We start from the raw sequence: 72,089 nt of genomic DNA, 5'->3' as shown, positions 1-72,089 counted from the left end.
TACCAATTCAAAGAGTTCAAATAATTTGTTAATCTAGCCTACCAATCTCAAAGTTATCCTGCTTCCAAATTTCATACTTAGGTGAATACAAAGAAAATAAGAACATATCATTTAACTAAAAATGTCAGAAAATATTTTCTTTAACCAATGTGAGCTATCTGCTTTATGAAAGGAAATATATCATAAAACTATATTATGTGTTATGGCAACATATCCACTTGCCCTAGACAGAGGCACCTTCTCACCCTGAACCATAATGTTAAGGTGAGATTTAAGAATATTCACTCCCATTCAGCCTATTTTCCTATCTCAAAGGCAAAAGTCCTCTCGATTGACTTGCCACTGCTGGGATGAAAGAGAAAAGGGCTTGGCACATTGGCTCCAGCATCAAACCGATATTACATTCATCCATGTTCCTCCACCTCTTGGCTGTATGATCATGTACAGATTGATCTGTCTCTCTGGGTGCATTTTCTTCAATAAAATGGGGTTGATATCACCTATTTCTGAAAGTGGCTAATGAGAGTGAAATGAGATAATGTCGGGGATATAGTGAGTGCTCAGGAAATGGGAGTTATTGATTGAGTGAGGAGCATTGTACATATTCCTACAGGATAATACCAGGGGTTCCATTTGGAAAAACAGACTGAGAGTTTCATATGCAGTGTGGCAATGATGCCAGGCATCCTCCACTGTACCGTCCGCATTGTATGGCTCCTCTTTTCTTCTTTCCCTTTGTCCCTTTTCTCTCCTTCATTCTGTCCTTGCCTCTATGCTCTCACACTTTTGAGTTATTTATAAATGAATCTTCCCACCCACTCACACCTCTTGCCCATTAGGACAAGGAAAAATGCCATATGCAACTTTATATCCCCTAACATTAATGGAGCACTTTATCAGCAGTAAGAATTAAACAACTACCTGATAAATAAATAAAATTACGATGCTCCTTTAAACAATAACAATAACAAAACACCCGCAATTTTAGAAAAGGAAAATTAACAAATACAAGGGACAAATTTTATTTATTTGTTTCATATTTATGTTTTAGGTTTAAGAATCAAGGCAGTAATTGATATATCAAATACTCTGATAACTTTTAATCCACAATGAACTCTTCAATAATTTAATAAAAATTACATACAAGGCAGAAAATAAAGTTTAATAGCTATTGAATTTTATTAGGACTTCGGCAAGAATCACATTCAGATCAAAGGAGTTTTCTGTGAAGGAAGTAAAAGGTAAAAAGAAATATCTTTGAGAATCACTGGTAAAGTCAGAAGCTATCCAAAATGGTCTACTTTCTTTTAGGACATTATCAAAATTTGGTTATTTTTTATTTTTAGAAAAATATCAATTTTTTGAGATAATTCGCATACTCTACAATTCATCCTTTTAAAGTATACAATTTTTTTAGTGGTTTTGGGTATATTCAGAGAGCTGTATAGACATTATCAAAATTTGTAACATAGCATCATGAAATCAACACATAACTAAACTGGAACACACTTAGATTCTTCATTTGTTTCCTAAATGTTTTTTTGTTGCACTTCTCGTTTGATGATCTTTGAAATACAATGAGTGAAATGTCTTCATGGTAAGACATAAGGTGAATGTACAGGCGTGTGAGCATGGACATAGGTAATTACCACCCCCCTCCCACACTCACAGGTCTAAGCACTTACTTTAGGTCAAATTGTTCGTTCTCTATTTTGATAAGGTTGATTGAACTGTTCTTTCCATTTTGACAATGAAAGCCACTGCATGACATACTAATACTCCAAGGTAAAAAATATATATATTAGTCACGATATGTGAATATGGTAATCATCAAAATGTTCTTTGCAAAGATCAGAAAGTGAGATGGTTCCAAGCACCAGTCACTAACATTAGTATATGCTGATGAACGTAGATGGTGAGGAATTTGGAGGATTTGGGATCAAGAACTTGTGATGAAAATGTGTTAAATACATGCACATAAGATAAGAAAACTGTAATATATTTGAGACTGGCTTTATCGTTTTTTACTTTTTCATAGTTCTTTCTTTGAATTGCTTGGGTTTGTCCTACAAGTCAAGACAGTGCAATAACATTTAGAAAGCATTTAAGAAATCTGTAAAAGGAGAGACCGTCCATCTAGAACTAGTAATAAAGCTGGTGAATAAAGAGGTTTTTTTTAAAAATTTGGACGGATTGCAAAGTTAATTTTTAATTTAGGCTATTATTAATATTATATCAATTTAGTTTAAAATAAGAAAAAGAGAGAAGGAGAGAGGAAGAAGGAAGAGGAGGAGGAGGGAAAAGAGATACTAAACCAAATTCTCACCTCAATTCTTCTTATAAGACTGTCCTTAATCTACATTATTTTTTAATTTTTTTATTTTTAATTATTGTGGGTACATAATAGTTGTATATCTTTATAGGGTACATGTGATGTTTGGATGCAGGCATACAACTGAATTAATCAAATCAGTGTAATTGGGCATTTATCATTCCTTTGTGTTAGGATTTTTAACAATCCTACTCTCAGTACATTCGAGGAACTAACTTGAAGCCTTCCTACTTTAATTTTGCTAGACTTAGAATGATTGATAACTAAGTTGTAAAGGGTAAGACACACAGATTCTCTGAAAAAGAAGACATTTGGAACAATAGAGGTACTGTTTATTAATACCATAAAGATAGTTTGGTAAAATATGAACAAAGAAGCCCTATTATGATGAGATATACAAAGATGGAGTAATTTATTTCTAAAATCAATTTTCAATACTTAAAATGGAGTAAAAATTGTAAGGCATAAAATGGAGTATGGCAATGTTAGTAGCCCTACTACCATTGTATAAATGTAATATATCTAGCAGTTCTATATTCATTTTCGCTTATTGATGTGTAGCAAATTTGTTGCTGATTCTCAAATTTCCAACTTGATTAAGTATTAATTATAGTTAGCTCTCTGTAAAAGAGAGAATATAGCTTCTTTTCACACATACATTCATTTGTGCATTCATCGATGCATTCCTATATTTATGCATTCACAACAGACATTTTTGGCTGTCTCTTATTTGCATGGCACTCCTCAAAGACGGGGAGATTTTAAAATAATTAATTAAGTCAAAGTTTGCAAGAGCTCATCTCTCTTATAAACTCCTGACAGGAAGACATGCACAGGCAGGTTGTGAGGTGGTCTAAGACTCAAGACTCAATGAGTTTCTTAGATATGCAACAGGAGATATTATAACATGGAACATGCTTTTGGGAGTGATGGTGTTCCTTCTCTTTAGGCTATATAAGCACCTGCTTCAAGGCCACAAACCAAAGTCACATTGAAGTTGGCTGATATGGTTCTCTGAACTTCTTGCCCCAACCCATCAAGAACTCCGCATCACCATGGATTCCCTTCCCTCTCAGCCTTGTGGCTCAACTTCCCTTTGTCCACTCTTTTGAAGCTAACACTTGGCACCGTCTCCTGAACCATTATTATTGCTTCTTTCCTTGACTTCAGCTCAAATTTCACTCTGGCTACTCTCTTCTTCCTTACCTGATCCCTGGAATCCCCAATCTCATCACATCTCTAGTGAACAGTGCCTCAACTAATTGCATGCATCTAGAAGATAGACTCAATCAATCATGATCCTAGTGAAAATATAAAGAAAAAAGAGACTGGATCCTAAACAATATATAACACTTATTATATCTTTGTTTTCTATACATTGTCTATCACAATGCCTTGGATATAGAAAGTTCACACTGAAGTTTGAATGCAAGGACCATAGTATTATAATAAACTGTCAGATTGGAGTTGGAAAACCAAATTTATTCCATTATTCCAGAAACATCACTAAACCTGCTGAGCTGTCCATTTTGGAATTATTCCGACTTAGTAAACCAGTTTAGTATAACTAGAATGGCATCCTAGTGCCAGAACTTCAGTTCTTGCTTTCTTGCCTTGCTCCTGACATACTGCTCATTATATAAGTTAACTACTAAAAATTTATGTCAACCTTTCAGAATGTGGATTCATTGTCTCAAAATTTGTGGCTGGGAAGAAGCAGAGGTAGTTAAATATCTTACTCAGATTTGGAACCAATGTCATTAAATAAAGAAGAAAACATACTGAAAAGAAAGGAGTCTTCAGACCATACAGGCAAATGAAAAGAATTGAAGAAAGTGCTTTGTAGGCTTCAGGGAAGTAGGAGAAAATTCTAGTGGTTCTGTTCTTGATGCACTGCACCTATAGGTCCCTGAATGGCCTCTGATCACTATCCAGATTGAAGCTTTCAGATCTGTAGGCTGGATACAGAAAAGGAGGTGCTTCTCTGTAATACTAATACATCGTTAGGTGCTGGACACAGTAAGTTCACAATGGTTTCTGAATGCAAGGGCCGTGGTGACCAGACCCTTGAGGAGCTAAGATTTGTAGCATGCTTTATTGATGTTCTTGAATTGTTTCTTCTTATCCTCTTAGTAACTGCTGGAGCAAAATAGGGAGGGGATTATATGGTCAATTTCTGTTACGTGGCTTGCCCAGTATCAGATCCAAAAGTTTCCTTTGTTTCTTGCCTCCTGGTTGAGTCATTCTTCTGCTATCTTTCAGAGTCTGTCTTAGACTAGAACTCACTTCCCCACTGGTGCTAGTGCTGTTCCTGAAAAATAGCTACCTTTCTGGATTCTGCCTACTTAGAGTCCAGCACATAGCTGCTTGGTTTTGGGCTAAAGTCTTGGAATCTACCTGGGCCTACTTAGTTTTAGAATGTCTTTTAGCCTTCCACTTATCTAGTGTGAGTATCTTCAGGCTCCTCCCTGGGTCCTGGCCCTGATAATCTTGAACCTTGAGGCTAATTCATCAGAGAGCCTTTAAAATGATATGCTTTTTTGCAGGCTAAACTGTGCATCCTGCCACCTTGCCATAGAAACCAACTGGGCATTGGCTAAGTGGTGTGTTAGGAACTTAGTGAATATCATCCTACTCTTGAGACTTTAGGAATTTGGCAAAACACAAGGCTCAGGGCACTAAATCCCCCATGAGGATCCACGTGATAACACTTACACAGACGTCCTAGGGGACTCACTTTCCTAAATAAAAAATTTACATTCTCCCTTTTCTTTCAGTAGCCCCTTTCAAAACACTGACTAAGCATCATTTTTTAAAACATCAAAGAATATATAGGGAGCATTATTTCCCCAGAAGAATTGAAAATTGTCCAGAGCCAGAGAAGAAATGAAAACACAAAGAGAATAAGTTAGTTAGCTCTAATAGCCCCAGTGAGTGAGCTTACAAACTTTGACATCAGGGTGTAGAGAATTTGGGCTATGTTCTCTTTTGCGGCTGAGATGTTCCGGTTGGGACCCAGGCCCTGAACACAAACATATAGAAGCCAAGCGCCCCATGGAAATACCTCCTTGTATTCACTCCGAGAATGTAAACTCACCACTGTTCCTCCCTTGCCATGGTATATTCTAACTCTCTTTAGGTACCAGCTTATAAAGAATATGATTAATAGGAACACTCTACATTCTCAAACAGCCAAGAACTTGCCAGCCTAGATACCACACATCATCAGAATGACAGCAAGATAGTAAAATTAGAATATTTAGTGAAGACTTGTAAAAAATTTCCTACAGCAGTAGAGGAAATGTAGTTGACTATCTCTGGATTACAATAAATAGCTATTGATTAAATTAATATATGTCTTTCTTCTAAGCTTAAAGCAGTGAAAAAAAAAGTCTTTGAAACTATGTTACAACCAGGGCTACCCTTTGGGGACAGAATCCCAAGAACAAGTGTCTCAAGTAGCAAAAAAGATAACAGTGTCGTGGGCTGGACTAGAAAAATGCCACCAGGAAGATAATCCTAGAAACAGTATGGAAACAAACAAAAGGAAATTAGATTGACATAGAACTAAGGAGATGGGAGACTTGTGTATGCTCTGAAGATAATTCCAGGACCTTGTATTCTGGACCTTGAAGTGTGGCTGTAGCATCAGGTTCTTGGGATTTTTCTAAATCAGAAATGGAATTGTAAACATATTTAGTTCCCACTGAAAATTTTACTTTGACTAATCAGATCATAGGAAGCTCTGCGGATCTCCATGCTCCTCCAGCCAGAGGACCATTAGCAACCCACTGATCGATCCAAATGATCCAATATTCTCACTGTGAGTCAGTGATGTCCTTTCTGTTTCTGATCCATCCACAGGGATGAATAGAGCCACCCAGAAATTTTCAAAATAGATCAGGGCAAGTATACGCTTTATAAAATCAGAGATATTCTAGAATGTCTCTCATTGGCTTACTTGATTCTTATCTTTGTTTATTTCACATAAACCCCACTTATTTAAATGATAACTAAAGGTGTAAAATGTTGCTTCAATTTTTATTTCTTAATCAAATAAATGCTAAAAGATTCTACACTTAATTATTGAAAACAACTTGCTATGGTTGTTACAGTTTCAATGTGAAAAAAGGAAAATCATGAATATAAAGATTTTAGGTTTTTTTACATATTACATCTGTGTTCATTTTGTAAAACTATCAATTTATGCATGGATGGAAAGAAGAATGGATGGATGAATGGATGGTTGGATGGACTGATGGATAGAAGGTGTATGGATTTGTTTGTAAAGTATTACTATAAATATCAACTGTCATTAAAGCATCCATTTTTGTTGTAAAAGGTCACACGTAAAAAGTATACCAGTAGGCCTAGTACACTTTTTATAGTCTACTGGTATACTTTTTATATGTGACCTTTTGCTTGGAGAAAGGAGAGAGGAAAAGAGTTATCTCTCTATTTGAAACCTAGTATATTCCATGAGTGAGGTTCTGAATAAGCCTAATTTGCAGTCCCCAACCACCAGGCTGCAGACTGGTACAAGTCCATGGCCTGTTAGGGACTGGACCGCAGAGCTCCGCCTCACTCCCCCCACCTCCACCCCCGTCCGTGTAAAAATTGTCTTCCATGAAACTTAGGAACAAGGTGGGGGGGGCGCACAGCAGGAGGTGAGCAGCTGGCAAGCTAAAAGAGGTAGCGAAGCTTCATGTGTATTTACAGCCGCTCCCCATCCTTGCAGCTCTGCCTGAGCTCTGCCTCGCCCCTCCCCCCATGGAAAAATTGTCTTTCCTGTAACCAGTCCCTGGTGCCAAAAAGGTTGGAGACCACTGAAAATGATTTGTTCCATAATAAGTGCCATAATATTTTTCTAAGAAGGCTTCTTCTTTTCAGAAATTAGAAGAAGCAAGAAAATTATAGTATCAAGTTTCCAAATTTAGGATTGTAGTATTCAAATTCATTTTCTATATTAGTCTAATTATCCAAGGTCAGAAACAAGAGTATATAATGACAGCAAAGAAAAAGAAGAAAAAGAAGGAGAAAAAGGAAGAGGAAAAGAAGACAAAACAGGGCAAAAAGAAAAAGAAGAGAAAGGAAGAGGGGAATAGAAAGAGGGAGGGAGAAAGAAAAAGAGCAAGAGGAAGAGTGAGGCATTCAAAAGTTGAATAAAAGTATTACTGAAGATAACTTTTAGTGCTATGATTCGGGTCTCTGAAAATAGCAAATATTGAAATTTTCCTTTAAAAAATGTTTAACTTTTGTCTGCTAACTTCAACTCATTTTAAAAGTATTCAAAAAATACTTTCACAAATGCAAAGGGTCGTTTCTGAAAAACAAATTGCTACACTTGTTCTTACTTCACTTTTTTCACATGCAAAACAGCAATGAATTGAATTTAGCATATTTTACAAGTGGAAATAACTTAGAATAATTTAAATTGCAGGAAAGGAGAAAAATGCATTTGAAATTAGTAATAACATACAATTTCCAGAACAATGCAATAGTTTTGTGTTACAAAGTTGATATTTCTACAATGCTGCATTTTAAGTTAAAGCCCAAAAGGACCGACTTTGTACGTGCATTCATTTCAGGATAATTTATGGTGGAATGTTGGCTCGTGTCATTTCAAGTGGTCAGTGCTAAGACTATGTGCCTTCAAGTTTGCGAAGAGCTTTATCACATCAGGGCTGAGCACCACTACAAACTCACTTAGCACAAAGTCTTAGAGACTGAAGGGACTTTAGTGCTCTTATAGCCTGGCTCCACACTCAGCATCTTTGGCAGAGGTCATCTAACATTTGCACTAACAATACCAGAAATAATGAACTCATTGGAGAACTTTCATTATTAGGAAACACTTTCATATGTTGAACTGAAATATGCCTTCCTATGTCTATAGTCCATGGGTTCTACTTGAAACCTTTGAAACAGCACAAAATAAATGTGATCCTTTTCCAAATAAATTTTCTAACTCGAGTATTTGAAACAATTATTATGCACTCATTATATCTCTTCTTCAGATTAAATATTAATGCTTCTTGACATGGTTTGGCCACACTTTCTCAGCATGCATTACAATTGTTCTACATCCCTTTGAAGGTGAAGCACAGAAAAATGGAAGTGATGGCAAAATAGTGTCCCGGACAGGTACAGGAAAAAGTCTGATTCTTCCCTTCTTCAACCTGAATATGACAATTCTATCAGCAGAGTCCATGATTGTGTTCACTTTTCAATGACTGCATCACATTGTTAGCTCATATCAAAAATTTTTCCCTTTTTCACGTAAACAAATTTACAGCAAGTCTCCCCTGACCTCTTCATGTATAATTTCTTTTTTAGACATAAATAAAGACGTTTATTCTTGCCAGATGCTATTGGTTTAGGGCCAGAGTTCAGACTTCTCAGATCTTATATGCTAGTAGCTAATTCCCTTAGATCTTTGGATTTGTCATCTGAAATTTTTATAAACATCTTTTCTATATTTTCATTCAAGTTGTTCTTATTTGATTATTTATAACTTTCCTTGTTGCAAAAAGAATTTGGGTGTGATTATCTATAATGCAAAAGGATGTTCAAAATGGAATCAGGTTGAAGATAGAATAATACAGTTAATCAAAGATAAAGTAAGGATGCAAGAATGTATAGCACAGGGTACTTCACAAAAACTAGAGTTAAGATGCAAATTTGGATCAATCTTCAACCTTGCTGCCATAGCAAGAAGTCAAAAGTAAAATACATGTCTCAGAATTCATTATCAATATTACCTTAAACTAAAACTACAACTCTGCCAGTTTCTGAGACTTGATAGTAATTTTTTCCACATAACTTCGCATATCCAAAGGCATGACATTGGCAATCTCCATTCAGTTTTACATCAATCTGTTAATCACCATAATTGGTCTGATCTTATTAATATATATCTTCCTTTAGAGAAAGAATTTTTGTGATATCATTCATTCATGCATAAGCATATATTGAGCAACTGTGTTTTTTCCCAAAACTATACCAAGTGCTAAATATGTACTTATTTTTATGCATACATGTATTTGATGTTTATTGCTGCATAATAAATTATTTCAAAATTTAGTGGCATAAAACTACAAGTGTTTATTATCTAATAGTTTCTGTGAGTGAGGAATTCAGATTTGGCTTACCTGGATGGTTCTGGCTCAGGGTTTCCTATAAGAGTACATGCAAGATATCAACTGCGACTGTGGTTATCTGAAGGCTTAGCTGGGGTTGACAGATCTGCTTCCCAGATGGCTCACTCGATGCCTGACAAGTTCATGCTGGCTTTGGACAGGAGACCTCAGTTCCTTGCCATGTAGGTGTCTCCACAGAACCAGCAGTTTTCTACCTCCCTGGCAGATGATGCAAGAGAGAAAGCCAGCAGGAAGTCCAAGTGCCTTGTATGACCCCATCTCCAACATTAAACACTCTCTCCTGCTTCTTTTTTCTATCCTGTAAGAGGAAGTCACTAAACCCAGCCCATACTCAAGGCTCTGCTTTCTGAAAGGAGTATAAGGAATTTGTAGAGGCCAGGGGCTTGTGGCTTATGCCTGTGAATCCAGGGCTCTGGGGGGCCAAATTGGGAGGATTGCTTGAGGCCAGGAGCTCAGACCAGCCTCAGCAGCATAGTGAGACCCTGTCTCTACAAAAAATAAGAAAAATTATTTGGGCATGATGGCACATACTTGTAGTCCCAGCTACTCAGGAGGCTGAGGCAGGAGGATCACCTGAGCCCAAGAGTTCAAGGCCATAGTGAGCTATCAGTTCCACCACTGTGCTCCAACCTAGGTGACAGAGCAAGACCCTGACTCAAAAAAAAAACTTTGTAGACACATTTTAAACCTCTACAGCATATTTTGGTTTTGTTTTCAAGAACATTTCAGAAATATTTTGAGTGTGCTTACTCACCTGAAAATTAATAAACAAAAAATTAATTTTATAGCTTTTTTAAAAATTCAAATTATTTGATTTCCAAACAATTACGTTAATTTAAAAAGCATCTTTTTCTAGTTTACAAACTAAAATTTACGTGTGAATAAATGTATTGAAGGCCTTAAGATTTAAAAAGAGAATTAATGCAAAACTACTTTTTAATGCAATTAGATGTATATTTTTTTAAGTTAATGCAATCATGTGTGAAGCCTTAAATGAAAGTATTTGATAAACTTCAGGAAATTGCATTCACACATTTTAATTGGATTTGTCAAAAATAAGATGAGGTAATGAGTTAGGCAGGCAGTTGCAGCAGAGTTGTTCAAAATCAGACTCAACTGGAATGAAAGTTAGCCTTGATGGTGGCGAAAGTCACTTGTAATATGGATTAGGTAGGCTGGCATTGGAGGCAATTAGAGTTAAACAGTGTATATGTAAGACAGGGGTATCTCAGGGTCAGGAAAGTCAGGAAACTCAGATTTAAAGCAAACAAAGGCAGTAGGTTAGGCACGGAGACAAGGGCTGGGGATCTTTAGGCCCATGGTGTTGGACCTGCTCTGGTCAACGCCTTATCTCATGCTCCCCATGCAGTCAAGCTCTGCCTCTTCCCTTCATCCGCTGAGTCAGAAATTTTTTATTGCGTACTTAGTCTGTACCAGGCATTGTTAGATCACGTGGATGCAACAGTATACCAAATAGACTCAGGCCCTCAAGTAGATTACAGTTTTCTAGGAGTAGAAAAAAAAAAGGTCGTGTATTTAGTGCTATGATCCCTGATCTCCCAGATCTAAATTTCAACCCAACCTTAACTGACACTTCACCATTCCTCCCTTCTCTGCTTCATTTTACCCCATAAAACTAACATAACATTTTTTTTATATATATATACACCCATACATTATATTAATATGTATACACATTATATATAAATATATATATACACATTATATAAGTATATATAGACATTATATACACACACATATAAATATATATACACATGCACGTTAAATATATACACACACACACACACATACCTTCATATTCACATCTGTATCTTCTCTCTCTTTCTTACTAGGATGTGAGTTTCACGAGAGCAGGGATGTTTGTCTTTTTGGCTATATACTGAAAGGAGAGAGCAGTGCCTGGCACATGCTGACTATACAATTAATATTTGTTGATGAGTGACCTTCTCTTCTTTCCTGGTCTTGTTCCAGACAATATCCTTCTCTCCAAGTCGAGTCCTGTGTGGCCTGACCCACTGCCTGCCAGTCTTGCTCATAACCTTGCTCTCCCAAGAAGCTCTCTTTTCATCTACATTATCTCCTGTTCAGGAATCATGTGACCCCAATTCTGCTCAAGTTTTCCTCATCCTAATATAAACAAGCAAGTAAGTAAAAATGTCTTTCTCATGGTTGACCTTTTAAGCAGCTGTTTTCTTTCCTCTCCTTTAAGTCACTGCCAAACCATCCAATGGATTTTTTTTTTAAGGAAGAAAGAAATCTATATTCCATGCCCCTACTTCCTCCTCAATTGCTATTCTGTCCTAGTCTGTCTCCTGTCATCAGCATGCGACTAAAATTACTCTCTAAGGGGCACCATGACATGCCAAATCCAATTGCCTTTTCAGAGTTCTTACTATTTCTCTCTGGAGAATTGGATGGCGCTTTCAATGATCTTGAGTGTTCTGGACATCTAACAAACAAATTTCAAAAAATAATTAATTATGATTCACTTTCATCTTGTAAACAAAAGCACATCTCAGAAATCCTTTCAGAGATCCTTTTTCCTTCTGTGAAGGATCTTTCTTTTCCTCCTGGCCCTCTGACCTTCCCTTCTTTGTATCTTCAGGATCCCTTTCTTTTCTTTGTCCTAAATGCAGATGTTGCCCAAGCAGGTGTTCTTGGCCTTGTCATTTCTTTGTATCCTCTTCCTTGATAGTGAAACACACAAGGACTCTACTTTCAGATCTGACCTCTTTCCCAAATCTCTGGCACACGTTTCTAACTGCCCCTCTATCTCTCTCTGAATATTCCACTGGCACCTCAAACATAAATGCTCTCAAAACTGAGTTCATTATCTTTCCACCAAACCTGTTCTTTGTATGTTTATTACTCATGATTAATACTACTTACGTTTTTTCCAGTCAGCTAAATCAGAAATCTCAGCATTAGTGTTGATTCTTTCCAGCTTGCTCATCTGGGGCCAACCTTGTCTATTCTACCTGAATCGTGTGGCTCACAACTGTCACCTCTTCCCCATCCACTCTGCCACCACTCTGGATCTGATCTCTAGTATGTCTCTAGCAAGACTATAAAGTCTTTCTGATCAGCCTTCTCAAGTCTCTCCTTTTCCCAAGTTGTTTTACACACGGTTATAAGATTAATATTCTTGAAACAAAACTCTAGTCATGACAATGCCTGACTTAAAACTCATTATTGACAATGCATTGCTGATAGATCAAGCCTAATTTCTGGCATTCAAGATCTTCATGATTTAGAACTAGTGTACTTATTAGGAAAGAAGTTGCTTTCTTTGTGTTTGAGAAAAGATCCAGGACTTGTATTCTGAAAAAAGCCGGCTAGTCATTGGACTTGCTCTCATCTCACTCTGTAATTCTCTGGGTGGTATAGAACCCTCATTTCTTTTAGGTTGTGTGGGGCATTATCTTTATCCTCCTTAGAACTTTCAGCTTCAGTCAGATGCCAGATTCTAGTTCTCTGGTCTGTTTCAGTACTTCATGAGCCAGCATGGGACCTGGAAAACTAGTTGGAAGATCCTCAATTTCCTTTTTAGCATATTATCCTTTTCCACTTTTATCTGGATAAGGGGCAAGGAAAGTAGTTCTGTTTCACATGTACTTTTCATCATCACCTTGTAAGTTTGGTTTGAAAGATAAGCTCTCATGGGGTCTGAAAATCAGATATAGGCAGTGATTTCTGAATCACAACATATAACAATTTACTGAGTAGGGCCTGCAATGGTCTTTAATGGTTAATATCCATAACTTTGATTCACAAGCAGTGGACCATCAGCTGGACATTTCAGCGTGGTCTCTTTAAGCTGTCAAAAACCTAAAAGCAGTAACTTAACACAAGTTTCCACTGATGTTTCTGCTATTTCAAAGTATGTGGGTTTGACCTTAAAAAAAAAAAAAAAAAAAGCAAAAGTCACTTTAGTTTCCACCAACATGTGTGCCTTTCAGAAAGAATGGAAGAGTGAAATTGGAAAATAAAGTGGGGAAAAAGAGAAGAGAATTTATTGTTTTAGGATTCCTAAAGTATAAGGGAGACTTTCTGTATCACATATTGGAACACAAGGGCCCAGACTCATAGAAACATTCATGAAAGTTTATGTTAATAGTTATCTTATTTAAAAAACAAATATAAAATACAAATAGAGATTTAAATTCCTTTATAACTTTGCCACAAGTAGAACAAACTAAAAGGCAAGCAATGGAATTAGCATGTGCTAACATTGGCAGAGGAGCTAGAGGAGGCCTTTAAAGAAAACAGAGGTGATGCCCTTTAGGATTATAAAAGTAGTTTTTCAGGCTTTGTGCACTTTTACAACCAAAATGAAAGGCTGACTTGGAGATAACTGGCAAAGCCAACAACTTTCTTGCAATAGTGTCCAATATTCTAAAACATGTTTTAAGTTATCTTACCTCTCTAAGTTTCCTGCCTGTCCAGGTGAAAATATGGCTGATATTGACAGATTTACATAGCTCCTGTCGGCAGATATCTGTGGGTTGCTCCCACTTCTTTTGTATAGCATCCCACGGTGCTTTTAATTATTTCAAGTGGTATGATGTTCCAAAAAATAAATCTCTAACTGGAATTTATTATAGTTCACTGTATTTGGGGGAAAAAAAATATACTACACAAGTTCATTAAGAGACTGTTGCTGGATTACACAAATGCTTGAAGTTTGGGGATCGGTGGTGTGTATAGTAAGAATATGAAATCTGTGCTAAGTTGAACACATTTATCAAAACTTCTGATCAGTTCAATACCCTTGGTCAATTAAAAAGAATATTTTAATATTCTGGGTGGGGTTTGCCTATTGCAGGATTTGACATCTTAGGGTGACAGAGCAAGCAAGAAAGGCTGGGAAGTGGCATCAGGACTGAATTTTATCCACAGGACTTGCGTGATGGACTTTATAGCAGGAAGAAAATGAATGGTCTCAATATAGGAGGCTCTGGAGCTTCTTTTGCTTCTGACACCAGGAAAGCTGCTGCCTCCACATTTTCCACTCTTTTTCTTCAGCATAATGTGAGGTAGAGGGTCAGGGGACACACTTGTGGCCTCTAATGGCCAGATAATGGACCACAATAAAAGTTATGTGTCCCCAGATGGAAGTGAAGGCATATAATGGTTTACAAGATCCATTATCTAAGTATTAGAACATGAGTAAAAGGAGACAATTATTAAATCAAAGAAAAAAAAAGTGCATTTTCACTTATTCAAGGAAAAAAACTTTTTGCTTATGTGCCATGCATTTTTATACAAGTACCAGATATATTTTCAAATAATGAACACCAATAATAACATCAGCCAGTGTTTATTGAGCACTTACAACATGCTAATTGCCTTCATAGAGAATATGATGTGCAGACTCCCTAGTTTCAAACCCTGGCTTCAGCACGTGGAAGAAGTCAGCCTCTCCACATCTCAGTTTTCTCATATGTAAAATGATGATTATATTAATGCATGCATCATATGATCACCAGGTGTGGGATCTATTTAGTACCCAATAAATGCTAGTTATTACTAGTGTTGTTGCTGTGATATCACCACTGTTGACATTAATATATAGTATATTATTTAGATCTTGGATTAGCCCCATTTGATAAATTAAGAAATATAGAGATGAAGTGGAGATACTTAATCTGGATATTTGTTAGTAGATTTTTAAAAGATTTATCAGCCCATTGAAAGAAACTGAAAAATATTTTGTTTTTATGGATTTTGGTGGATAAGAGTACCCAGGGTTTTTATCAGAGCTTCAAGAGAGTCCTTGACTCTCAAAATTCTAAGAAACCCTGATAAACTAAATTGTATGTATGATTTTACCTATCAAGTAATGCAGGGTGATTATTGAACAAACATGTTTAAATCATTTTTTCTCCTTTGAATTATTTTTTAAATATTACAAAAAATCAAATATTAAAAAGCAATGACAGGAACCTATTTTATATGCTGAGTGCCAAAATAGGCACAAGCATGCCACAATGCAATTGTCCATTTTTCATCCCTTCTTAAGATAAACCTCATTTCAAGACACATTTGAAAGAGATAGAACCAATTCAGTTACAAAGGTGGGAAACTATGGATTTAGTGTCTTGGTAATAGTTCCTTAGCAATCAATAGATACGTCTTTAGCCATTTCATTTAGCCTTTGGGGACCCCCAGAATTTGAGTTCAGATTCTCATGAACATAATGGTATCATGATATCAATATTGCCTTTTTTCATAATGCACTTGAGAAAGGATCTATACCAAGCTCTCTTATCCCTTTGGATATAACCTTCAGCTGTGCAGGGTCAGTCCCTGTTCACCCAACGTGGCACTGCTGGAGTTCCTGAAGCATCAAAAGTGGATTTGTGGGCCTTCGAAATTCTGAAATTGTTGTCAGTATAATCTGAAATATAAATATCACTCATTTCCGTGGAGAAGAATTATAACACAACGGTTAGGAGCACATACACTAGAGATGGACTTAAGGGTTTAAATCCCAGCTCTATCATTACTAGCCATACAACCATGGGCATGTTAATTCACCTGTTTTCTTATCTGCAAAATGAGAGTATATATGGTACTTACCTCCTAGGATTGTTGTGTGAGGACTGAGTGTATGAACATATATATAAATCACTGTACCAGTGCCTGGAGTATAAGAGGTATAAATATTAGCTATTAATATGGATCATTATGATATAATCCATTTCTTGGGTGTTAAGAAGAAAATATCTGAGTGCTAATCCTATTTTACGTATTGAATGATCTTTATTTTACATTTAGACAATTTGCTAACTCTCTGAGCTTGGTTTTCCTTACCTATATGAGAAGATAGTCTCTAAGCCCATGTTGGTGTGTGAAGTCAAGAGTGTCCCAGTGCTTTGCAAACTGCTGGCCCCTGGACCATTATGATTAAGTCTAAGTAACTACAGAAGCAAAATGCTTAATATGGAGCAAAAGGAGTTTTAAAAACCTTTTCTATGCATGTACTATATGGTATGAGTAGAAATTATGGCAAATGGATATTTCTGTGAGATTTTCTAGTTAATCCTAATTAAGACCGTGCTCAGCCTTAGGTTTTCTTAGTTTTGGGAGGGGCCAGGGGAGGTTCTGAATGAACCAGAATTCTGGTTGAAGGAAAGATCTGACCCTATTTCTGACTTCTGCACATTTGGAGAAGCTGAGTAGAGGTTATTGAATATTAATGGATTTGGGTTTCACAGCACTTTTTTTTTTTTTTTTGTGAGACAGAGTCTCACTTTGTTGCCTGGGCTAGAGTGAGTGCCGTGGCGTCAGCCTAGCTCGCAGCAACCTCAAACTCCTGGGCTCAAGCGATCCTACTGCCTCAGCCTCCCGAGTAGCTGGGATTACAGGCATGCGCCACCATGCCCAGCTAATTTTTTCTATATATATTTTTAGTTGTCCAGATAATTTCTTTCTATTTTTAGTAGAGACGGGGTCTCACTCAGACTGGTCTTGAACTCCTGACCTGGAGCGATCCACCCACCTCGGCCTCCCAGAGTGCTAGGATTATAGGAGTGTGCCACCTTGCCTGGCCCACAGCATTTCTTTTTCAAAATGCTAGGCTGTTTTTGCTAGCTTTTAAACATTTTAAATCAAATTTTCACTGTTTTGATTTTTGAAGCTTAACACTGAGATGATTCTCATGTTGGTTTGATGAGTCCTATATTTTATCTTTGTTTGCCAGGAATTGAAGATTTACAAAATCAGTGTGTGCTTGCTCAAAACCTTTCTATTTCTGTAGCTCATCATCGTGAACTGGAGATGTTTTCATAATACCACTGAATAACCTTACTGCACACAGGATTTCTGAGGCCACTACAAAGACCTTCTGGTTGTTTCTACTTCTGCTTTGTCAAGAAAAGGAACCCAGAAGCTGCCATTTGTTTTCATGCCTCTATCTGTTATCTCTCACTGCATAACAAGCCACTCTAACACTTAGTGGCTTAAAGCGCCTATGCTTTATTATTTCTCACTCTTCCATGGGTTGACTGGTTGATTCCTCTGCTGCTCTAGCCTGGGCTTACTCATGCGGTTGCCATCAGCGGATGGGTTAGCTGGGGCCTGAGCTTGGCTGGGGTTGCTGAGTGGCTGGGCCTCTCTCTCCCTTTGGCCTTTCATGCCAGGATTCTATACATGGCGGTCCTTGGGCAGCTTTCCAAGACAGTAAAAAACTGAAGCTCTGGAGGCCTTGGCTCCTGAACTCACACAATGTCATTTCTGTCTTCTTCAATCATGCATTGAGCATGTCACAAATAAGGGCAGTCCATATGTAAGCGTTGGAAAAATAGATTCTATCTTATTATGGGAGAAACTGCAAGGAATTTGTGGCCATATTTAATCTACCAAAATGTCTGAGTGTTTATTCTTTAGCCGAGGGTTTCTGTGTTAAAGAGTTGACAGAAACTGTGAACTTTCGTGAGTGGCACTGGAGAAAGCTAAAAAATTTCCAACTGAGAGACAATATCCCATTCATTTCTGTGTAGGGTAGTCCCATGTTGTTTAATCTCTCAACATATATTAATTAGACAGCTATTCTAGTATGTACTAGTACTATGCCAAGTTCTTTGTGTTGTACCAGAAACTTATAAGGTTGTTGATCCTTATCTTGAATTTAGTTGTGCCTTTAGGAAAAATGAGCATGTCACACTTTTAGGAGCTTATAGAAAAACAAAATCAGTGTCAACATCATCAGTGATAAGTAGTATTAAGCACCTACTGTGCAAAACTAATGCTGTGTCTGGGAATTTTCAAATGGTATAAGGCAGGATCTCTGCTTGCAAGCATAAATTTTAGCTTAACAAAATAGTCATAACCTACTAATAAATAATAAACTTTTATATTATTTAATACACATTTATTGGATATCTTCTATACACCTAGGTTCTATATTAGGCACTGTGAATGCAAAAATGAATCCAACTATGTCTCAGGTCACATGATTTAGTGTGTAGGAAGGGGAAGCAGAATATAAACAAGTAAAAAAATTAATATAAGCAAGTAATAATAACAAGTAATAATAACACATAATAAAAACAAGGAAAAATATTATTCTAATAGTAGTATAAATGCACTGACAGATGGTACAGGAAGTGTATGTCTTGGTGGACATTGAGAATTAGGATCTGCTTCAAAGAAGAGGTGAGACTTGAGTTAAATCTTGAAAAGTGGGGAATTGATATTCAAGCTGACCTGTGAGGGCTATGAGGTTTAGGAACATGAAGCAGCATGAACAAAGGGATGTGGAACATGGAAACTATGGGGAATGCTGGGAGCTGCAATTCATTCAGTGTGGCTGAAACCCAAGATTCTGGGTGAGATGGAGGAAGGGAACAAGGAGAAAGGAAAAAAAATGAAGAAGATATAAGCAAAGAGCAGAAATGGCCAGACACTTAAACATGGAGGACCTTAAATATTTTCCTATAAAGTTTGGATTTTCTCCTACAAATAGTGTGAATTTATGGAAAGATTTTAATTAGAGGATGACAAGATCAAATTAGCATTTTAAGATGATCAGTCTGACTTCAATACGAAAGGTGAATTGATTATGGCCAGGCTAGAGACAGAGAAAGTAGTTAGATTATTGCACGGATCTAAACAAGCTATAAGAAGGACTAAGGCAGTGACAGAAAGGACAGCAAGGAAGAGGTGATTCATACCTTCAACAGATGTGTATTGAGTGCCTACTAGCTGCCAGGTGGTATACCAAGCACTGGGAATATTGTGGCATAGAATTTAATTTGTAACTGTACAAAGGGATCACTCAGAGGCAGATGTAAAAATTTTTCTTGAACTTCATGTAAAAGAACCTGTTTTCTAATTGAATATAGGAGTGAAGGAGAGGGAGGATTCCAGTAATCCCAAGATGGCAGCACCTTGACAAAAAACTAGTGAGCAGTTTAAAGAGTAGGTACTAGCAGATCAAGAAAGAAACACATTCTTTTAGAAGTAAGCATAAAATAAAATTGAAAACATGAATATCCAAAGTAGGCCTTCGGTAGCATCAGTCTTAGTTATATTTATGTATTATTCTCAATTTTCAAAGATGAAACTATGAACAAGAATGTAGGGGTGTGTGTACATGAGTAGCATGAGGTCTTGCAGAATTATTCTACTGCTTTTCATCTTGTCTGTCTTTGACAAAGTCAGCCATATCTTCCTAAGTGGGGTTTAATTGAACTTGACCCTAAGATTTGATGATTCCAATTCTCTGTGGCTCAATAATTGGGTCTCATGTGTGGCATGGGCAGGTTGCACTGGGCATCCCACAGCTGCTGCTTATGTGGATGGATTAAATTAGAACTTCCAAGTGTACCGCCTGCTCCTGATTTGATCATGATCATAAAGATGTATTTTCAGTTAAATGTCTATATATAAAGCCAACGATAGGAAAGCAATCAATAATAGTAGCTCTCTCCCTCTCTGTTTACATGTTCATCATCAGCTCAACACTATTACACTGTGACTAGGATTCATTATTATTATATTCTGGGTATCTATTTCATCTATTTTTAGTATAAATATCAAATTCCTGGCACAATGATAAACCCATTATGTATGACTAATACTCAATATTTGACGTTAATCTTGCTTCTAGCTTTTCATTAGGTCAATCAGGAAACCTTTATAGAGTTCATATTCTGTGCTCAGCAGTATAAAACTTAAGGGAAACAGCTTTGAGGAGGATGAGGAATCATCCCTCACCATCAAAAGAAAAGATGTAGGTAAGTAAACAAATACCTGCCACATACTATTCATTCATTCATTGAGCATCTGCTCTGCTTTTGGCTACAAAAATAAGAATTGGAATACAAAAATAAGACTCTTCTCAAAATGTTTGTGGTTGGGTGGATACCTAAGTGATTATTAGTACCACATTTGGCACTTTACATAAGTTACCTTATTTCAGTCTCCTAAGAGCTCTATGGAGTAGGTGTTATTACCTCTACTATAGAGGAGGAACTAGAGGCTTAAGCAACTTGCACAAGGCCACACAGGGAGCTTGGACTGAGTTAGCATCAGTTATGTATGAGTCCTAACTCTGTGATCTTTTCTCAAAACACAAGACCTCAGCATAATGTGCTAAGCTATAATAAAAATACAGCACCAGTAATAATAATTAAAGCATGAAGGTTTTCTTTTAATGTTGCTCCTCTTTTCTCTACCACTTCCCATACATCCTTTGTAGCTAAACTCCTTGAAAATATGCTCATATTGCCAAATTTCCTCACATTTGCATTTCAACCACACTGGTGTCCAGATGTTTGAAGCCCCCAACACACAGATACATGTAAACATGCTGGCCTCCAGGGACAATTAAAAAATGATCTTTCTTACTTAAAATGATCTTTCTTACTCATAGTTGTCAGTGAAATATTACTGTTTTTAGTTCTTATTTGACTTAACAGTAAGGACGTGGTATCGCATGTTAAGAAGAGTATGTTTCAGTACTGGACTTCTATGAGTTTAAATCCCAACAGAGCAAGGATTTATAACTGTCTCTGTGACCTGTGCCAGTTACTTAGGCTCCCTAGGCTTAGTTTCTTCACATATAAAGCATGAATGATAATACCTACCATCCATGGATGTTGTAAGAATTAATAATTTGCTTTTAATATGATAGAAAAATATCTTATACTTTTAAGACATTCAATAAATATAATTATTATTATTTATCATCCTCCTCCTCCTTATCATCAAAATCTCCACTGCATTTTATAAAGTTGATAACCTCTTTTTTCTTTAAACTGTTTTCTCCCTTGGGTTTATTCAGGAGATTTCTTTCTGCACAATTTTTCCCTTTGTTGTTCCTTTTCTTTTACAGCTCATACTTTAAATCCTAAAGCCTCCCAATGTTCTGTTCTTGGCTCACTTCTTTTCTTATTCTAACTATTCATCATGGTTCATGTCCATCTTTCCTGTGATTTCTACTCCCTCTAATATATTTCTTAAAGTTATGTGTGAATCTTAGTCCTTTCTTCTTAGCCGAAGACCCATATCTTCATATATCCACTAGGCACTTCTAAGACAATGTGATATAAGCAACTCAAGCTCAGCATGGCCAAAGTTGGATTAGAAATAATTCCTCTCCTTCCTCCCAAAAGTTATGTCTCTCTTCCTGTTTTATCATCAGTAAAACAACCCATCACCCATTCAGTTACTAAGACCAGAAATGTGAGCATTGTCCTAGATTATTTATTTACCAGCTTCCAATCCAATTGATAATCAAGTACCATTGATTATACCTTCTCAACATCTCTTGTCATCTGTTCCTCTCTGTCTGTATTGGTATTGTCCTGCCATAGACCGGTAATCATCACTCCCATCCCCCAACTTTCCAACTGGTTTTCCTGCCTCCAGGGAAACAACAACTCCTACAACTCATCCTTCTCACTAATGACAGAATAACCTTTCCAAAATGCCCATGGTACACTTTTGTTTGTTTATATACGCAATATAATACTACAACAAAGTGAGGAACACATACAGGCAAAATGGGGACATAGAAAATAAGCTACATAAATTCAAACAGGACTAGGCAACATAATGCTCAGCTGTGATAGACCCAAGATTCATGGTTTCCAGTCTCCCACCCCATCCCACTGTGTTCATACCCTTCATAATCTCTGAGACTGTGAATGTGATGGTTTTTACTCCTATGATTAAGTCATGTTATATGGAGGAGTTGACTTGAAGAAAGAGATTATCCAGGTGGACCAAAACTAGGCACAGGAGGCCTTGAAAAGCAGAGAGTTTTCTCCATCTGGCTGGTTGTAGAAGAGAAAGTCAGAGATTTTAAGCACAGGCGGGATTTTATGTATCTACTGGTTTGAAGATGAAGGGGCCACATCCAGGTATAAGTGCAGTCTCTAGTGCCTAAAGATGATGGCAAACCAACAACCAGGAAAAATGCCAGGACTTCAGTCCTACAATTGCAACTAGAATGAACTTGGAAGTGGATTTTTCCCCCAGAGCTCCCAGAAAGTGATGTAATCTAGCCAACACCTTGATTTTGGTCTTGTGAGACTAACTGAAGAACCCACTTTGACCATGCCAGACTTCCAGGCTACAGAAATGTGAGCTAAACAATGGATGTTTTTAGGCTCATAAGTTTGTCATAATTTGTTATGTAGCAATACAAAACTAATATATCAACTCACAGTTGACACTAATTCATGTCATTTATTGAGTAATTGGAAGAATGGAGGGATGGATGGTGGATGGAGATGGATTGAGACGGATGCATGGGCCAGTGAGAGAATGAATGTTTTATCAGGCTTAATCCCATGTTCTGAGAACCTCATCTAGTCCCAGGCATACAGTTGGCATTTGCTAAATATTGGTTGATTTGATGGTAAAGTAAAAAAATATGGTAGGGATACAGAAGAGAACGATACTCTGTGCACTGAGTGCTAATGAGTGACCCATTCCATAAACCGAGTGGGGATGAGGGGTAGAGAATGACAGGACATAGTTAAAAAAATAGGCAGGGGCCTGAACACCAAAGGTCTTCTGATTGTAAGGCGTATTGGCCCTTTATTTATAAAAGTGCAAGAATTCTTTATCTTAATTATTTTAATAATTAATTAAAATATTTTACTCCAGGATGTTTTACTTCTTTTTTTGGTTTTGCTATTGTTAGCTTTTATTATTGTTAACTTAGTAGGTTTAAAAAATTATTATGTACAAGATTCTCTTGTTGTTTAGTTTTATAATTTAACATTTTTCTTTTCACTGCAAAGCAACAGATCTGATAATTACCTCCAGTTTTCTGTAGTCTTGGGGTGTATAGCAGTGTCTTATCTGACACAATTAAGACTAGTGGTTGGTTTATGTATTAGAAAGGTTGGTTAAAACAGGAGATCATAGGAATGATACATAAAGTATCACATGTACTTTAATTCATCCTCCTTGGGCACAGGGCCATTTCCTGTCTTTGAGAATGGAAGTGCTTCTCCAGTCTTGCCCAAAACACCCCAGTCACACACAGGTACCCAATAGGGTTCTTTAAAGTAGCTGGGGAATTCAAAGACAATCTGAGTATAGAATCTTTCTAGAGTTTTATAATGTTTTCCCAATCTTTACATTTGTCTCACATACTCCTAATTTGAATATTTGTTAACAAAGCATTCTTAGTATTCATGGAAACAATTTTCTACCTTTTCTCACATTATATTAATTTATGTAGTATTTAAGTAACAATTCATTCATGTGCTCACAGCAACAAGTACAATCACATGAACAGATGTGGGAACAAACTATCTGCCTCTCAGAAAGCTTATCCCACAACTGGTAGGTGCAGCAGGGCACAAGCAAAGGACTCGTTTGCCAGACTGAGCATTCAGCATGCTGCAGCTATCACTCGGGGCATTGTACAGACGGAATAGAGAATGTGGATTAATCCACTGAGACGGCCAAAGGAAGACCAGTATGGAGGGCTTTTACATTACTGTGACTTTGGTCAGGTAACTTAATTCTTATGTCTCAGTTTCCTAATTTGCAAAATGCAAATTGTATTAGCACCTACTGTATTTATTTATTTTTTTAGGCTAGTTAAGTGAAACAGTGAGAGTGCAGAAGGAACAAAGAAATCTGTAACTGGTTGTGATCCAGTTACCACCAATGCTCTCAGACCAGCCGGCACCTACTTTAACGGGTGCTTGTGATGGTGTAATAAACAGTACATGAGAAATGCTTAAAAATATGTATAGCACGTAATACACATCAAAAATCAACATCAAATAAAAGGAATAAAAGTGAAAATTAAATTAAATTTAAAATAAATGGTATTATCTATAAGAGTTTGGAATTACCTTATTACAATATAGAATTAATATTATTTCCACTGTTATTATTATTACATGATCATAGCTAACATTTATTGAACACTTACCATAAGCCGGGCACCATGAGAAGTACTTTATGTGCATTAAAGACCATTTTAATCCCTCAGTATCTGTGGGGGATTGGTTTCAGGACACCCCCTCTATGACAAAATTCTTACATACTTAAGTCCCACAGTCGGCCTTGCAGAATCCACGTAGCCAAAAAGTCAGTTCTCTATATCTGCACCTAAGAAATACTGTATTTTCAATCTACATTAGGTTGTAGATGTGGAACTCGCAGATGCAAAGGTATGACTGTACTTGTTGAAAAAAAATCCTCAAATAAGTGGATCTGAGCAGTTCAAATCCATGTTATTCAAGGGTCAGCTGTATTTCATTTTGTAACTTGCCCAAGGTCGCCCAGCTATTAACAGATGGAGCCAAGAGAGAAATCCAATCATGCTGATTAAAGAATTTCTGCTCTTTATTAGTTTGTTTGTGTTATTCCTTTTCCAGAAAGAATATTAAATTTGACTCATAAGAGTACATTGAATACAGTAAGGTAACATAAATTAGAAACAATCTTATGCTACCAATAAAAACTCCACTTAATACCTTTAAACATATATGTATACGAAATTTCCTGCTTAATGGAAATTCCAAAATCTAGTCACCACTAAAGTAAGTTTCTATTTTATAATAAGAAGGCATCCTATTTTGCATTACCCCAAAAATGTTCCAAATCCATAGGTGTTATATTTTTTATCAAATTCACTACTGACAATCATATACAATCAACTATAATAAAGGCAAAAGATTCCACAAATACAAGTAGGCATAAGAATTCGGTATAAACCAAAATAAAAATCTAGTTCATCAATGCATTGATTTCTCCTACCATGGAGAGTAATCAGAGGAAGTTCTTTAGTTATGACTCTTGTCTTATCCTTTATCCAGTGATGACTATGTTTTATGCCTTTTTGTAGATACTACCAGCCTGGGCACTAAATCAATATGGAAATTAAACTGGCAATCCAGAACACATTGATTTATGAGGTTGCATTTCTCCTTTACATTCCATAATATTTTTGAGCATTCATAAATTAAACATAAAATCAATTTAAATTAAAAGTTAAGGGGCAGTAGCCCCTCAGGTCGATGCTTAATGGTTTATTAGTTTTATGAAATATATAAGAAATTCCAAACTTTATACTGGTGTTATTATTATTTAATATTTTCTACACAGTAAGAAGGTACCATCAATTAATGTTTACTCAAGGCCCAATTACCCAATTTTTGAATTATGTAGCCTTCCCCAGCCCAATTCTACAATTAAACTTTTGGTCATTTATTTTATTCTAAATGTTGGCTCTTCAAGAGAAAAAAAAATGTTAGGAGAAGAAAAATCACATTGTTGTATTTTAGAAATGCTATTAAAATTTAGAAACAATCTCCTCATTGGGAAATTATTCATTTTCAATTATTCAGGCTTTAAAAGCCACACATTTGGAGAACATTGAATGATGAGGGAATGTTTACAAGACAATGTTATGAGAATAATTATGTGTAACATGTTTGTAATTATTTATTTGCATTATACTTTTATTCAACAGATATTCATTGTATTTCTAACACATGGAATGCGTTAAGAATAAAGCAGAGAAGAGAAAATTAAAAAAAAAAAAACAAAAAAAAACCCAGACATGGGAAAGCCTTCATGAAGCCTGCATTCTAGACAGAGAAAAACAGACATAAATAATGAATTATTTAACTAAAATTAAACAGGAATACTTCGTAGTGTTTATTGTGTGGTAGCCACTATTCCAAATGTTGTCTGTATTAATATACAGCTCATGTCATCCTCTTACCAACCATATAAGGGACATACAGCTATTATCTCCATTTTATGAATGTGGAAAATGAAATTCAGGGACGTTAAATCACTTGTCTTCATCGAACAGCTAGGATGTGCTGATGCTAGGACTTGGACCCAGGCAGTCTGGCACCCAGGTCTAGGTGCTGGACCCCTTAGTTATCCTGCCTCTCTAGTGGGGTGAGTTGTTTTGATGGAGATACAGTTGCTGCCTTGATAGGGCACAGATTGTATTTAGGAGATCAAGTACAACTTCTCTCTAGGAAATTACAGTTGCAATAAGATCTAAAGGCTGGGTGGGAATCAACTAGGCATTGATATGGGCAGGAGAGAGGTGCTGACATCTGGTAGAAGGACCAGAATGTGTGAAGCAGTTGAAGTGAGAAGAGTGAGGGGAGTAAGAAGAGCCAAGAGAAGTCCAGAGTGGCTGAAATGCAAGTAGTCAAGGGCAGAGGTTGGCATAGCTGGAGGAAATCCCAGGAAAATCCCTCTGGCTCTGGCTGCCTCTGATTTAATTCTCCATATATTTAGACTCTTTTTACATCAGTGGATCTCAACCTTGGCTCCAATTAGAATCACCTGGGGAGCTTTTACAAGCCCCACCCCCCTCACTCCAGAGCAATTGTATCATAATCTCTGGAGGAGGGATCCAGGCATCAGTGGCTTCTAAAGTCCCACAGGTATTTCCAGTGTGCAGCCAAGGTTGAGAACCACTGTGTTAGATGATCATCAGACTATTGCCAAAATTAGCGGGAACCTCTAGAACCAAAAAGGTGAACAATATTATCATGATGATCAAGTGCAGTTTTAAATTTTGCATGTGTTATTTAATAAGGTACAGTCAGGACCTCAGAGACCTATTGAAGATGTGAGTCTCCATCCTCAAATCTTCAAGAAGGTTTTGAGACAGTGCCAGATTAAGACATTCAATGTCTGTGAGAACTAAAAAGCCTCCTCTAAAACTAAATAAAATGTTTATTTTTCAACATAAAAAAGAGTATGCTGGAAGTATATAACTCCAAGAATCTGTGTATGTATTAAAGCTGAACTCTTTCTCCTCCTCCTGCTGTAAAATTTAATTTAAAAAAGCAAATGAATTCATATGTGATTGTCAAGATTGAAAGTTGGATTATGCGGTAGTTAGAAGTTAGACTTGTTTCTTAGAAAACCAGATGCATTAAAATGTGACTGCTTTACTTAGAATTAAGCAAGTATAGAGAAGAACTATTCTTAACCGAATATTTGAGCAGATGGATTTTTGTTTGGAAATTTAATAAATTTTTTTATTTCAAAATATTATGGGGGCACAAATGTTTTTGGTTACATGGATCACTTTTATAATTTTTGAATCAGGGCTATGAGTGTGGCCATTACACAGATGGTATTCATTGTACCTGTTAGGTGGGTTTTCACCCACCCCCTCTGCCTCTCCCCTCATTTGGTTTCCAATGAATTTTACTTCCCTCTGTGCACATGTGCGTTCATCAGTTAGTTCTAATTTAATAGTGAGTATATGTGGTGTTTCTTTTCCCCTTCTTTAGATACCTCACTTAGGATAGTGGTCTCCAGTCCCATCTAAATTGTTGTGAAAGGTATGAATCCATCCTTTTTATGGCTGAGTAGTATTCCATGGTATACATATACTACATTTTGTTAATCCACTCATGAACTGATGGGCACTTGGATTGATTCCACATCTTTGCAATTGTGAATCATGCTGCAATAAACCTTTGAGTGCAGGTTTCTTTTTGATAAAATGAATTCTTTTTCTTTTGGTAAATATCCAGTAGTAGGATTGCTGGATCAAATGGTAGGTCTACTTTCAGTTCTTTGAGGACCCTTTTTACTGTTTTCCGTAGAGGTTGTACTAATTTACAGTTCTAGCAACAGTGTATAAGCATTCCTCTCTCTCTGCATCCACACCAGCATCTGTTTTTTTTTTTTTTGAGGGGGGGGAGCTTTTTAATAAAAGCTGTTCTAACTAGAGTAAAGTGATATCTCATTGTGGTTTTAATTTGCATTTACCTGATGATTAGTGACATTGAGCATTTTTTTCATATGTTTATTGCCATTTGTCTATGTTCTTTTGAAAAGCTTCTGTTCATGTCTTTTGTCCATTTTTTATTGGGGTTGTTTGACTTCTTTTTTCTTGCTGATTTGCTTGAGCTCTTTGTCGATTCTGGTTATTAGCCCTTTATCAGATGTGTAGCTTGCAAATGTTTTCTTCTATTCCATAGGTTGTCCATTTTCTCTGTTGATTGTTTCCTTAGCTGTGCAGAAGCTTTTTAATTTAATCTTGAAACATATCAGAAGACTCTGGAAAAAGAACTTCATCAAAAATCTATGGGCTTTGTCTTGTTAGAACTTCATACTACTGATAGAACAAGGTGAAAAGTGAAATGTTCAAGCAACATTTTCTTTACCATTAGCCAATAATGAAATTTTGTCTCTGGAAATGCACATAATTCATTTCATAATTGTTCTTTGTATATAGGTTTTTGTTTGATCTCTATGGCTATTTTTGGTTTATTAAAATCAGAGACCATGTATCATTCTCTTTTTTTTTTCATTCATTCCCTTTTTATTTTTACCTAGAAAATCTAGTGTCTTAGTCCACTTGCACTGCTATAAAGAAAACACCATCAACTGGGTGGCTTATAAACAATAGAAATTTATTTCTCACAGTTTTATAGGCTGGGAAGTTCAAGATCAAGTTGCCAGTAGATTTTGTGTCTGGTAAAAGCCCTCTTTCTGGTTTATAGACAGTGCTTTCTCCCTGTGTCTTCACACAGTGGAAGGGGTGAGGGGGCCTTTTGTGGTCTTCTTTTATTAGGGCACTAATCCCATTCATGAAGCCTTTAGCCCCATAACCTAACCACTTCCCAAAGGCCTTACTTCCTAATACTATCACCTTGGAGGTGGGAATGTCAACATATGAAAGTTGGGTGGACATAAACATTCTGATCATAGCACCTAATAACAAGAGTTGTTCTGTCACCATTTGATGTACACAAAGACCAAGTGACCAACCAAATAAAACAGTCCAGTTGAGTTAGTTAACATGTGGTCTGTGTCTGTGAGTCCGGTGTTTGTAATTATTTGGCCTTGAAAATTTGGAGATATGTGAAAAGGAGCTAGAGATTATCTAGTCCAACATCCTCGGTTTTGCAAATTAGCAAAGTGAAACCAAAAGAAGCTAAGTAACTTGTTATGGTAGGCAGAATTCCAAGATTTGTTTACCTCCCAGTATAATCCCCAGGACTGTGAATATGATGGATTTTACTCTCATGATAAGGTTATGTTATAGGGCACAGTTGACCTTAAAACGGAGAGATTATTTGGTGAGTGTGATCTAATCACATAAGCTCTTTAAAAGCAGTTTTCTTGGCTGGTGGCAGAAAGAAAGTCAGAGACCTGAAGGGCTAGATGGATTCAATAAGCCATTGCTGGCTAGAAAAGGGAGGGAGCCCTGTGCCAAGGGATGTGAGATGCTCTAGGAACTGAGACGCTGTAGGTGTTGGTGATGATGGAGACAGGTGTAGCTAATGAGGAGGATGCAGATAGTTGCAGGTGCTGAGGAGGGTGGAGGCAGGTGGAGATGCTGAAGAGGGTTGAGAGAGGTGTAGATGCTGATGAGGTTGCACAACTGTAGGTTCTGAAGCTGATTGAGAAAGGTGTAGGGGATGAGGAAGGTAGAGACAGTTGTAGCTGCTGACTGTAGCCCCTGGATGACAGTGAGTAGAGAAATCAGAAACCTCAATCTTACAACTAAAAGGAAATATATTCTTCCAACAACTAGTGAGCTTGGGAGAAAGCCCTAAACCCCAGAGGTGACCTATTGCCCTGGCTAATACCTCTACTTCATCCCAGTGAGACCTTGAGCAGAGAATCCAGTTACACCATGCCCAGCCTTCTGACCTACAAAACTGTGAGCTAATAAAAGGGTAGAGTTTTAAGCCTCTGTTTATAATACTTCATTCCTCAGCAATAGAAAACTAATGCATTTGTCTAAGATCCTATTGTTAATAAGTGACAGTCCAAGGCCCCCTGAAACTCAGGACAAAGTCTTTTACCTCCTGATATAGATAATAAACAGTGATTTAAGAATGAATTTGATCAACTAGCACCAAGGTATATAATCAAGGTACAGCTGCCCATTGGGTTAGAAATAGCCAAATTACCATTTCTCAATCAATAAGAGAATGTGAAAAATGAGATTTATAATAGATCAAATGTTAATTCTGAATAAAAGAAAACTACTTCAGAGTAAATGGCATATCTCTTCCATCAAATTGGATGGCTATAAGCAAAAAAAAAAGGAAGCTATTCCAGTATTTCAGATCTTTCAGACCTAGTGGTACTAGCTAGAAACTAAGATAGGGCATTTGTAGCCAAAATATGAACTCTGAACATAATCTTGTAAGAACTCATCACACTATTAAGATTTAGGTAATATTTTTGCCATGTGCAAAATTTCTATTCCATTGTGTGAAATTCCTCTGAAGAAAAAAAGTTAACGATGTCCAAATTCAAAATAAACCCAATGTCATTAGTCATTTATCCAGTTAGAGAAGTTCTCTCACTTTCCCTTTCTTCTAAGCCCAAATTAGAAATTACTTACTCCAAGGGAAAAAGGATTCACCAAGTATTTGTATCTCTCTCAGTTATATACGTGGCCTGGAGTCGCGTATGCACAGATTTCCAGTATCAATTAGTACCAATTTCCATACATCAGACAGCGTGAAAAATCATGTAATTTCTATCACATGCACTCTAACCATTGTGAGTGAAAAATCATGTCATTTCTACCATATGCACCCAACCATTGTGACTTTGCTGATGAGGGGGAATGGTGGCTTCGTCTTTCCTGTGGCGTGCTATCTCTATTAGACTTTGTAAACTGCAGCAGTTGAAATCTTTAACCAGCCATTACTAATAAGCATATGTTAATTGTTGCAGAGATCATAAGCAGGTCAATTAGGAGGCAAAGACTGGAACTGAAGGAAACATTCAGCTAGAGGGAACATCCAGGGCAGGTGTCGGCCAGCGTGGTCTGCTCTGGCGGGAGCTCTGAGCATCTTGGGTAGAAGCTCATTTAACGTTTTGATTTGCTGAATTTGCATTTCAAATTTTCATTCCTAATAGACAATATAGTCAGTCTTTGTTAATGAGGACTCTGATTACATGTGCCATTATAATTGGGAATTAGCAGACCAGCCTTGTTTTGGAGATTAAACCCAAAGCAAATTGGATTAAATACGGTGTGACGGAAACCTCCTCTCTCCCTCTTTTTGTTTTTTTATCTTGAGTCAAAGGTGAAAAAAAAATCCATTGGTTCCAGGCATATGGCTCATAACTTTATTATCATTTTTAGAGCTTTGATTATACTTTAAAAATAGTCTTCTTTGACAGAGTGCATCTATAGTTTTAAAAACTTGTTTATTAAATTTAACTCCATAAACTGAGTAGATTTGAGAGCAGATCATTAAATACTCAGAATTAATAATAGAATACACACATATATAGTGGTAGATTTGTTATATTTTTATACAACATGTCACATCTAAAAAAGCAACAAGGAAGTAACGCTTCAAAATGAGATTTAGGTAAAATTGTACAACCTGTCTTCATAGCAGTATTATTTGAAATCATTGTGTTGTAATCTAAGAAGTCTGTGAAATTTGTTCTGTTAGATTTTTCCATATTATCTTAAATGCAAAGATGAAATAAGAAATTTTATATTAATGTTATCAATTCATGAGAACTAGTTGTATCATTTTACCATTCCAATAACAATGGGATTTTTACATTTTAGACTGTAGATATCATAACCCTTAAGTGATATATAGCTTAGGGTTATGCGGCCTTTCTTTATTCTCTTGGGTCATTTAATATTGTAATCCAGTTACACTCCAACATTTTCATTATTAAGCTTAAGTCCAATTCTTCAAAAATGACCACTAATCCCAAGTCATTGGAAAATCATGCTTATTAATTCCCATGAGATTCAGTTAGATGTTTGTTTGGCTATAGGCCACCTTAATTACACAACAAAAGATCTTCACAAGATGAAGAGAAATTCAAATATTTTCTGAGTGAATATTGGTCTTTGAAGACACACAAACAAGGCTAGACCAGGGTACTAACAATCCTGTATACATTTTTCAGCCATAAAAGGTTAATGTGCGGAGAAACAAAGAAAGGGAAAGCTTTTACACAGGAATATGTTTTTTATTCCATTGCACTGTGTTTACAGAGGAAAGTAATCTTGGTAGAAAGTAGCCATGCAAAGAAAGATTAAGGTGCCATTGGCACGTCCTTACCCACCTAGAAATCTCTTACAACGGGAGCAAGGGAAAGTGATAACGTTTTCTGGAAATGTTAATTTGATTATAGGAGGATCAGGAATCATTTCTTCAAGGAGGCTTGTTAATTCTTTAATCACTAGATTTCACAGATATCATTGAGACCAGTGTCTGATTTGATGAAATGGGGAAAGTTGAGAACTGCTGAGAAGCAGGCTTGCCTTGAGAATAGATGGGCTCCTTTGCCTGCACTTAAGCTCTGTTCTTTCTGATGGGAAAATGACTTGTTTCATTTAAACCAATAGAGAATTGCAATTTAAGCCATATTAGTTTCAATTTTTTAGACAAAATGTATTAATAATATAATTAACAATGAATTTGCCCAAACCATATTATTAATTTGAAATTTTATTCCTTGAGGTCCATAAAAGTGAACTGCATTGTGCTTTAACACCAATGCCTGACACAGGAATGAGTTAAGAATCTTATAGTGTTTTGGAGTTATCAAGCAGTAATAAATTATCACTATCAACGTTTATTGTTCCTGACTAATAAGAATTTTCCTTTGTCAGCTAAGAAACATAAAAGGATGTTTGGATTATATATTTATTTTAAATTTACTGGTTTACATATTTACTTAAAGGATATTCCAAGTTATTTTATTTTGGTTTTAATTATAGTTAACACTATGATAAGAATAATAATTTGTTAGTGTATCTAAGAGAGTAGATTTTAAATGTTCTAATGGTGACAAAAAGGAACAATTTGCTTCTCACACTCAATAAATTCTCTGAAGTGATAATGTGAGATATTTGGAAAATGATATTCATTTTAAATCTTAGTAATTCTGCCTGATTAATCCAGTAAACATAGATTTGGCATGTATAAAGATTAATTACCTTTTTACCTTTGATATTTTAAGATATTATTTTATCTTTAGAAACTACTTACTAGTTTTTGTAAAGAAAAAAATGCTCATGCCAGAAAGTAAATTCAACAAACAAAAGATCAGTAAAGACTGTAATATTCAAAATTTCACTTCCCTTTTATTACTTACAAAGTAACTAAAGGTTACTTTGACTTCATCAATTAACATTTTGATGAACAACTTTCATTACTTCTTTTTTTATATACACACACATACACACATATAAAAATATATATTAATGTTTTGCATAGAGTAAATGACAATAGGATATATATGTTATTCTCTAACTTGCTTTTTTGCCCATTATAGTTTATGAAATCTTTCTATGTCAAAAATGAATGTCTGCAATTTAGAAGTAGGGTGGACAATGTTCATCAAACTCAAGATTGTGACCTATTAGTAAATTATGAAATTAGTCTAGTGAAATTCTTCTAACATGTTATAAAGGATATAGAATAGACTGGAATGGAATTGGATGGAATGGGATGGAAAACATCAGAGTACATTGCATGTAATAAAGAGGTTTTTTTTCTTTCCATGAAATAAGCTTCAATTATGCATGTGTGCATATGCAAACACATACTATATCACAATGTAAAATGTATTTCATACTGTGGATTGCACTAAAAATTAACCTTGAGGGCACATCCAAATAGGGGGTAGACCAGGGATCTTTTACAAACCCAATACCTACCCAACCAATGATGTTGAAATGATTTCTGCAGGAATGTGAACCCACCTCCACTCCATCTTCCTCCCCTTCCCACCCTATACACTGCTCTCTCCACAATAATCATTGCCAATTTTGACCATAGTCAGTTATTTTTATTGATGAGGTGTACTGTTTGTGGTGTATTTTGGCAAACCAAAAAAAAAATGAAGACTGTGCAATAAATGGTTAACTCAGGGGTTGCTTATTTTAAAGGTCTTCTGTACAGGCCCTTAACAGCCTCCTGGCATCGAACCTCTTAGAGCCCTTGCAATTTCCTGACTCATAAGAGTGTCTTTGTCTACCTGAGAGTGTGGGCCATGCCAGATAGTTTATGATAATAATGTGATTTATGGTGCATACCTGTTTTTGTATGCCTGAGTCTTTGGACTATGTGTACCAGTTTGACCTCTGGGGGTCTGGAGACTGAGTAGCTGAGGTTAGTCATATGAGTTCTCTATAGCCAATTGACCACCAATAAAAACTCTGGACAGAAAAGCTCAGCTGAGCTTCCCTGGTTGGCAATACTCATAAGTGTTGTCACCTATCATTGCTAGGCGAATTAAGTACTGTCTTTGTGAATCCACTGAGTGAGGACAACTGGAAACTTGGGCCTGATTTCTGCTGGATTTCACCCAATGCATCTTTTTCCTTTGGAGATTTTAACATGTATCCTTTTGCTGAAATAAACTATAATTGCGAGTGGAAGAGCTTCTCTGAGTTCTCAGTCCTTCTGAATCATCAAACCTAAGGGAAGTCTTGGAGATCCCACACAACCTTACCATTTTTAATAGCCACAGATTATCCCATTGTGTGGATGTACTATAATTTACCAACCTATTATTGATGAACATTTACTTTCCAATTTTGGGGGTTTTTGATAATATGCATAATCCTGTAAGTGCAACTTTTTCAATTTATTGGAGCTATTATTCTTACCATATCTTTGCAAATGTCAAAGGCAAAATGTGTCTCATTTTTACTTGCATTTCCTGATTGTAATGGGTCTGAATATCTAGTCAGGTTTATTGGATGTTTTTAGTTCTTCTTTTAAGAATTGCCTATTCTATGTGTGTTATCCATTTTTCTATTAGAGCACATACCTTTTTTCCATATTGATTTGTACTTTATTTTGGATAACTTGAGCAGGTTAGTAAATAAGCTTGAATTATTTACTAATAAAATAAAAATATTTTAAAACAAATATAGTTATATCGTTCCCAGTGCTTAATAAAACTTGGCCTAAATGCTACAAAAATGTGGCAGGTAGGACTCTTGCCAAGACAATATTAGACAATAAAAGATTCATATACTTGCTTGTATATACTGATTGTTTTAGAAGTGATTAAAACTGTGCCTAGTCATTTTGTTTCAACTATTCATTTTGCTTAGCAAAACTTTTTTTTTTTTTAAGATATTGCCAAATAAAATTCAGTTCCACTTTGGTCAAAGAAGCTTTCTGGATCAGGAAATTTAACAATAAAATGGTGAAGAAAAAAAGTTATATAATTGTTACATAAGATTTTTTTTAATAAAATGACAGGGTGCATGTATCAGTGCCTTATACTTAATAATTGAGCACCAATTGTTCTTTATCCCTAATTAAAAATCGACCTCTTCTTAGGCAAGTGTATTACTATCACGTTCACTTAGAAAAACTTATATAATGTTAGGCATGCTTATCATGTGTGTGTGTAACACATTGTACACTTGATTTAATTGTATGATATATACAATTGTATAATATGCATCCACAGCAATTGGCTAGACTTAGAAAGAGACAGAGAAACAAGCCTTCAAGTAGTAAGCTGGATACTTGGAAAGGCATAAAAATCTTTTTAAGGACCCTAGGTCACCATTAGTGCTAGAGAAACAGAATAATAAATGAAGTGTCTTTCAGCATTTTTTGAGAATTTTTTCTCCTTTAAATAAATGTTATATTACTCTCTGGGGACTCAGCTATGCTTTATGTTACTTCTGAAACTGGGACATTATTTTATAGGGTGGAATATATTACTGCTAATTTTAGGTGTTATTATTATTATTGCTTTACTATTAAGACCATAAGTAGTAGATTATTTTTGTCTTAAAAGTATTTTCACATATATTTTCCCATTGTTAAATGGGCGTGACTTAAGCTCTTCTGTGTCTTTTAGAAACATGTAAATGCACTTGGGAGAAAAACCTAATCAGTAAATACATTGGCATATTTTAGTAATAATTTACAGTTTACAAAAAGCCTTCACCTCTGTGATTTTGCTTCTTTCTTATGAGGCCTTCCTGGTAGCCTCTGTAGTCTGACTCTTTAGGGAGAAGTAAATGGTGGCTTAGAGAGGTGACTTGCCCTGCCCAGACTTGCAACTGGTACAATCAGTGACAGAGTTGTTGTTCTTGATTCACTTATTCATTTATTCATTCAGCCCTATGATGTGTCAATCACTCTGATAAATGGTGAAAACTATATTTAAAAATATATGGCTGGTTGTCTTTAATGAATACATAGTTTAGCAGAGGCACTTAGCCTGAAATCATATAACCAAAATGTATTGCCTTCCTTGGTAACAGAGAGGTGAAAATGTTGTGGAGCTAAGAGGAAGAAATGATTGTGTATCTGGAGTGGGTGGCAGAGGACCAGCACCGACAAGGATTATGACTCTGTACTCCTGGTGCCCCACAACAGGACCATAGGGTATCTCAGAACAAGGCAGGAAAGAAAGTCTGCAGCTGCTCTGAGGGAGCAGCTGAAATTAGCTGGCAACATTCCCTCTCTCTGTCACCCTCTTAAAATATATGGAAAAGGATATTATTATTCTGAGAAAAAGTCATTGCTTAGACACTGCTAAGCTTACAATATATTTTCACACAGTGTGGGATAAACACATTTAAAAGTTTTTTAATTGATATTTTATGTAGTTTTTTTTTCTGATCACATGATAATTAAGATTCAATAAACAGAGTTTAGAATGTACAGATAAAAATTTTTAAAGGAAATTAAAAAGCACACAATCTTGCCATAGGTATATAGACTATATCTTTCTTCCTATGTGTGTTATTTCTTAAATAAGACTATTCTCTCTATATAATTTACTTTATATCCTCCTTTTTATATTAACATTGTAAATTAGAGGTTTTCATGATGTGGTATCTAATTTGACATAGTTTATTGCCATAACTATTGTGCCATGTTGTTGAACACTTCTCGTGTTTATAGATTTTCCTGGTTATAAATGATGTTTTTTCTCAGATCTTTTATTTTTTTGTATTGTTTTTTCTCATTATTTTGTTTTACTTACCAAGAATATTACTTTCCTAAAATAGATTACCAGAAACAGAATTGCTGAATCAAAGGTGTACCATTATTTAAGCATTTGATACATGTTATCAAAGTTGTTCTTCAGGAAGCTTGTACCAGTTCATATCCCCCCCACCAGCATTGACTTGTTGGAGCTTCAACATTTTTTAATCATCTCGTATATCGTATATCATATATCATTACATATTAGGGATAGTGACTCTTCATACTATTTGCTTCAGATATTTTTTCAGTTTATTTTCTTTGATTACAGTACATAATATTTTTAATGGAGAGGCTTTTAAATAGGTTCAAATTTACACATTTGTTTTTCATTGTGGTTTCTTCCATTGTTGTTTTTTATTTCAACTTAGAAAGTCGTGAAGAATTTTTAAGCAACAGATGTAAATATCTTTAAATGTCTCCATTGTCAATAATATAATATAGACTATAGTGGGGACTGCTGTAGCAATGTATTGCTTCTATAAATGATAATCCACTCATCAGCAGTTGAAATTATGTGCTACGGATTATAGCACATATGTCCTAAGAGGACAGGTATTTTATGTGATTTTAAAGCAATTAACGTACTTGACCTTTCTCCATTTTTTGTAAGATACAGGAAATTGTGTGTGTGTTTTTTTTTTAATCTGCCCAAACTAAGGTCAGAGTCTTCACAAACTGCTTTTAGATTGATTAGAGTTACCATGTGAGTTAAAATCACTGAACAGTATCCACAGTGGTCGATTTGACTGTCTCTTCTTTTCTTTGGTTTGATAATATGGACTATATTCATTAAAACCATGTCAAAGGACCCATCTTAATAAAATCTTATCTTTCCCGGCTAGGAACAGCCTAAGTTGCCTGTATTGTAAATTATGCACTCACTTCATCTCGCCACTTGGGTTTGTGAACAGAAGTTGGTACAGAAAATAACTTGCTGCCTTGTCCATGTCTCTGCTTTCTCCGGGTGCCATTTTTTCTAAGTCAGCCAGAGCTGAAATGAGGCCAGATTTCAACAGACTTCAGTTGATCTCTGTGATACTAGATTCCGTGACAGACCCTTTCCTCAGCCAAATAACAAATGTAGGACACTAATTCATAGAACTGTGGGGTAAGAAGGCTGCTCATGCCTGTAATCCTTGCTCTCTGGGAGGCCGAGGCAGGAGGATCACTTCAGCTCGGGGGTTCGAGCCCAGCCTGAGCAAGAGGAAGACCCCGTCTCTACTAAAAAGAGAAAAATTATCCAGGTGTCCTGGCATGCCTATAGTCCCAGCTATTCCAGAGGTTGAGGCAGGAGGATCGCTAGAGCCCAGGAGTTTGAGGTTGCTGTGAGCTACAATGACAATGACACCACTGCACTCTACCCAGGATGACAGAGTGACACTCTGTTTCAAAAATAATAAAATAAAAGAAAATAAAATAGTAAAGCCTTTGAATGTAAACTTCAAAATTCATTTGACAATCTCCCTCTTGTATCCTGGTGAACAAAATGGGGCAGACTTGTCTGAGTACCTGGGTACTCAGTGTGAGTTGGGTTAGTAATAATTTGTATGATGAAATTATATTCTGATTAATAATTGACATCAATCTAGAAGGAGTTATATTTTGTATAACATTTTTATCTGTAACTGTGTTAAAGGTATAGAAGGCTTACTCAACCAATTTATAGATGCTTCCATGGCTCATGTATTTAATGACAGCTTCAGAATCTAAGAAGATCCCAACAGGCTGCAGCAATGGTGTAATAACCCAGCCTGATAATATGTAATGAGAATGGTTATAAGATTCTTCACGGAGGATCCATAACTCGAGATCAGAATACAGGGAACAGTGAGGCAGCTGAGGATAAAACACTAGCCAGGCAGTCACCCCTTCTCTCCTGTTAAACTACACGCCTCAATGTGAGATAACAACCTTGTACAACTGCCTTGGAATTTTATGACATTTGATCCCTATTCATAGGAGCCAAGCATCAGAAACAAAGGAGATGACAATTTCACTTTAGACTTTTCAGATAACACTTAGACTAAGGCCTTCAGTCCTAGAGGCCTCCTTTGAGAGAGGTTTGACAAACTGGAGCTCATTAGAACAGGTAAAATAGGAAGTAAGTGGGCTTAAAGTCCAGCCATAGAGAGATTGCTGAGGATGTTCATACTTTGCCTTCTCCAATCTGGGGAAGTTCCTCACTTGTGTTTTATTTTCAAAACCCTGAAGCTTTTGAAGACAACTAGCCAGATATTTTGTAGAATAGCCCTCAGTTTGGCCTTGTCTGAAGTTTCTTCATGATTAAATATAGGCTTATGCATTTTTAGCAAGAATTTTACAGCAGTGACTCAGTGTGCTTCTCAGACCATCATATTAGGAGGCGATGATATCAATATGCCATATTATTGAGGAAGTTAACTTCAATCACCTGTCAATGTTGGAGTCTGCCAGGTATTTCCACTGTAAAATTACTAATTTTTCCTTTGCAATTAATAATTATCTTGTATGAAGACATTTTAAGAATATGTGAATGTCTGCTTTCTCATCATCATTTCATTCACTAATTTTAGCATCTATTGGTGCTTCCCGTTTATAACAATTATTATGATGTATCTGTCAAATGGTGATTTTCTATTCGCATCACCCCTTTCACAGTTATTAATTGAAATCCTACTGTAGGGAAGAGCTTCCTCTTCCCCCCTCCTTAATTATTGGTTCAACTATTTTTATATCAGTCTAGATGTAAGAACCAATGTGGTTATATTTACTTTACTCTAAAAGTTATAATCCATTTTTCTCTGGATTTGATCGTGGGAATTACTTCAGTTTGGCTCCTATTCCTTTCAACTTTTTTTTTTTTTTTGATGTATACTCATCATTTTTTAAGCACTAACTTAATTTCTGGTACTATAAGATGTTTCAGGCTTATTTGATATTTTTTTTCCCCTTGTCTTAGTCCTGGAAAGTCATGAAGGATTTAATGGAATTAGCCATTTCTCTAAGAAATCCTGGTTCCTTTTACTGAAGAATGGCGTTTAAAAATCAAGATCTCAGTGTTAGGTGTGTTTGTTGCTACTTTTTTTTCTAGGCCCTCTTAGCAGAAAGAGCTAGGAAATATAGTATGTACACACACTCTCTCTCTCTCTCTCTCTCTCTCACACACACACACACACACACACACACACACACACACACCAGTTTCTGTATCTGTCTATCTGTAAATATTTCAGAAACTGTGAGTTCATACTGATACTTCTGATTCCAGGCCAGCACTACAGGGCTGATTCTAACCTTGTCTCTTCTCTTATAATTGTAACTCCTTCTCTGACAGTGAGAAATCTGGATTTCATTTGCGACAATATATTTACACATTTATTTAATCCCTGATTACATGTAAAGTAGTCTCAGAATCACTAATTCATACACCCGTGAAAAACAAATTTAATAACTAAGTGTACAATATTTGCATACTGTTCTTTTTGTCTGTTGCTTTCATGTATATTGTCAACAAATTGTTTTCTAAACTGACTTAGGTCGGTTCTTTTATTCCCATCCCCTTAAGTATGGTTGTGTGTAATGCAGTTTGGGTAATTTGTTCCTGTTTAGATTATATTTGGGGTTTTCTCCCTCTTCTAGTTAATTTTAATTATTTATTTTTTTATGCATGTGAAACATTGACATGGTTCTAAAACTCAGAATTATTCCAAAAGCTGTATGTACTTAGAGAAGTGTCATTCTCCTCCTATTCTTTCTGCTCTGTCAGAATCATAGGAGCTTCTGGTTTACACTAGAGATTCCCAGACACAGATAGATTCTCACTCTTCCATTCCTTCCTCCACTTCTATAGCTCCTGTAAGTAACCAGTCTCATTAGTTTCTGGTTTCTCCTTATTGCAGTTTTTTTTTTTTGCACAAATAAGCAGATACATGTATATTTTCTTATTTTCCCTTCATGCTTACAAAAAAAATGTAGTCTACTACAGAAGGTCTTTTGTCCTTTTCATTTTTCACTTATCAATATACCCTGGAAAGCATTCCATATCAGTCATAGAGCGCCTCTTCATTCTTTTCTGCAGCTGCCTTGTATTCTATTGTGTTGATGTACCATAGTTTATTGAACCAGTCTTCTAGATGTGGGCATTTAGATTGTTTCACACATTTTATAATTACAAACAATGATGCAATTCATAACCTTGTGAAGGGGATCTTTGTTTTATTGAAGGTATAATTACCAGGTAATTCTAGATGCTGTTGCTGGGTCCAAAAGTAGCTGCATATGCAAATTTGTTAAATATTATATCACCAAATTTTCTTCCGGACAGGTTGCTGCATCAGTTTGTTTTCCCACCAGCAATACATGAGAGTACCTATTTTCTCACAGCCTTACCAACAAAATGTGTTGTCATACTTTTTAATTTTTGCCAACCTGATTGGTAAGAAATAACATCTTAGTGTTGTTTAAATTTGCACTTATCTATTTATGTGTAAGTTTGAACATCTTTCTATATTACAAAGGCCATTTTATAGCTTTTTTGTGAATTTTCTATTTATGTCTGCTTTCCATTTTTCTGTTGGGTTTTTGGTCCTCAGTCTCTCAATTTTTAAGAGCTCTTAGTGTATTAGCATTATCCGACCTTGGTTATATATGTTGCAAATACTTTTTTCTAGTGTGTTAGTTGTATTCTGACTTTGCTTGTGGTGTTTTTCACCATAAGGAAAAAAAAAAAAACCACTTTGTGTAGCCAAACATATCCATCTTCTTTTTTGCTTCTGGACTTTGAGTCACAGTTCAAAAATATTTTCCTGTACCTAGGCTAAAGAGGAATTCACCATGAATTTATCTTGTATGTCTTCATATTTCACATTTTGATCTGGAGTTTATTCTTATATAGAATATGGAGAATGGATCTAATTTTATTTCTAAATGGCCACTCAGTACTATTATTAAAAAGTTTACCTTTGCTCAAGTGATTCAGCAACAATCTTTATTATACACTAAATTATTTACGTACGTACTTGGGTCTATTTCTGTTTTTCTTTTCCTAATCCACTAGTGTGCCTGTCTTCTCAGGTGTCAATATAATATTTTAATTACAGAGACTTATAATATGTTTTAATATCTGGCAGTTTTTCTTTCTAAGTATCTGTTTGAGCATTCTTCCATGTTTGTGATTCCATATGAACTTTGTTATCACCTTGCCTAACCCCCTTTTTAAAAACTTCAACATAGAATTTTAATCTAAATATGAAAGCTATTGGGAGGCAAAGTTTAGTTCAAATTTTGTAACACATACCTGTGTGTCCAAAGTCAGAATGTCTGGCATTTCTATCCATGGAGATGTTCAAGCATTACTAGATTGGACTAATACTTCTCAAACTCTAGTGTACACATGAACCACCTAAGGATCTTGTTTAATCCAATCACCCGAGGACATTACTTGATCTAATCACCCAAGGGCTTTGTTTAATAATTATGGTGAAAATGGAAGAATTCACCAATCATTGGAATGGTCCACCCAAAGTCCCATAATTGATATTGGGAAGAAAGTCAATATAGCAAGAATCCTGAAGCCTTATTCTGTGCATTTTTTTTATTCAACTAGATAATAGGATTGCATGACTTTTCTTATGGATAGCCTTCCTCATTATCTGAAGCCCATCAGATCTTAAGTCTCATGGAAAAAACAAAGAACACATCTGACCTAAAATATGATGACAAAACAAATGAGCTTTGGAATCAGAGAACCAGTTTTAAATCCAGGTTTTGCCATTTCTTGGGCAATTTGAGGCAATTTTCTTAACCTATGCAAACTCTAGTGTTTTCATCTCCAAAATGAAGATAATCATAGAAGCCACCTTGTAAGGCTATTGTGAGCATTAAATGATATAACCGCTGGAAAGCACTTAGTAGAGTACTTCGTAGTGGTTGCTATAATTACTGAAAGTTCATTCTCTTTGAGGGATAGACCAATTGCACAGACCCTTCTTCTGCAGGTTCCTCCTGCCCATTTGACGAGGTCCTGTTATCTATGAAGGATTAAGCTTCATTGCCCTCCTAGAAAGTCTTGAGTGACCAGCTCTGTTCGAGTCATAGGAGCTTGTGGTTTTCACTAGAGATCCCCAGACACAGATAGCTGATACAGCAGATCTTTGAAAGGCAAAAGCTTTGTGTTTTGTGCATTAGATCTTTATCATTCTTAGTTTAACCTACGGCATGTAGAGTACATCATTTTTTCCTAGACTTTTGCTAAGCAGATTATTAAGCAAAAAGAAAACCTTATCTTCTTAGAATGTGTTTCTCAGCCACTGGTTATGCCAAAATATCAATGAGTTAGTTAAGAACACTGACTAGTTGTCCTCAATTTTTAAAGGGTTTTCCATATTATAGCTCTACATTATTTCATCAAATTATGCTGATTTTCATTCTCTACACTGTGAAGTCTGATACATGATGCATGCCAGTCTCAAATAAAGCACTCAAAATGTACCTCCCCAACAAAATACCTAGTTTCTTATGGAAGACACACAGGGAGTAACATGCAAGCATACACAAAGAAAAAGAGAAAATGAAGTTCTTTATGATATAACTATTTAAGTTTATATCCATAGCAGCAAGTAATAGGGTTATAATAAAGATTGAATGAATGTTTATTAAAAGAATGAATAGAAGAATTAGTTAATTACTTAATTAGGTAGATAAATGAGTAAGAGTATTATAAACTTGCACAGACTTGAGTGAGCATACAGCCATATGTTACATATTTTCTCCTAAGAACTCTGTAATTATGAGGGCTACATATTATTTTGAGATAATCCAATATAGTTTCCTCCTCCCCCCCCCTTTTTTTACATAATACCATTGCTGTTTTAAGCAGATAGGGGATAATAAATGATTCTACCAGATATTTCTTTCTACAAGGGTAGCAGATGTACACAGGGAATCAGTTACTTAATTCCCCTAATCACCCATTTCTTTCCTCCCTCTTCCTTCTGTGCTTGGAAACTTCAACGTTCCCCAGTGTGCTAATAGCTGACCCTGGAAACTGGCAGAAACCAAAACCTTCTCTTGAAAGCAGCAGGCTCCATATGGTTCCTTCAAGGATGGAGGGTGACCCTGCCAAGTCTCCTGCAAAGGGATTTTACAGAGCAGAGAGGCAAACGTGTCCCTTTAAATGTTAGTCATTGAGCCAGAGAGAAGAAATCACCTTCCTGATGAAAGGCAGTTAAAGTACTTTTCAGCCTCTGATCTGCAACCTATAGGAAGTTTTGTACAATGGCGGCTCAATGCCAAGCATTAAAAATAAATGTAATCATCAGATGATTAGTTCTAAAAATCTTCCCTCAAAAACTGATAGAGCTGTCAGTTACAATTGAACATACATATGCATTTGGAAAACAGGGCGACCAAGAATAACTTTTCGCACATGAAACCAGCCCTATTCTATGTGTGTGAGGGTAACAGAGGCTATGACATAGCATATGAAGTCAATGGTGGAGTTGTTATTATTTATACATGAGTAAAGATTACAAATGCAAGCCCCAGCTCAGATCTCTCACCCCCTGGATCTGTGAAACCTGTCACTCAGTCTCCCGCGGTGTGTCTTCCTGTCTCCGAGCCATTGGACCACCTGCTGCCAAGACTCTCATCTACCGCATCGCCCGAAGGCCTCGATGATAACAGCATTGATTCCAATGTACATCTAATTACTTCTCATAATCTATTCATTTCACAATAGTGTAGTGAAACATCTGTCACATCATAAACTCTTTAGTAGCCTTATCAAACCACCAAAACACACTCTGCTGCCAGTTGGCAGTTTCCTCGGTTTCCCGTTTATTAATATGATACAAACATTTCTAGTCCTTTTTGCAGCTTTAGATGAATTTCCCAAATGACCAGTGAAGCAGAACTGGGCAAACTGCAGTTTAAATGTCTGTATATTACCTATTGAGGGACAAATCCGGATGTCACATAGAAATCAGTTAAAATAGCATTGTTTCCTTGGAGGAATCATCTCTAAATAAAGTTCTTTCATTCATAACAGTGAAAGACAGGGCTCCATCCTTGGCTTCAATGTGTCTGATTAATTTACTAAAATAAGCCACTGGGATGCTATTGCCTTTGCAAAGGATACTGCACAGGAAAGCCTTTTACCTTCATATGTTTAACCTTACCTTTAGGAAAATTATGCTCTTTCCTTATTTTCTTCTTTTTAATTTTCTCTCCTCATCCTTTCTCTTCCTTTCAATTCCCTTTTCTCTCTACCCTTTTGTAGAAAAATATAATAATGAGACTTATCATGTCATAGTTGATTAGCAAATACTGCCACTGTTTGGTGATAAACTCTACATAGTGTTCTAGACACAATACAGATACAGCATCTTCCACAAAAAAGATCCATCAGCAGGTCCTGACTCTTGGTGAACTTACTTCTCATCCTTCAAGACCCAGTTGAACAACACCTTCTCAGAGCAGCTCTCCCAGGGAGAATTACTCAATCTTTTCTTTATTAGCTCGTAACAGCTTGACATCTCTATTCCTGTACTTAACATAATGCTTGAGAACAAATGTTGTGCATATCTGCCTCTATCTACCTGATAAATCCCTCAAGGAAAAAGGTTATGACTTTCATTTTTTGTTCCTGGCACCCCAGATGATGCCAAATAGATATAGACGGTTTTCTGGTTCACTTAAGAGAACTGAAAAGCTGCAGTTTCAAGCTACTTTACATTTATTGTGAACAATGTCAGTATCATTCCCTGTATTCTGCTCTAATAATAATAATCAAAGCTTACATGTGCCAAGTATAATCCTAAGTACTTCAGCATATATCAGCTCATTGAATCCTCACAACAACCCTATGAGGTAGATAATATCATAATCCACATTTTAGAGCAAAGGAGTGGAGATGCAGAGACTCTTTGCCCAGGCTCACACAGCTAGTAAGTGGTGGAGCTTGGCAGTCTGGCTCGAGTGCTTTCTCTTAACTTACAGTTTACAGCCTCCTCAGTAGCTAAATTATCCTCCTGTTATCCTGCTGGCTCTCACATCATCTGATCCTTTACCCTTTCTTGAGCAATTCCAGAAGGTCCATAGGGATAGAAGGCCAATTTCCCAAGCTGTCCACGTGGGTTTATACAATGTATATGTGGCCCTGATCAGTCACATGGTGTTTTGCCAAGTAAATTCAGCACTGCTTTTTGATATTACAATAGAAGGAGCCATTTCCCATGTCTGTCGAGGGAATTCAAGCTTTCTTCCATATTCTTAGTACGCATGTGAGGAAATTCCTAATGTAAGTATCAATTATTATTAACATTTTAAAAAGTCCTTCTAGGCAGCCATAGATGTTAGAAGCTTCTTTAGATATACTCCTGGAAACCACTAGAACACAAATTACTTTACCGTAAAGCATTAGATAGTCACAAAATAACTACTTGTGGCCATTATTATCCTGGGTTGGATTTAGTGCTAATGCCTCAGAGATGAAAAACTCTGTGTCATATTGCAGATCTCCTCAGATAACAATTCCCTGCATCCCCAAGGGTCAAAGCTAAAGGGAAATCAACTGTTTGTCTTTTTTATTGTCACTCCATATAATGTATAGCTTATAGCTACATGTATCAAAATAAAATATAATGCATTTAACAGGCTAAGTCTCTATTTTAGTATATTCCAACAGAGTACAGAGACCTATGAACTAGAACCTGGACTATTCAAAAAATTCTAAAACCTGGGAGCACCAGGCTTTGGCATGGCAGCAGAACTGAATGAAAGTCTGCCATCACGGTACATCAGAGGGGCACAGATCCATGGTGAATGAACTGTCTACTAACTACAAGTTAGTATGCACTTGTAATACACGAAGGAGCTCAACTTGTTTTTGAAAGAGAAATATTTGCAATAATTAATCTAGTGACAAAAGAGAGGCTATAAAGATCAATGATTAATACTTGGGATCTGGCCTTAGATAAACCTGGGTTCAAAACTCTGGTCTACCTCTTAATAAGTGAGTGAATGACCTTTGGCAAGTCACTTCCCTAAATCTCAGTTTCTTCTTCTATTTAATGGACATGACAGCAATCCCAGTCCCAAAGGGCTAATGGAAAGAAAACACATGTAAAGAGATTAGCACAGTAGTACCTGTTGTAGATGGACGTTATTTAGTGTTGTTATTATCACTGCAGGTGCAAAGGTGCAAAGCATACTGTTCTATTATTTATCCCCATGTCAAAAAGAAAATGGAAATGATTCTTGATCAAAGAATTCAAAGATAATACTATAATTTGCCCCATTTCTTTACATTTAGCACTAAGAATAAATTTTGAGGTTCTTTGAATATTTGACTGGGATCTTTAAAAGTATCATTAATCAAAAGCTCTACTTTTTAAAATGTTAGCTGATATCTCTATGAGATGTCCACAACATTTTAGAATTTAATTCAACTGGTTATGTGTTAACTAATTTCCAACTGTAAGTTCCTGAGAGTAAAGGATGTAAAATAATGAGTCACAGATGTTTCTCTGAAGCAAAAATCAGTCTAGTTAAGGACAGGGAATTTCCCCATATGAAACTTCTAGAAAGCAACACAATGTGGCCAAGTAATTGGGTGCAGACAGGGTACCAAAGATTGATTCCTAAGGAGGGCAGTGTAGGTAGCATCAGCTCAGAAAAGGGAGGGGCTGCCATGAGACACATCAGGTGCAAATGAAGAAGGAGCTGAACGTTGAAGAAGGGGCAGGATATAGATAAAGAGCTGAGTAGTGGGGAGTCATTCCAATCCCAGAGAACAGCAACTGACCCCTACAGCTCTCTTTCAGCGTACCTGGCTTACTCAGAGCAAGAGTGCTAGGTAGGACACATGCGGCTATCCATTCTTGCCTATTAATTCTTGCCAGTTCTTCATGTACAAATTCAATGTGGATTTGCCTAGAGGAGTGGGAAAAAGGAATACATAGAAAATCTACTGAAGTCAGGACTACCCAATACTTAGTTATCCTGTGGCCCAGATAATGCAATTTGGTTACTCAAGCCTCCTCTTGAAACCTCAGATTGACCCTGAAGCCTTCATGACTGCATAGAATGTTTGGGAAATGCCTTTCCTCTCTCAAACAGCCCTTGATTTATGGACATTTTAAGAAGTGAAAGAATAATATAGTTCTCTCATTCTTGCAAAGTGAACTTTTATTTGGAGGTACAGAATAATTTAGGGCCCAGGGTCTCATACACTTTTGACATCTGCAAACATGTTTATATAAATTGGCATGATTCAGTCCACACAGCCTCATTCCAACCTTAGTACACTATGGTTTGCCATGCACATGCTTGTTACATGAAGACAAAAATTAACTAGCTGACTAATGAGTTAAAAGAATGAAAAATTAAAGAACTCTCTTTGATATAGTGTTTTTAGAGTAGTTAGCTGGACTCCTCACATGTCCACCTGCTGAAGAAACATGGTTTTGTTAGCGAGGCTTGTGGGAGGATTATTGAGAGGAAGGTATCATGGTTCTTTAATGTGATATCAAAAAGTCAGCATTTTTGGCTCCTGGCTGTGTTTTAAGCTCATAAAGGAGCTTTCCTCTCCATCTTGTGACTTAGCTTTAAGCCCATGTAGGTGTGTCACTTCTCTCAACTCCTCATCTGAGACTGGTTTCTTTTTTTCTATCTCCATGGCTGCCTCCTCACGCCTGTGGCTAGTTTCTGACAGACTGCCTCAGTTCACCAGCCTGTCTGTGCAGGACGGGGACCCACACCAGGAAGTGGCACTCCTGCTGGCAGTCTTCCTTAAGGTAGTGCTGGAAGGAGGGCTAAGATCCCAGGCTCCTCTCTAGCCACAATCCCCCCTCACCTCCCAATGGGAATAGAAGCAGTAGAGGATACAAATCCACCTCAGACAGAAACATGACTCAGATAGACTTGGACAAAAAAGCACAGAAGTTGAGAAATCCAGGTCCTGTCAGAAAAAACATCCAAGGTGACCAAGCTATGATGACAAAGAGAATTGTACTATCGGGAATGGAGAAGAAGTACGTGCATAACGGAGTTTAAGAAGAGGAAGAAACATTGGTACCATGAGGAAAAAGGGAAGTTGCACTGGCCAGAGGGGAAAATATGGACACAAATGATCTTTGGTAATCTTCAACATTTCTTCTCTATAGCCTGACCACGGAAGTGCAGGGGGCATCTCTGACCTTCTCTCCATGACCTTTCCTCACATCACTCCTCATTACAGCCATTTGGGGGACATCAACTGACAACTAACCTGCTACTTTTTCCCATTTTGTGACCTGGAAATACTTGGAGATTTCTGGGGCAGAGCTGGTGAGAGAGAAGGCTTGGGAGGGTCTCCTCAAAGAAAAAGGCTGCCTCAGCAATCTGAGTTGAAGCCAAATAGAGAGCATCCTCCTTGGAGAGACACAATCTTCCTCCATAATTTTATTTTTCATTTATTCTCATTCCCAGGACCAAAGGGCCACCATCTTTGTATCTATCACTCACTTTTTCCTATGTCTCCAAAACAGTCACCATTACTGCTTTTATAGTATGCATAAGAGAAAGCAGTGAGGAGAGGGGTTGTGGCCCAATAAGAAAGAGGACATGAAGCCAGGTTTACAGGGGTGGGGCAAAAAATGTGACAAGGAGTCAGGAGAGAAATGTGAGAGTTGTTTAAGGGGACACTATTTAAAATAGGAAAGCAAGGTATAAAGTAAGGAAAGTGAAAATTGAATTGAGAATTTAGGGGCATATAGAACATGAATGCAGAAAGGGAAGATTCTAGCTAATTAAAATTTACTTAGATCCTTTAATGCTAGAAGTATTATGGATGATGCAAAGTTTAATAAAATACTGCTTATATCTACCAGGATTCTCACTCTGTAGAAATAAATGTGCACACCGGAAATCTAGGACAGAATAAAGAAATACCACGAAAGCAATCTTCGCAAGGTGGACTCAGAAAACAGGGGACAGAGAGAAATTCTAACATCTAGGAAAGTCTAGAAGGGAGCTGTAATGTGACCAGGGCCATGAATAGATGGAGCTATAACAGATGAAAATGAAATTGGAAATGAAAGGGGAGGACTTAGCAGGTGGAGAGGGCATCATGAGCAATGTAAAGGAGATGTTGGGGAAGGGCGTGGTTGAGAGACTGCCCGTGCCTCTCAATCATTCAGCAAACATGCACTGGCACCTGCTCTGTGTCACAGCCTGTGCTGAGTACGGAGGAATAAAGTCAGTCCACCTTTGTCTCTGCACAAAGTCTTTCCAACATTACTAAAATCAGAGTGTGCAGAGGGGGATAAAGCCATAGAATCCAAAGCCTGTGAATGCCTTAAAAGAATCGTGCGCTCGGTTCTATGCTTTCTGTAACTATGTCCCATTCCCTCAAGAGAGGAATGGCATTATCAGACATATATTTTGAGAAAGAAAGAAAAAAATACAAAGTGAAAGGGATCTTGAAGAACTTTGGTGAATGTGGTCATTTCAGGAGCAGGAGAAACCCTAGCTCTATCCAACTTACAGAATCCAAATAGCCAGTAGCTACTGTGAACAAATTAATCATTATTGAATGCCAGGACTTTTCAGCTTAAGTCTTCATCTTCTCGGGCATACAGGCAAAGAGACTGTCCTTTCCCACTTCACATCATTGCACTGTGTGACCTTTATGCCCAATGGTAAGCACCTGTAGAGACAAGAAGCAATTTCTGGGTTAGAATGCCATCAAATCCATGGTAAGATGCACTTCGAGATGGCTAAGGCATGACCAGTGAAACAGAGAAACCAAGCAGGGGCTGTAACTTACCAGTGAGTCAGCCAGATCTGGGCCATAGAAAGAGAGAGTAAGGGGATCTCAGGCGGATGAGGCCATCAACCCCATGTCAAACTGGTCTTCTAAGCATCCCTAGGATATATCACCCTCCTCTCTAAAGCTCTGGCCAGAATTGCTGATTTAAATATTTGTAGCCTTAAGATTGGACCTACCCTCTTAGCAAATTTTGAAGTAAATTATACAGTATTATAAACTATAGGCACTATGCTGTACATCATATCTCTGCAGCTTATTCATCTTGTATAACTAAGAACTTTGTATCCTTTAACTCATACCTTCCTGTTTCCCCTCCCCCCAGCCCCTGGCAACCACCATAAGAAAGTAGATCTTATGTAAAGTGTTCTTATAAAAAAATGATAATAGAGTGGGAGGAAACCTTTGCAGGTGATGGATAGGTTTATGGAATAGATTGTGGTGATGGTTTCATGGGTGTAAACTTGTCTGCAAACTCGAGTTGTATACATTAAATATATGTAGCTTTTTGTATGTCAATCATACCTCAATAAAGTGGTTTAAAAGAAAGTTAAAGTGTAAATATTAGTAATCTTAGATTCTACCTGTTTCACTCTAATTCTGTACCCAGCAAAGATGGAAATATCTTCATTTTTCTTTATAATCTATTAATGTACTGTTGTAATAATCATATATTATCCTTTAATATCATCATTCCGTGTCCATCCCAGTCTTCACTTCTCCTGAGACTGTGATCCCAGAATGTATTCTTGTTTTTCATCTGCACTATTTAAAAGTCATAGCACCAGCTTTTTTATTTTCCTCCAAAAATCCTGACTTTTGCAGGCTATTCATCCTCTCTTTGAAACATATGTGTTACCCTTAGGTGACCCACTTGATTAGAGCAGGAAATTATAGCTTTAATCTTGGCTGGGCCACAAATTAGTGGAGGGAGATGGCAAGTTACTTAAACACATTGTATTGTAGTTTTTATGGTAATAAAATAAGAAATAGCAAAACTCCTCCTGCCTCACAAGGGGGCTGTGAAGATTATGTATAATGTATTTAAAAGTATTTCCAAAAGTAGAATATGCTTAAAAATGCAATTCATTTAAGAAAATAACAATATTAGTAGTAATATTAATAATAATAGTGTACTAATGCACTAATGGTGCGGGAAATGAATTTCAGGCATTATTTTGATCTTCCTTCCAGGAGTGATCACCCCAAATTTCTGTCCACCAGCCAGATTCTGCCAAGGATAATAAGGAAGCTCTTCATCTTTTTATGCCTTCAGAAAAATATTTGGTTAGTAACTACTGTGTACCAACCATTGTTCTACACACTGGAGATACTACAGCTCTGAAGGTTATTGGGACGATGTCAGATAATGATAGGTTAAACATTATAATCATGATTGTTGTTTTTGTTACAAAATGAGTTATTTTATGTGTTAAAAAGTAAAAAGGTTTTGACTTTGAGATGGTTCATATGTATTCTCTTTATTTGAAAACTACTGCAAAGGAAATTTCTATTTTCCCATACCAATTTACCAATTTTAGGAGCAACGATTTTCATTTCATCTATAAACTATAACTCATACAATTTGTTGAATGCTCATCCTTGCTATACTCTGTTCACCATATGTTGGTTGAAAGGAAAAGGATAGAGGAGGGAAGGAGAGAAAAAAAAGCAAACATTTATTGAATGCCAGAATTGTTCCAGGTGATTTTACACCCAGAATCTTACACATGTCCCCTCATCTTTTCTTGTAACTTGCTGGATCCCGCAATGATTTTCTCTGCCATGAAAGTTTATGGTGGATCAATGACAGTATGTGGTTCTTTCTTGTACTGTAACTTAAAAAAAAAACACCTTAACATGATTTTCCCATTGAATCCAGTGGAGGGAGGATTTTGTAATGTAAAGCTGACACCAGACACGCATTCCCCAGTGGGCTCACGGACCATGGTTTCCTAGAGAGGCCAGGTCACAAGTAAAGCACAAGAACTGACATTTTATCTCTTTCACTGCTGAGATGTTTCCACGGGCTTCGTCCCCTGTTCCCTCTAACTTCTTTCACGCCTGTGTTCAGCAGGTGTTCCATTCTATTCTACCAGAGCTTCATTCTGTTGCTGTTAATTCTAAAATAGCATTGATTCCAAATTTTGACTATCATGAACCATACCCAAGGGGATTTCATTTCTGAAGTACCCAAAGGACTTAATTAAAAGCTATTTTCACCTCTAATGGAGACTCAAGGCTTGGGATCTAGTGGTGTCACTATGGGAGGTCCCTGAATAAAAAAATTGTTCAATATAATTTTCATTTAAAAAATGGTGTGTAGATCATTGTTTTAATATTTAGTGACTCCTAACTTAAAAGAAATTCAGGAAATGGATTTAAGACATTCTATTTTCCTTTGTTCTAGGAGTGATACCAGCCACTATATTCTTTCCATTGGCCAGAGTCTACTAAGAATCATAAGGAAGTTTTTCATTATTTCATGCCTTCAAAAATTATTTAATTAGCACTTACCATGTGCCAGACACTGTTCTAGGCACTGCCATTAATAAATTAGACAGTCTAACAGTTCCCTGCTTTCATGAAACATGCCTACTAGTCAAGGAAGACATAAAATAAATAAATAAGCAAGACAATTTCAGATACATCTGTATTATTATATATGTGAACATACATACAAGGGAAGAAACAGAAAGTCACTAAAGAGGGGTAATTTTAGTCATTTTAGTAAAGCTTATCTGTGGAGGTGATATTTAAGAAGAAACCAGCAAGTTAAAAAAACTGGGAAAGAAATTTCTGAGCAAAAAGAATTGCAAATGCTAAGGGCCCGAGACAAGAACAAGCTTGCTCAAGGAACAAAGAGAAAAATGAAAACATACAAGTAACATCTGAGAGGTAGATAGAAAAGAGATCAAAAGGATTCTGTAGACCTGGATAAGATATATGAATTTTATTCTAAGTATGACAGTAAACAACTGGAGAGTTTTTAAGCAAAAACATCTAATAATATAATTTCCAGTAGAAAAAGTCGCTTAGCTGCTGTGTGGATCATGGTCTGCACAGGGACAAGAATGGGTGCAAACAGAAAGTTAGTGGCGGTCCAGGCCTGACACAGTGGCAGCTTGGCCTACCTTGGTGGCAGTAGGGGTGGAATGTAATTGGGGTAGATTTGGGGGACAGAACTGTTTAGACTTGCCAACAGGTTAGATTCTGGGAGTGAGTAAAAGGAAGGAATTGAGAATTGCCAATAAGTGACTTCTGTCATATTCTTAATGGGGCCATAGGATAATGTCTTATTCGTCTTTGTATGATAATCGAGTAAAAGAATGAGTGAATGAATGAATGAATGAATTTACTCCTTTCTTCCGGATAGGTGTATCTTTCCTCTCTTTAGGCAATCACCCAGACAAATAACACAAAAGCCAAATTCTTTTCCATCCTGTGGGACTCAGGGTGGTGCATACATCTTGTTCACCTGGAAGGTCTCAAATATGGACTGTTGCGACAGATGCAGAGGAAGAGACTGGGCCACTGAGTATTGTGTTCTCTCTCACTACCCACTTCCTCACAGCGCTCAGGCAAAAACTCCCTCTGCTCAGTTTGTGTTTTCAGTAGCTTTTGTGCTTTTGTTTGGAAATGAAGGCAACACAGAGTCCATAGCAGTTATTATTACTATACTGAAACACTGTATGTAAAGCATTTAGCACAGGCCTGGCTCACAGTAGCTGTGTAATGAACAGGAGCTATTATTATTCGAAAAATGACTGTCACTGGCTCCAATGGATGCTCAATACTACTTTCTTATTTTAATATTTTAAAGGTGTGGGTACTTTTTTCTAGAACAATCTATTGAAAGGAAACTTTTGTTCTATAACTTTAATATGATTGAAAAGGTAGACAAGGTAGTGTGGCCAGTGGATTCAGCACAGAAGGGTTGGTCACAGACTGGGAAATGATCATTGTGCCCCCCCCCTTCACTGAGCACTCACCATGTGTCAGACATGCTGCCTTGTGCCAAAGGCAGAAGATGAGCATGACACACTTCCTGCCCTCGAGAGTCTCCCAATCTAGGAGGAGAAATAGAAATGTAATGAAATAAGTACAATATAAAATGACACTAATTATGTGTACCAGAATGTGGTCCAGAAGAGAGTGTCATCGACTATGTCCTTAGGTGGGGGGAGGAGAGAGGGAGGAGAAAGGATGAGGAAAGTCTGCACAAAGAAGGTGAAACTTGAGAAGGACTTTGAAATATGACCAAGAGGACAAGTCTGGGTAGGGCAGTCTGGCCAGAGGGAATGGCATGTCATCAATTTATCTGAGAGTCACTTAGGCCAATGTTCCCACAGACTAATAATAATGTCAGTATTTTGTTACCAAAATAGAATTTGATTTCTGTTTGGCAATGCAGATTGGGGTACCGAAGCTAATAAATGAGCATTTATTGAAATATTTTCAATAGAATACTCAGTGTACTGGATTTTAAGAAATAACATAGGAAAAATAAATTATCTGGTCAAAACCATTTGATAAGTACTAGATTTAACAAAATTAAGCAGCCCTCTGAAATACAGTATCACTTAGAGTCCTTAATATGCTAAGAGGCTGTGTGAATCACTTAGAGGAAAAGAAAGTATCCAGTGTTTCCAAATATACTGGATCATAGAATTCTTTTTTCTACTGATCTTTCAGGAACAGTGTTCTGAAGAACAGACTTTTAAAAGAAAATATAACCAAACATTTATGATTAAAATTAATCTTGATTCTAGCCTTTTTTAGTCTCAATGTGATTATCTGAAAAATCGGTCTAGTAGTACCCTTTTCCAACTTTTCTCCCACGGTTGCCATAGCCTTCATTTGTTCTGTGAACAGAAATGTAGAAAAAAGAGGCCAGACAACACTTCCTTCTAGATAGGGAGCCTCTCCATGCTAAGACTGCTGTAAGAAAGGACTACACATTATTTTATTTATTTTATTTTATTTTTTTATTTCAGCATATTACAGGGGTACAAATGTTTAGGTTACATATACATATCTGCCCAAGTCAGAGCTACAAGCATGTCCATCCTCCAGACGGTGTGCACCGCACCCATTAGGTGTGAACATACCCTTCCCCTCCTCCCAGCTCCCATTTGCCCAACACCTGATGAATGTTACTTCCATATGTGCATATAAGTGTTGATCAATTAATACCAATTTGATGGTGAGTATATGTGGTGCTTGTTTTTCCATTCTTATGATACTTCACTTAGTAGAATGGGCTCCGGCTCCATCCAGGATAATACAAGAGGTGCTATATCACCATTGTTTTTTGTGGCTGAGCTTCAACAACAGGATTTTATTTCCTTATAGTCTGGAAGTTAGAAGTCCAAGATGAAGGTGTCAGCAGGGTTGGTTTCTTCTGAGGACTCTCATTGGCTTGTAGACGGTTACCTTCTCCCTATGTCTTCACATGGCCTCCTACTGTGCAAGTCTGTGTCCTAATCTCCTCTCTTTACAAAGACACCAGTCAAGATCGATTAGGAATAACCCCAATGACCTCATTTTAACTCAGTTACTTCTTTATATGCCTTATCTCCAAATACAGTCACATTATGAGGTACTGGGAGATAAGACTTCAATATATGGATTGTGTCGGTGAGGGACACAATGCAGCCCATAATACTCTGGTCTTTGAGTTTGCAGAACTTCAAACTCAAGACTGCCAATTACTCAAAGCTGATCAATGCTCATCAAGGGCATAAGGGAAGGATCATAAAGTAAAAACAAAGCTATACCCATTTTATTGAACAAATATTGAGCTCCATTTTTGTACCACCTGCTAGAAACAGAGACACCAAAGTGAACAAGACAGCCACAGCCCCTGGCCCTCACAAAGTGACAGCCTGGTGTAAGGACTGTCAGTCACCCTTAGGAAATGGTCACGGCAAATCAAATAATTAAATGAAGTCAGAGCCCAGGTGGTGGTTGGCAGATGCTGAAGACTGTTACATCATCTCCACTAGGAACGTCAGGGAGGTGGACTATGCACCCTCTCCACTGAGGGTCCCAGAGACACAGTGGCATGTGGGCATCCATCGTTCTGGGTTTCATGCCCATATCTGACTGTTAATTAATCTATTATTTCTTTAGAAGCCTACATTTCACACCTGAATATACTTTTTAATATCTTCGTGTTGTAGACTGAATGTTTGTGTCCTCTTCAAATTCATATGCTGAAGCCTAAATCCTCAATGTGGTGGCATTTGGAGGTAAGGTCTCTGGTGGGTAATTAAGTCATGGAAGGGATTAGTCCCCTTTGAAGGGGATAGAGAGATCATATCTCTCTCTTTCTATTTCTGTCCACCATTTAGATACAAAGAGAAGTAGACAGTCTGCAACATGCAACCGTGAACCTAATCATGCTGGCACCCTAGTCTTGGCCTTCCAGCCTTTAGAACTATGAGGAATAAATTTCTGTTCTTTATTAGCCACTCATTTAGTGATGTTTTGTTGTAGCAACCCCAACTGACTAAGGCACTTCAATAAGGTACCTTCAATAAGGTGCCCAAATTTCACATGTTAATATGTATGTTTTTAGGGCAGAAAATAGCTATAGATATCCATTCAACACGTTTTGTTGATTTTTTTAATACTTTAATTCTTAGAAGGTGGCCATTTTCTACATTTGTTTCCAAATTATAGATGTGTTTTATTGTAGCCACCTACATACTATCTTATTTATTTGGCAAAAAAGATAATTCATATATGGACGGTGTTAATACTAAGTGATAAAGGTCAAACTTCGCTGCTATTGAACTAACCAACCTAGAACCAATCAGGTTTTTGGTTTTCTTCTTGGGACCAACTGCATATTCAGAGATCACCTGGCATTTAGCTCTTAATGACAGTAGGGAAAAAATTGAATGAAAATTATTATTTTAGCAATAGAAAATATACTTTGGTCACGTCCTGTCCTTTATACTCTCAAAGTCCACTGCTGCTTGGAATCCTCCACACACTTTGTACCTCCACTGCATGTGTCCAGCATCAACCCCATAAGGTAGGGCGGCCAACCATTCTGGTGTGCAGGGGATTGAGGGGTTCCATGGGACATGGGACTTTCATACCGGAAACCAAGAGAGTCCTGGGAAAGCAGTGAGTTGATCACCCTACAAAGGCACAAATAAACTCACAGAAAACAAATTCTGAGGATTTTGCCCACAGCTTCTACCCCTCTTTTATTTTCTCTTCCTCTTTTCAGCCTTCATGACACAGCTTATATGTAATTTTCTCTGTGAATCTTTTCCTACCCACCCCAGTCACAGAGTTCATCACCCTTTAAGGCCATATAGTATTTCTTCATCCCTCCCATGATGTTCTAATTATCTGTTTCCTTGGTTCCCCTTCACTAGGCAAGAACCCCAATAGAACCGACCACACCTTGTTCGTATTGCTGGCTTCTGTACAGTCTAGTTTTCAAACTTATTACTAACTGTTTGCCTGAATAAATAGATGAATAAGAAGAGAATTTTCCCAAACCTCTATTTTTATTCAAATCATAAAAACTGGAGATTAAAAAGAATACTATGGATAATATGGTCCAGCTACTCATTGTGATTTGGGGTCAATAATCGGAGTCCCAAGGCTTTCCCTTATTATCTGTACCTCCTGAGCAAGTAACTTAGCTATTCTGAGTCCATTTGTTCATATGTGAAACACAGATCATAATAATTTTTTCTCAAGGTGCTGGGTAGATTAAATGAGATGCTATTTGTAAGAAGAAGATTGTAAACTCAAGGACACTAAACAAATATCAGGTATCATTATTACTATTCCTACTACTATTAATGTTATTATTATTATTCATTGAAGAAGGAAAAAAATAACACTGAAAAGCCTCTACAAAATCTCCTCCAAGTAACTATCCATCTTCTGCTAGAACTGAATCTCTCTAAATGAGGAATTTTTTTCCATTCCTTCAACTGTTTCTCATTTAAAATAATGTCATATTTTATTACTACCCCTTTTACTCTTCTCTAAATATTAGCTAATTTAGGGTGGTCTCAGGCCAAGAACTGAGTGTGATAGTCCAGATGTAGTCTGAGCAGTAATATCTTCTCTAGATTCTAGACTCCATACATCTGTTAATTGAATCCAGGCACCTCCAATGCCCTTTTAATTGCATTACACTACCTTTAGCCCTAATCAAAAAAAAAAAAAAAAAACATCATTCTTTCTATATTCCTTATTTTCGTTTTTTTTTTTTTTTTGTTACTTTGATCAAAAAGTATACTCACAAGAAGGTCCCCCTTGTGCTAGGTTTTACCTGCTTGAGCAATTGTGGAGCTAATAAGTAGGAAAATGTGCAAAGAATCTCCCGAAAAACAAAACAAAACCCAGCAGTTCTTTGCCTTCTCCCAGGCCAAGAATAGAGACTGAATAAACACGTGTTCTTTGGATTTTTCGCTGATGATTGGCAATACTGAGATTCACTTCCTCGCAGGCCTGTTTTGAACATTCAAGTTTATCTGGCTTTAGGTTCTGAATACTCACTAATGCTTTGATGCACTAAGACACCGTTCTCACTGGAAGGGCTTTTATTAAGTGGACAGCTAGGGTGTCACAGGCAAGATATTTGCACAGTACATTAATTTAGAGAGGAAAAGGTTTCTGTGTAACTTAACCAGGCTGAACAGCTATTTCCACTTTACCTGAATAAAGTATTTTCATGTTTTATCACACTAGTTTGCAACTGCAAAAGCTTCACCCAGTTTTTAAGAGTAGCTATGAACTGTCAGGATACATTATTGGAAATGAAGCCTGACAGTTCCAGGCTTGAAAGTAAAATACATTTTATTGTTTAAAAGCATTTCTCCACCGCCTCACTTTCATCCCCTCCTCCCAAACCCCACCTATCCCACCACCCCCCTCATAAGCATCCCTCTCCCGGCTTAGAATGAGATTCACTACAAACATTCTCAAATGGTTTAATCCTCATTAAATAACACTGCATGCAGGAAAATCCTAAAGGTGAGGTTTTCTTTTCTTATTCTGGAAATGTATCATGAGAACTAGTACAGAGTAGTTTTGCATGTGTGAGAGGAGCAGATAGCTCGGGAGATGTGGTTTGTGCTATAGTGTTGAAAAAAATTCTGTCCAGTTAATATCTTGAGAAGAATTATTAAACCCCACACTGCTTGCACCCTGCATTGCATGTATTACCAGCTCGGTGTCTGGGATTTCCTTAAAGCCTGTAGTCTGGTGGCCCATCAGAAGGAAATCAACACAGTGAAATCATGCTCTTAATATAACACTTATTCATGGGACCCTCAAGTCTTTGAAGCAATCTATGTCCAGTCCCAGATTACGGCGTTTCTAGCTTTTGACAGAATGTTGTTTGCCAGAGAAGAGTGCTTCTACAGTCTCAAAAATTGCCTTGGGGTTTATACACACCCATCAGTAATCCTTTATATAGTCTGAAGACTGATATTCTAGGGAACACCAGAGAAGAGGCATCTTTTATTTTGGCCAATGAGCGCTCTTCTTCTTCAGAAATTCTCTACTACCTTTTCCTACCACAGTGTCACTATATTGAAGACAGGCATACACTACAGAAAGGAAAGGACTGGAAAAAAATTAAATCACAAATGAAAACCTTTTGTTGTAATGATATTCTATAATAGAAGCCTAATCTCCTACATATATTATCATCTGGCAAACTAGTTACACATTTAATAAGGTTTTGTTGTATAAATTATAAATGAAATAAACAATTCTGTCACCATGGTGTGCAATGAATACACCACATGTTATATGTAAATATATTAGTCATTTGCCTTTTGTTTATGTGTCACTGAGATCCATTTTCTTTATGGTGTATTTTCTATTCCCTATGGGTTCCAACCAGTCATTTCAACCATACACATATCGGCCTTTAAAGTGAAATTATGTTGTTATTGTCCTTTTCCTGCCCAGTTTTAATAACACCTGCTTTTGTGCCAGTTTCATTTACTGCTGCAAATTGTAATTCAATAGAGAACAACAACAACAAAAACAACAAAAAAACCCTAACCACCCTAACAGCAAATGTGACTCCAGAAAGGAGCTGTGTGATATATTGACACAATACAGAAAACATATTGAAATAATTTTTATCCTCATTATTTTTCTCCAAAATTAAATCTGCCCCATAAAACAAGTTTACATATTCTGTGTGTCTGCCTCCACTCCCAGCTAAACCCAAATCCTTGGCTTTTAATGAGATAATTTTTTAAAAAACCGAATCAATGGCTCAGCCTTTCAAGTGGTGGCATTTTTATTTTAAGCAGAGAAGCATAAATGCATGAAGGATGCAAATCTGGGCTCTTTCAATGGCTCACCACAGTGTGACAGCTGTGGTCGGGATCAAGACAAAAGCGGTGACTGCTCCAAGAAAATGATGGCTTAGGCATCTCCAGCCCAATCAATAATCTGGCATGTTGAGGTCAATCACTGCATGGCCATATTCAGTTCAAGCCAGTCAAAGATTATTAGTTTGACACCCAGAGGCTATTTCTTTCTGCTTTGGATGGCGGAAAGAGAGCTTGTGTGTCTCTCTCCAGAAGCAAACGGAGGAAGCCTAACTAGGTATAACAATGGGAGCATGGACAGAATTTTCAGGGAGATTCCGTATTTGTTGGGAGTGATGCCCTACAGTATTCTCCAGGTTGAGTAATTCTTCTGAAATTGTCACTAAGCTAATTTTGTGTTACATCCATTCAAAAAATAAAAATATTTTTAAGCCCTTAATACGTTCCAGGCTCTGTCCTAGGACCTGGGGATAAAAAGAGGAATAAGATGCACTTGTTATCATCAGAGAGGGGTGAATCTGGAAGATTCTTCAAAGGTGTTAATACTCTAAATTTCCCCCGGCCTTTGCACTCCTATTCTTCTTATTCCCCCTCCTCCCCACCCTCCTGCACCTACCAAGTTTGCCATATACAACCTAGACAGATTTTTACCTGGACAAGGAGAAGACAGGAAGCAAGATACTCCTTATTTTAGATTATTTAGGGTTAATACTATCCGGATCTGACCAAAGAGATGGTTACAGGTGGGTTCCAGAAAGCAACTAAAAGCTTTATAAGTTATACAATTACCAAAGCATCTAAAAGCAATAGAATTAATCAGGGGAAGCTATTTCTAACTGACACACTAGTCCATGTCTGCAGTCCACAGCCTCTCGAAGGCATTCGGTCGCTGGCCATGGCATTCACATATGCTCACTAATGGGAAGCAGTTTGTGGTGAGGAGAGATCCACAGGAGTATATGGAATAGGGCTCTTGCTGTCTGATATTTCACCGGTCATGTTTTACTGTTTCTCCTGGATGGCATGCCATAGAGTGTAATAAATCTCAGTTTGTTTATATTCTGTGTCTGTATTTGCACTTTGGTGATTATATTTGAATTCATGCAAGATCCTTTTTTTTTAAGAACTCGAGCATAATCTTCTCATTAATCCTGTCCTGTTTGTCTGTTATTAACAGGCCACTGTACAATGTATTCTGCTGCAAAACTCCACCAGGCATGACTAATTCAGATAATTAATTTGCTAGAACATTAACACCATCAAATGAGCCTGCTAAACCGGTAAATTTAAAGTAAATTAAACTTAATTTGCAGGTTATTGCAATTAAGTCTGCCTTGTCTTTCTGAGGGATTTCAACATCCTCAGTATTTAAGAGGCAATCATAATGCATGCAAGTGGGCGGGCTTTTTGGCTAATTAACACAAGAGTCTAATCTGCTTTTCAATTAGGGTGGATGTTTATAATGTGCTGGTGACAGTGTTGCGATTCAGTGCAGCATAACAGGAGTGCATGGCATAATTATAGCTGAAAAGAAAAGCTCATGCCGGGCCTTTTTAGGGGTTAATGAGACATTGGCAGCTTCCAGCTGAGGAGATCGAGCCAGTTTAGTGTAGCTTCAAGAGGAAACCACCCATAGGGGTTTCCTTTGAAGTGTCAAAAGGTCCCCTTGTTCTGGGTGGCTTATGTTTCATTTGTCTGAGTGGCATATCAAAAATTGATGAGCTGCCAGCAGCAGTCCCTATGACATTAATTCACCAATTGTGTTTCTAATAGTTTCATCCTTAAATAAATTTGGATGATGAGAATGGTAAGGAGAGTCAAGGTTCTGAAAACAATGAGGAGGGCCAGGCCGTTGCACGGTTTTTATACAGCGTAGACAAATGTAGCAGCAGTAAATGTTAAAGGCATGCCTGACCTACTACACCCTGGGTTATTAGCTGGAGGAAGACAAAGATGTATTGTGCCTGTGCCCTCTGCTGAACAACAGTCGCTCAACACGGCGATAAAGATGTGGCATTCACTGGCACCTGGTTTAAACTCTTAACTATACAGGAGAGAAATCCTGGGCTGGAGCTTCAGAAGATGAAGTTTCTATGAAGCTGAGACACGAAGCTCCTCAGAAACACTCTTAATTAAGCCACCTGTACAGCAGGGCTGAGGCTAAGGGGAAATAGCCAATTAGTAACACAATAAGATAGTGCCTACATTTAAAGTAAGGAAATAAATAGTATCTCCTTCATGTCTATAGTAAACAATAAACCAAAGTGCTTTGGTTTGGCTCAGTTTGAAACTGAGCTATTGCAGTGTGCTTGTGTGGAAGCCCTCTCCCCGTGCCTTTATGGTCTAGTTCACAAGAAGCAGTGTGAAGTAATTGTACTTTCTCGTTTGGTTATATAATGAGGAAGAGAGAATTGACAAATAGGTAGCTGTTTCCCTGATGAAGAACATACATGACAGGCCCAAAAGTTATCTGGGTACATACATCTGGCACATACATTGAAACGACCCATGTCATACTCTCAAAATGTTTAGGTGAGCGAATGGAAAGCGAGACACGACAACCCTGTGCAAAAACAAAAGTCCTCACCACCATGGGGCTACATGTTTTAAGAATACCAAATTACACATGATGACTCTAAAGAGGATACAGAGATGGTTCCTCTTTTGGCCTTCATGCAACACGCACAAAGTTAGTTACAGCTGGTAGCTTCAGAGATGTGAACGAGGCAGTCAAATCAATTATTCCAGTTACTTGCAGAAAGATTAATCAGATTATCTGAATTTGTTGTAAAATTTTCTAAACCAGTGGTATTACATAGACATAGCCGAAAAAAGTCATGACGTATTACAACAGATGTTGTTGAATAAATTCACTTGTTCATTCATTCATTCGGTTACTCCCTGAGCACATATCATGTGCCAAACACTATGTACCGAGGCTCAGGCAATGAACAAAAGAGGAAACCATGTATATTTATGGAGATTGCAAGTAAGCAGGAAACCGACAGTTATTGGTAGTAAATGCAATGATGACAAGAGAAGAGGATAATGTGACAAAGTGACTCAAAGGCTACCTTAAATTGAATGTTAGGGAAAGCCTTTGCAAGGAGGTGACATTTAAGCTGAGGCCAAAACGATACTAAAGAGTATTAAGAGATGTCCTCATCTATAGTTTCAAAAGATCACTTTAGCTGCTGTGTGTAAAACAGAAGTGGAAGGATGTGGCACTATGAGAATGAAAGCAGTGCAGCCATTTAGAAGTCTCCTAATGTCCTCAGGAGCTATCAGCCAGTCTAAGCTTCTGGGTTCAAAATATGATTTATGATTTAGAGGTAGATCAACAAGTTTTGTTATTTATATAGGACATGGAGATTTGGAATAAATTATTAGATATTTACATGGCAATGTCAAGTTGGAAGTTGGGTATATGAGTCTGGACATTCAGGGAGACTCCAGAGCTAAAAGTAGAAAATAGAGAGTCATCAACACGCTGTTGGTATTCAGAAACATGGGCTGGCTGATTATGCTGGTAGAGTATGCTGAGAGCAGGGGAGTCCCAGGATCAAGTTACACAGAGCCACAGAGCGGAGGGGGAGAAGCTAGCAGAGGAGACAGAAGCAGAATGGCCACTGAGGTAGGGGGAAAAACCATGAATATGAAGGAGGGTGACACTGGAAACAAAAGAAAATGTTTTGAGAAAAAAGGAGCAGCCAGCTGTGTTGAATGCTAATGAGAGGTTGAATGAGATGAAAAGAGACAAATGTCCATTGGATTTAGCATCATGGAGGTCAGTCATGACCTTGACAAGAGCCATTTCAATGATGTGTGGGGCCAGAAGGAAGCCTGCTTGGGGAGACAATGGGAGATGAGCAAGAGAGACAGTGTCTACAGACAATTATCAGGAAGTCTGGCTGTGAGAGAGGAAAAGAAATGGAATGGTGGCTGAAGGGGGAATATGAAATCCAAGGAGATATTTTTAAATATGGAGAAAAGCTTGTGTGCATGTTGACAGGAAAAAGAAAAACATTAAACACAGAAGAGAAGTGAAAAAAGGTGTAGACTCCACAGCACACAGGGAAGACTTGGTCTTTGGTTGGAGCCAGAGCCAAAGTCCTCAAAAACTAAAGGAGAGTCTGAACATGGGGAGAAATTCAGACATGGGACTGGGGGGAAAGAGAACTTGTGTGAAATAGGCATTTGAGGGCCAATAACAGATTAGGTCCAACTCATTATTTAATTATAAATGTGATATGCCTGCAATCCCAGCACTTGGGGAAGTTGAGGCAGCAGGATCACTTAAGACCAGGTGTTTAAGAACAACCTGGGCAATATAGCAAGACTCTATCTCTACAAAAATTGTTTTAAAATAATTAGCCAGGCTTGGTGGCATGCAGCTGTAGTCTCAGCTACTTGGGAGGCTGAGGTAGGAGGATCACTTTAGCCCAGGAGTTGGAGGTTGCAGGGAGCTATGATGATGCCACTGAACTCTAGCCTGGGTGACAAAGCAAGACCCTGTCTCAAAAAAGTAATGATAATAATAATAATAGAGTGGTCTCACAGTGAGGAGAATAAGTGGGTTTATTTCTCTATGAAAGTCCTATGATGAGACTTCAGAAGAAGGAATCTATCTGGCCTGTAGGGCCCTATATCCAGGACGCATTCCGAGAAAGTTCATTTATACTGGGTCTTTGATCAAAAGTTATTTGTGGATGTGTGATTTGTGCTAACCTCTGCCTTAGTGGTTTATCATAGAATGTGTCATGCTCTTAGTTTCCTTAAATTTCAAAACCTTCTTATAATATTACTAAATATTATGTAAATCATATAGTGATCATCACTAGCTCTGTGCATAGTAAAGCATTGCCCTGATTTTAATGTTTTGAAAATCACATCTTAATTTTTAAAATATCTAATTTGCTTTTTATGCAGATATTTACATTGATAGCTACTCTTTTGTCTTTTGTTCTGCTCTTATATTAATAACTACATCTATAATAGCATATTAAAATTTACAAACTTCTTTCACTCATAGTATAATAGCTCATTGGCTCTTCACAATCCCATGAGTTACATAGTATTACTCACCCAGTTGATAGAGGAATAGATTGAGTTCAGACAAGAGAGACTTGTCCGAGGACACAGCTACAGAAAAATCAGACTCAAGGACGTAACTCAGGACTTCTAACTTTGGATTCCAGATCTATCTACTCTGTGCCATCAACAATTAAATGATGAGTCTTTTAAACTTCTAAGCCAGGACAAGTGAGAAGCCAGCAAGCTTTTAGGCTGCTGTTTTTATAAATTTGACAGGGTCCTCATCCCCGACAATGGGGAAGAGAGGGAAAGAAATTAGAATGGAATGTAAAATCAAGAATCTGAATTTCTTTCTAGCTCAATCAACTGCATACAGAGAGTTTTCCTCAGATATCTATGAGTCAGAGTGGCCTAGGATCAAGATTATACTGTTGACTAACAACCCCAAAGTCTCAGCGGCTTAAAACAAACAAGTTTAATTCTCACTCGTGTGACAGGGCCTATGAGTACTCATTCAGGGTCCAGTTCCATCTCAGCACAGGTATCCATAACCACAGAAGCAGGAAAAAGAGGACCTGGTGAGCCACGACCTCTCTGCATTTCCAAGTTGTCATCCACCCCAGGCCTCCAAACGGTCTCTGCTTAATTGATAGCACCATCGCACCTCCAGGCATCAGAGCTCCAAATCTAGGGTTCCTTTTAATCCTGTCTCTCCCTCGTCCTCTCTAGCACCTTACTAGCCAATTACAAAACCCTGTAGAGTTTGTTTCTCATACCTCTGATTTCAATGTCTTCATGTGGGGAAGAAAGGCTTAAGGTCAACGTATAATTTTATATGAGGGCTTCTACCATAAACGTCATTTGAGAAAACAGCTCTTGAATTCATACAAGACATGTTTTGATCCAGAAAGAGATAAGAAAGGCACAGACCTGGGAGTCAGAGGCCCTAGGTTTCTGTTCCATAGTGTTCACTGTAATATTTTGCAGGTCACAATTTCTATGAGCATAAATTTCTATCTCTGTAAAATGGGGATAAAATAATCCTGGGCTCATAGGATTGTAGTGAGGATTAAATGTCATAGGTGTTGAAGGACCTTGTAAGTTATAAAATCTTGTACACATGGTAGGAATTATCATTATTAATATTAATGTGAGCCAGGCAGTAATAACCTTGAAGCAATTAGCAGCTGTTAATATACTAAACTGGATTTACTTGTTCTAATGAACTATAGAATGGCTTTATTTAAAGGGCAAACGCAATCGTTAATTTATTCAAGTATCCATTAAGCACATATTATATGGTGGTTGCTATGCCAGGTGCAATAGACTCTGCAAGGCAAAAAAGATGGTTTCTAGCCTCATGGACACTAGCAGTTAACCTAAGACAAAACTGTGTTGCATGGAAAAATCAGAAAGAGCCAAAGTACTGCAAGATATTTAAACAGGAAAAAAATTACTTGCAACAGGAGGCATCAAGGAAGATTTAATTGAGGTGGTGGAATTCATGCTGGACAATTAAGAAGGGGTAAGATTTCAACAACTGAAAGTTTGTAATCCTATAGGAGAAACATGACCCACTCTGAGAACAGAGAACTACTCATCCTTTAATAGCTTTGTGACCCTGCACAATGACTCAACCTCTCTGAACTCGTAGGGCAGTGGTGAGGAATTAGAAATAAAATGTGAAGGCACTGAAGTTCCCAAACTGTCATGTGCAAGGCAACATGGGGAGCTTCTTGCAATGCAGACTTTGATGCTGCAGGTCTGGGTTGGGGACAGGGCTCCCAGGCCATGCTGATGAAGTTGATCCATGAACCACAGTTGAGAAGCTGGATATAAATCACTTTGTACAGTGCCTAGAACGTAATAGTACCTGCTCAATAAATGTTCCTATTTGTAGAATTATTCCCAAATCACTGAATGATATAAGGCAAAATCCAAAATATGAAAGTGTAGGAACTGTTGACTAAATTTTTCCTGCAATTCATACAGATTTATTATATCCAAATATATTTCCTAAACATAAACAAATCATAATTCTTAAGAACTGAAAGATAAATAAAGGAAAGCAATCTTTAATATGGAGTGTAGATATTTTTCACTTGACAATTAACACTATCTGTACTTAAACAAATGACTGGCTCTTTTAACAGCCATAATAATCATTTGAAGCTTTAGTTCATCATTAGAGTTTTTAAGCAATTTGAGAACAAAAGTGTCAACAATAGCAACATGGATCACTTTGTCAGGCTCTAAATCATAAAAATATTTTTTTTTTTTTTTATTTCAGCTCATCATGGGGGTACATAAGTTCAGGTCATATACATTGTCCCTGTCCCGCCCATCCCCCCGAGTCAGAGTCCCAAGCGCGTCCGCTCCCACTCTCCAGACAGTGCGCCTGGCACTCACCATGTATTCATACCTCGATCCCCTCCCCCCCCACCTCCCCGGGTCTGCACCCTCAAGCATGACCATTCCCCAGAGGGTGCACAACGCACTCGTCATGTAGGCATACACCCATCCCCTCCCCCCACCCCCCCCATCCCAGTCTGATATCCAATTGGTATCCTTCCCCGATGTACATTTAGGTGATGATCAGGGAAACCAGTTTTCTGGTGAGTACATGTGATGCTTGTTTTTCCATTCTTTGGATACTTCACTTAGTATAATGGGTTCCAGCTCTCTCCAGGAGAACCAAAGAGATGTCGTATCATCGTTATTTCTTATAGCTGAGTAGTACTCCATGGTATACATATACCACAGTTTACTAATCCATTCGTGGATCGATGGGCACTTGGGTTGTTTCCACATCTTTGTGATTGTGAATTGTGCTGCTATAAACATTCTCATGTAACATTTCTCATTATGACAATTCTCACACAACACTTAAATATACTTCAAACATTAAGATGATCTGTCTTTTCTCTGTGCTATTTCTGAGCTTTGTACATGTGCCCATTGTTGCAGTTGTATGATGTTATATATTGATATACTTTCCCACTAAACTCTCAGCACTTTAGGTAGATGGCACATAGAAAGAAATAAGAGATTTTCACTTTCCTAGCTAGGTAGCATCCTACATAGACTTGGACAGTTTGGCCTTATCTGCATACCTCAAGCTGAGATTTAATCACTTGCTTAAAAATAGTGAGGCATACTCACTTAGATTCGTGTTTTAACAAAGAGAATGCAATTTAGAAAAATGGAAGATGTGTAAAAGATAAAATTCTATGTCCGTGCCTTGAGCACCAATATGACTCCAAGAGTCCTTGAGACAGTAGTGTTTAGTCAGATGAGTCAGCATGATGACTGTGTACAGCATGTAGCAGCGCCATCCACCAAAGTTCAGAAATAACAGCATGGTCATCGCGGTGTCTGCACGCAGACCTTGCTAATCAATTTGGTCCAACGTGACTGCTGGAAAAAGTCTCGGAGCCATCCTGATCCTTCCTGTGCAGGCACAGCCAAGATCACACACGTTTCACAAGGCTAAACAGCCAGCTATCTTTCTCAAGCTTTATTTTGCAAGCATACACAGCATCTTTCTTGCTGAAGGCCTGAAGTAAGCTTTTTTTAAATCTGATAGTTACTTACAGAAAACTTACTGTGTGCAAATGATGATGATATTGATGCTGATGATGATGACAATAATAATAATGTGCTATGTACCTGAAAGATAGAAAGCTATATAAGGTATGGTTTCCCCTTTAGGAGTTTATAAACTAGATGACCAAAGAAGTAAATACATAAATATACATGGGAGAGGGGGACAAATGATTATGACATTTGTGATGTCAATAATAACAGACAATCTGTTTTTGGTTTGAGAATATTTATATACAGTGTTTATATCTTCTTTTGTTTTTATGAAATAAAGTTTTTTAAAAACTGAAGGAGACATAACAGCAATTAAAAAAATAAATCTGCACTCTTTGGTGCATGCTTTAGTAGTTTTCTTTATTTTCTATTTGAAAAGCACAGCACAAGGATTCTTCTGGAATACAAATGGCCATAAATTCCAGCCTACAAGTGCATGACTAATCTAATTGCAGGCAGAAGAGGATCATTTGCTAATGCTCTCACTAGAGCTCTGTACTAAACGATTTGCTCAGAGAGCAATTGATGCCTCTAGAAAACTTTGAAAAATGTTCTAGTTAGAAACAACTTTGTCCATGTCATATATTTTCTGTTTTTATCTCCATCATTTTTATACTTTAGGACATTCGGATGAAAATTTCATCTCTTTTGCTTGAGGGTTCATGTGCTCCTGCTTATTCCTCACCTGAAATCACGAGCTCATTGTGACAGTATAAGATGCCAAATTGGGTGTCACGAAAATCACTCTGCAGAACCCCAACCCCCAGCCAGTACTGATACCAAAAAAAGAAGAAAGGAGGCTAGTAATTTGTCTACAGAACATGAATCCCATTACTTATAAATGATTGCTAATTACATATTGAGATAAATATAGAATCATCATTTCTACAAGCCTTGGAAATAGACAAGCTCTTAAAAATTTATTGGTGTCCTTAAGATTTGGATGATATAAAACAATAAATCCCTGTGAATGTGGGCAGCCTTTTGAAGTCCTCAAAAATAATTACTGTAGAATTGCAAATATGAGACTTCTGGCTGTGAGAATAGCAGCAGCCCCATTCAACTCCCCCTTATCTGTTCCAACGGGGAGAACCATGATTGTAAATAGTGCAGAAAGCTGTTGACCTGCCACAATGAGCTCCCCACATTGATACCCTACACGCTGCCTCACCTCCATTCTCCAGGGTCCTCAGCTGCCCAGAATCCCCAAAGTTCAGCCTCCAATACTGTTAGATCTCAGAACATTTGTACCCAACTCTAGTCTAGCAGAGACAAAAATCACACGTAGAGTTGATGTAAGGGAGAAATATGTCTACAGGGTTAAACTAAGGGGAATCTGTAGGTCAGAAAGGCAATAATATTTGAATTGATTTCATGAGTACATTTAAAATCCATTAACATAGCTGCCATAAAGATTATCATTGACCAATATATAAGCATCATAAAATACTTTGAAAAGGACTAAATAATAAAAATTCAACACATTTTCCCCCTTCGTTATGATTAGCTGAATTTTCTTGAGATCTCGGTTTGCCAGGGATTTAGAGCTATTTCAATTGTCAGGTAACATCAGTTTCTAGACATTTTACTTTAAATAGAGAATGGTAAGGTACAAGAAACCTGAGTAAAAATAACTGAGGCTACCCAGGAGTTTTGAAGGACAACGAGAATCTCTGTTACAATTCCGTTTATTTATTTATTTATTTTGCTTATGTGTAAATCTTTTTATTGTATTTTTAGTTAATTTTTTAATTTATAATTGGCATTTTTAAAAGACTGCCATTGGTCAAGCATTCTACAAGTATATATCAAAGCTCTCTATATGCACAGTAACACACACACAAACACTCAAAGCATAGGACACAGTCC

Source organism: Lemur catta, chromosome 13 (genome assembly GCF_020740605.2).
Source record: "Lemur catta isolate mLemCat1 chromosome 13, mLemCat1.pri, whole genome shotgun sequence".
Taxonomy (NCBI): Eukaryota; Metazoa; Chordata; class Mammalia; order Primates; family Lemuridae; genus Lemur; species Lemur catta.
The sequence above is the reverse complement of the archived record's forward strand: the minus strand, read 5'-3'. Positions refer to the sequence as shown.